The sequence below is a fragment of the Panicum virgatum genome, chromosome 5N (genome assembly GCF_016808335.1).
Source record: "Panicum virgatum strain AP13 chromosome 5N, P.virgatum_v5, whole genome shotgun sequence".
Taxonomy (NCBI): Eukaryota; Viridiplantae; Streptophyta; class Magnoliopsida; order Poales; family Poaceae; genus Panicum; species Panicum virgatum.
In genome coordinates, this window is record NC_053149.1 from 1301629 (window position 1) to 1370174 (window position 68546).

Below are 68546 nucleotides of genomic sequence, written 5' to 3' on the forward strand. Positions count from 1 at the left end.
TTCAAGTATAATATCCAAGCCAAGCAAGATCATGACAAGAGAACAAGAATCAGCCATTCTGTGCACTGGCGGACCGTCCGCTTGAAGGCCGCGGACTATCCGCGTCCATGTGGTGATGGCAGACTGTCCACCAGCCATGCGCGGACCGTCCGCGATGCATCTGTTCATGCACAGTGAGCTCAAAATCGCCCTAAAACTTGATTCAATCACTATTTGAGTTCTAGATTCAATCCATCAACCAAATTTTAACCAAAGTATCTCCTCATCACTAGGAACAAGATCCCCCAGCTATTTTCATGAATCCATAGCCCAAAAATAGATCGGAGCACCTCAAACCCTATCCTCTTTCATGATGAAATCCACAAATATAATGAGAGGAATCAATGAAATACCGAGAGGACATGATGTTGAATCTTGAGAAGAGTCCGCGGATGTGCTCAGACCGTCCGGGAACCATGCCAAAAAGCCTCCCCCTTGAAGGTTCCTTCCACGTGCTTGAGAGAGAAAGGAGAGAGCCTTTTGGTGGATGTGTGCGGTTTGGTGGGGAAGGTGAAAGAGACACTCCATATAAGTCAAGTCTGGCCGACCCCACCTTGCTGCGCAGGCGTGGACTGTCCGCGACCTCAGAGCGGACCGTCCGCCTCTGAAAAATTTGATCTAACAGCCGACTGGAACTGCCTCTGGTGAACTTTTTCCCAACACTGGCAGACCGTCCGCGGACCCATGACGGACTGTCCGCGCCTTGTTCAGAGGACACCCCTTTGGTGGATCCGAGGCTAACCAGATGCACCGGTGACCTGCGGACCATGCGCGGTCCGATGGCGGACCGTCCGCCTCTGTAATTTCAGCTGAAAAACATCTCTGCAGAGTCTCTGTTGAACAAGTCCAATGAACGGCGGATCGTCCGCCTCTTACCTGCGGACCGTCCGCGTGACCAAAATTCTGACAGAGTTGAACTTTGCCAATTTCCACCATTTCAACTTCTAAATGGGATCATTGCTCATATAAAAATCTAAAAATCTCGAATCTTGCATGAAAATCTTCCAAAGACTCATAAGAGCAAGTTTCGACAAGAAATCAAAAATAAATATGGTAAAATCATGAAAATTCATAAATAGCTAAAAAATGTCTCAAAAATTCAGAAAATTAAAACCGAATATGCATAGAAGAATCACATACCATGTGTGCTAGTTTTCAAGTCACATTTGAGAAGTCAATGATATTGAGCTCATTTCTCAACTTGCAAAACCGAGATTCATCCAAAGACTTGGTAAATATATCCACTAATTGATCATCCGTGCCAATTCCATCAATCTTGATATCACCCTTGTTCACATGATCTCTAAGAAAATGATGACGGATATCAATATGCTTGGTTTTTGAATATTGCACCGGATTAGTTGCAATTTTCACGGCACTTTCATTATCACACAATAATAGAATCTCATGAAACTTCACACCAAAATCAAGAAGTGTTTGCTTCATCCATAATAATTGTGCACAACAACTTCCGATCGAAATATATTCCGCTTCGGCGGTTGAAAGAGCCACAGAATTTTGCTTCTTTGAAGACCAAGAAACAAGAGATCTTCCAAGAAATTGACAACCACCAGAAGTGCTCTTTCTATCAACCTTGCACCCCGCATAATCTGAATTCGAGAATCCAACCAAGTCAAAATGAGCACCCTTGGGATACAATAAGCCAATATTATGAGCATATTTCAAGTATCTCAAGATTCTTTTGACGGCGGTCAAATGATATTCTCTAGATGCGGCTTGAAATCGTGCACACATGCAAACACTAAAGATGATGTCGGACCTAGATACGGTCAAATAAAACAAACTACCAATCATAGAATGGTAAAATTTTTGGTCAACCGGATTACCTCCCTCATCTAGGTCGAGATGCCCATTGGTAGCCATAGGAGTCTTGATTGGTTTTGCATCTTCCATACCAAATTTCTTCAAGATATTCTTCACATATTTTGATTGACACACAAAAGTGTCTTCCTTGAGTTGCTTGATTTGAAGTCCAAGAAAGAAACTCAATTCACCTATCATGGACATCTCAAACTCCCTAGACATCATTTCACCAAATTCCTCACAAAAACTTGGGTTAGTTGAACCAAAGACAATATCATCAACATAAATTTGGCAAACAAACAAATCCTTACCAATAGCTTTAGTGAACAAGGTAGTATCAACCTTACTAATTTTGAAGCCCTTAGAGATAAGAAAGTCCCTCAATCTTTCATACCAAGCTCGTGGAGCTTGCTTAAGACCATAAAGATCTTTAGAGAGCTTATATACATGATTTGGCTTCTTGGATCTTCAAAACCAGGAGGTTGCTCAACAAAAATAAGTTCACTAATCTTGCCATTCAAAAAAAATACTTTTCACATCCATTTGAAAAAATTTTATGTTGTGAGAGCATGCATAAGCTAACAAAATTCTAATAGCTTCTAATCTAGCAACGGGAGCAAAAGTTTCATCGAAATCCAAACCTTCGATTTGAGTGAACCCTTGAGCTACCAATCTTGCCTTGTTTCTCACAACCATTCCATCTTCATTTTGCTTATTTCTAAAGATCCATTTAGTACCAATAACATTGTAATTCTTGGGCCTCTCCACTAAATCCCAAACTTGATTCCGGGTGAAATTATTCAATTCTTCATGCATAGCATTCACCCAATCCAGATCTCTCAATGATTCATCTACACGGTTATGTTCAAGAAAAGATACAAAATAATAATGTTCATAAAATGAAACAATGCGAGATCAAGTTTGGACAACCTTACTAATATCACCCATTATTTGATCCACTGGGTGATACTTTACAAGAGCATGATGAATTCTTTGAGGAACAATGGGTTCTTGAGTTGATGGAGAAGGTGCACTAGATGAACCAACTTGATCTTGTACTTGAGAATCAACACTACTTGAATATTGTAGAATTAATTCTGCTTGATCATTTGAGATAGAAGTTGAAGGATTAACTCGAATAGAGATAGAAGGACCATCTCCATCTTCATCTTCTTCTCTTGGTCTAACACCACCAATTGACATATTTTTCATTGCATTTCTCAAACCATTATTTCTCACATCATCAAGATTTTCTTGTTCATTCTGAGATCCATTGGTTTCATCAAACTCAACATCATATGCTTCTTCAACAATGCCTTGTGTTTTGTTGTAGACCCGATAAGCCTTGCAACAAGATGAATACCCAAGAAGAAAGCCCTCATCACATTTGTTTTGGAACTTTGATAACCGAGTTTCCTTCTTGAGAATATAACAGTTGCAACCAAACACTCTAAAATATGAGATATTTGATTTCCTTCAAATGAACAACTCATATGGGGTCTTGTTATGAAATCTATGGCAATACAATCTATTAGAAGCATGACAAGCCGTGTTGATTGCTTCGGCACAAAAACTATTCGAAACATTATACTCGGAGAGCATTGATCTTGCTATATCAATCAAAGTTTTATTCTTTCTCTCAACAAGACCATTTTGTTCCGGAGTGTACTTAGTTGAGAATTCATGTTTGATTCCCTTCTCATCACACCATTCCTCAACTCTTGTGTTTCTAAATTCACTTCCATTGTCACTCCTCACTTTCTTCACCTTGAGCTCAAATTCATTCTCGGCCCTTGTCATGAATTTCTTGAATATGCCATATGTATCGGCCTTGTCATGAAGAAAGAAAACCCATGTATATCTTGAATAATCATCTACTACCACAAGACAATAGCAATTCCCACCAATACTTCTATAAGTTGTAAGACCAAATAAATCCATATACAATAATTCCAATGGTCTCTCGATTGACATGACACTCTTAGTGGGATGAGCATTTGCAACTTGCTTTCCGGCTTGATATGCACTACATAACCTATCTTTTTCAAACATCACATTCTTCAAGCCCACTAATAAATCATGCTTTATGAGTCGGTTGAGTTGTTTTATGCCAACATGACCAAGTTTTCTATGCCATAACCAACCCAAGGATGATTGAGTGAACAAGCAAGTAGACAAGTTTGCCTCTTTAGTAGCAAAATCCACAAGATATACATCCTCATGTCTAAATCCCGTAAAGATGTGATCTTTTCCATCCAAGCTAGTCACTACAACATCATCTTTAGTGAAACCACACTTATACCCAAAATCACAAAGTTGAGCGACCGCTAAGAGATTAAACATGAGAGAATCAACCAACAATACTTTTGAAAGAAAATGATCACTTGAGATAGGAATTGTACCAACTCCTTTGACTTTGCCCTGGTTATTGTCACCAAAGATGATGTCACTATAGCCAACCACATTCTCATCTAGTGAGAAAAACATCATTGGATCTCCGGTCATGTGTTGAGTGCATCCACTATCAAGCACCCAATGTCTTCCTCCGGACTTGTAATTCACCTACAAAAGAGAAGTAACTCTTTTAGCTACCCAAATTTTCTTGGTTCCTTGGATGTTAGTGACCAAGGTTTTAGGCACTCAAATGGCATTTTTTTGGCACCATATATAGATAGCCCAATATATTTTGCACTAACACAACCCTTAGAATCTTTCATGAGAACATAGCTAGAATCAAAGGATACGGCTTTATTGTTGGTGAAATTCTTCTCATTATGGCCCAATTTTTTATACTTTTCTCAATATGGCCGTCCATCTTTCTTCACAAATAAGGTCTTGGTTTCATAGAAGGACTTCTTGCCTTTTTTGGGATATATCCAAGACCTTGCCTATTCAAGGTGAACTTTTGGCTTGACCAACAATGGTTGAATTTGGCTCTACTATCATAGCACTTGCTTAAATCATTGGTCAAACAAACCACCTCCTTCTTCAATTTTTCATTCTCCAAGACAAGTGACTCATCACAAGAAGAATTTTTACTTGTGCTACATGAGGGGTTAGTAGAGCTAGATATATGACAAAATTTGCAAGTTTCACTACTAGCCCCCATGCTCAACTTAGCCTTGTCCTTGTGATCAAGCAAGGTGTTGTGAGCTTCCTTAAGCTTCTCATGAGTTTTTTTTAGATTCTCGTGAGAGGTTTTTAGCCCCTCATAGGAAGCTTGGAGTGAACTATGCTTCAACTCCAAGTCCTTCAACTTCTCCTTTTTCTTGATCACAAGATTACCGACATCATTGAGCATGTCTACAAGATCATCATATGAAAATTCTTCAAGTTCATCATCATCTTGTAATACCTTTGTACCACCCTTTGCCATAAGACAATGTGGTGTGGAGAAGAGTGATGGAGCCTCCTTGATGGAGATTCCGGCAACTCCCTTGGATGGCTTGTCATCATCATCATCATCATCATCATCGGAGCTTACATCGAAATCCCACTCAACAAAATAAGCTTGACCATTCTTTTTCTTCTTGATGAACTTCTTCTTCTTCTTTTCATCATTTTTCTTGTCCTTCTTGTTCTTGTCATCTTTCTTGTTAGGACAATTGACGATGATATGACCCACTTCACCACATTGGAAGCAAGTCTTGTCAACAAAAGGATTTTTCTTGATGATTGTCCTCTCTTGCCAAAGTTCTTCTTGCTCATCATTCTATTGAACCTCTTGACAAAGAGAGCCATCTCCTCATTCGATTCTTCTTCTTGGCACCCACTTTCTTCTTCATTTTTGCTATCTTGAGCTTTGGAAGCCACACTTTTCTTTTTCACATCAATTTCTCCTCCATGAGCTTCATCTTGAGATTTCTTGAACATGTAATGGGTGAGAACTTCTCCCAATATTTGTGTGGGAGTAGCGGTCTTCACATTTGACCTCACAAGCAAGGTCACAATGGTGTCATATCTTTCCGGAAGACATCTAAGGAACTTGTGGTTGAAATCCGCATCCGGTACCTCAAATCCAAGCCCCTTGAGGTCATTCACAATGTCATTTAGCTGGTTGAACATCTCGGCTATACTCTCATCCTTCTTCATGGCAAATTCACTAAAATTGCCCTTGAGCAAATATAACTTGGCCTCCTTCACACTTGATGTGCCCTCATGAATTTCTATGAGCTTCTTCCATATGTCATTTGCATTTATGAGGCTCTTGACTCTATTGAACTCAGTGTACATTAAGAGCACTAAATAGCACATTTACCCCTTGATCATTTAGTATCTCATTTTCCTCATCTAGGGGTGTCAAATTATTTGAGTCTAAAATAACATATCCATCACTTACAACTCTCCATAGCTTTCTACTCATGGCCTTGAGATGAGCCGACATTCTTGTCTTCCAATAATCATAGTTATTCCTATCAAAGAAAGGTGGCTTCCCAATATGAATACCATTATCATTGGTCATTGTTCTACTCCAAGATGGTTAAATCCGTAATCAATGGAGTACTTAGCTCTGGTATCACTTGTAGGATCAAGAACACCGACTAGAGGGGGGTGAATAGGCGGTTTAAAATCTAAAACCAATAACACTAGAGAAATTTAATTAGTAACAAAGGAAAGCCCTATGTCATGCTACTACTAACTCTAGTTGGGTTTGCAACCTAGGGTGACAAGGTACAAATCAAACTCTAGTAAAGTAAATTTCTCAAAGTAAATAAACTAAACAAGATAAGTAAGAGATGTAACCGAGATGGACACAAGAGTTTATCCCGTGGTGTCGATGACTTGCCGGTCACCCTTAATCCACGTTGAGGTGGATTCCAAGAGTCAACCGCTCCTCTATCAAGAACTCTCTTGATCTTTAGCCGGCTTGAATCAAGGAACCGCTCCACACCTCAATTCCACTAGAGTTGCTCTTCACCACTCCGGTGAGGTGAGCACAAGATCTCTCACAACCGAAATTGGGGCTCCTCAACAATGTCCTTGGAGGTGCTCCACGAAATCCACTTCTCCAAGCCGTCTTGGGAGCGGTAACTCCCAAGAGTAACAAGTCAATAACGCTTGCTTGAAGTTTCCCTAGTGCCACAAAGTAAGTGTGTGTGAGAGAGGGATGCCTTAGCTCTATAGTGACAAGTATGCAGTCCAAATGGCCAAGAGAGCCTCCCAATGGCTGGGCATTGGGTATATATAGCCATCCCCGCAAAAACTAGCCGTTACACTCTTTTCTGCGAAGTCGAGGACCGTCCGCGGTTCAAAAACCGGACCGTCCTCCGTTATAAACCAGTGAGTCAGAGTGCAATGATTGTGTGTCAAAACTAGCTGTTGGAGCCCTAGCGGACCGTCTGCGCCCCAGGGGCGGACCGTCCGCAGTTATGTGTTCCACATCACCAGAGACGAACATCGTCTCTGGTATAACTTTGAAATTAGCCGGCGGACCATCCGCGCCCCAGGGGCGGACCGTTTGCGTTCAACCTTGAAAACCAACAGAGACCAAAATGTCTCTGGTACAATTTTTCAATTAGCCGGCGGACCGTCCGCACCCCAGGGATGGACCGTCCGCCGCACAGATCTTCAGCCCAAACAGAGAAGACACCCTCTCTGGTACAATTTTGAGTTAGAGCGGCGGACCGTCCGCCCACCTGGGCCGGACTGTCCGCCAGTCGCATCTTTTTTCCACCAGAGCCAAACATGCTCTCTGGTACGGGTGCGGACCGTCCTCACACCAGGGGGCGGACTGTCCGCGCTTGGGCAGTCAGCTCACAAACTTGATCTTTTTCAAACCTTTTCAAAACGTTGTTAGCCCTCATCCATGCAACTAGACATTTTGAGCAAAATGGCACTAAAGACCCGTCAAGCACGAGTATACGACTCCTCTTGATAGTACGGCTATCTATCCAATAAATCCGGTCACTTTTCATCCACTAAGCGCCTTGTGACCAGTAAAATGCAAAAGCCCTATTTGATATCTTTGCCTTGGGCCCGAGCTTTGCATATCATCTCCAAAATTCCACACATTCACAACCAAATCCCTTTAATCCGTGGATCAACCTATGCTCATTATCTCAAATGAAATTGTTAATCCACAAACCGTTGTCATTAATTACCAAAACTCGAATTAAGTTCCTAGATGCTTTCACTCGTTCGCACGCTGTGTGACCCAACAAAACGGCCTGCTAAGCGCCGCTGCTGTCTTCTGTTCAAGCGCCGCGCCATCACCATCTTATGCTCGAGTGCCGCGGATGGAGAGCCACGCCGTCGCCATCCCCTCGCCCACAGCCCCATCGCCATCCGCTCGCTCAGACCCACTTCGTCGTCGTCCCTTTGCTGCGAGCTGCATCGTCGCCGCTCCCATGCCGAGCATCTCGCCGTCGCCATCCCTTCGCTGCGGGCTGCATCGTCGCGTATGAAAAGGATGTGCTGGTGTTAGGATTGGATTGCAATTCGAGGATACTGCTGAACTTAATTGAACAGAACGAATAAATAATCTGACTTTTGAATCATTATTAAGACAAATTTTACAAATTTGATCTTAATTCTAAATACATTGTGCTATGTTTTCGCATTGAGATGAACAAAGGAAGAGGAACTCTAGCTAGCTATGCGAGCTGATCGGGGGTTTCTGCTCGGTCGGGTCACCTGGCGTCGCCGCCAGTGCTACTGAACCCGATGTTGTTGCCGCGCCGCCGGCATGAACGGCAGGTCCACCTCGCCGCTCAGCATCTGCGCAACGGTGCGCGTCACGGGAAGCAGCGCCAGCTCCGGGTTCGAGCACGCCAGCCCCACCAGTAGCGCATGCCACACCACGACGATGCAGCCCGCTCTGGGCGAGCGATGGCGACGGGGACTCTGGCGAAGGGTTGGCGACGGCGTGGCTCTCCGTCCGCGGCGCTCGAGCATAAGATGGTGACGGCGCGGCGCTTGAGTAGAAGACGGCGGCGGCGCTTACCTGGGGGTCTCGCTAGTTTGCGGTCGACCGTAAGGAGGGGCTCCCTACGGTCGATCTCCCAACCGTTTTTTTTCCTTTTTTAGTAAATTTTTTTGTTATTTTCCGATTTTGGAAATTTTTTCTAAGAGAAATTTTGGAGAGAGAGAAAATTTTGACGAGAAAAAATTAGACACAAAAATTTGAGAAATTTTGTAAAGAAAATTTTTGCATCCAGAATAGAAAAAAATTGGTAAAAAAAATTTCGCATCCGAAAAGAAAAAAATTAGAATAAAAAAATTGCATCAAAACCAAAAAGAAAAAAAAAGTTTGGTTAAAATTTTGGTCGGTAAAATTTTTTTGTTATATCAAAAAAATAAAAAAACTTAGCTCCCCCGCGCTGCCGGCCCGCGGCACCGCCTCCCGGTCGGCGGCCCACCGCACCGCGCATCCCCGCCGCACAGCGCAGGGAGGCGGATCCGGCGGTGGCGGTGGCGGGCGAGCGTGCGGCGGCCCAGGGGAGGCGGGATCTCGCAGCGGCGGGCGACGGGGGAGCACGCGGCGGCCGAGGGAGGCGGATTCAGCAGCGCTGCCGCACGGGGGAGCGTGCGGCGTCCCATGAAGGCGGTCCGGCGGCGGCGCGCGGCGGCGGCCGCAGGGGGAGGTGCGACGGCTTCAGGGAGGAAAGGGAGCCGGCTCAGGGCAGGGAAGGGAGCGTGGCTTCGGGGAGGAAGGAGAGCGGCGGTGTCGGCGGGGAGGCGCGCCGGCGACGGCAGCAACTGGTCAGGATCCCGATCCGTCGAGAGAGAATGGGAAGGAAAGGAAGAGGAAATGTGCGGGGAAGGGAAAGAAAATAGAATCTGACCATAAGTTGCTGTAGTTACCGTTAACGATAAACTCAGCATTAGGCTTAGAAGGCCGTGTGGTTGGACCGCACAGCGTGTGAACAAGGTAGAGTGCTTCCCATTCATGAAGACGGACTGCAGAGATCTTGTTCCCGGGCCACGGGCGGCGACGGCTCGCGGATTTAGGGTTCGGGAGGGAGGGCGACGGGGAGGGGTTTGGAGGTGCGGTGGCGGCGGCGCCTGCGCGCACGGTGAGGGGCCGGCGGCGCGAGCGACGCGGCGGAGACGGTGCCGGCGCGCGCGGTGAGCGGGACCACGCGACGTCGAGGAGTGCGGCCACGTCGGCACCCTAGGTAGCGCCAGGGACGACCTGGAAGAAGAAGTCGACGCAGCCACGCAGGGGTCGCCGGACGAGGCATAGGCGAGCGCCCGCCGGGACCGCGGCGCCTCCTTCGCCATCGGAGGGCGACTCCTCGCGGGTGAGCTCGGGATCCGCAGCGGCAGCGACGTTGGTGCTGAGGGCGGCGGCAGCCACAGCCATGGGGGGCCCGAGGAGCGCGACGGAGGCGGGCGTGGCCATGGCTAAGGCGGCGGCGGGAGGGTTTGGGTTTTCTGATTGCAGCGAGATCGAATCGATGGGGTTCCTGGATCCGTAACCCTAGCCTGGAAGCCGCGCCGCCGCCGCCTGGAAGCTGCCCGCCGCCGCCGGGTACTCGGATTCGCGCCATCCGCCGACGCGCGGGGCCGCGCCCTCCACTGGCCGCCTGTCCGCTCGCCACCCCTTCCGCACGATAGCTGCTGGCCTTGGGTTGGACGAGGGTGCCTTTGCCCCGGACCCGAACGGCCATACCGACCTGCAGTGCCTCGGGCTGGCCAGGGCCTTGCAGCCGATGGCCTCGGTGCAAGCAATGGAGAGCCCGTCGAAGCTTCACGGTGAGCAGGCTCGCCTACTGGATCATCTACTCCTTCATCACGCTCATGGATATGGTGCTCGAGTCCCTCATCTACTGGTCCGTTCAGACTGATGATTTAATCCATGATCTTGGCTTAATGCCCTCGTTGTTTTTATTGGGCATTGCTATATGTTTTTGTGTAAATAACTAATCTGAAGATCGCTGGAAACAGATACTCAGAATCCCGATTTGGTATGAGCTGAAGCTGCTGTTCATCGCGTGGCTGATGCTCCCCAACTTCATGGGCGCGGTCTTCATCTACGACAAGTTCGTCGTCAGGGAGCATCTCCAGAAGCACGGCCTCGCCGCCAGTGTCGGCTCCAGCGGCAAGGTCAAGAAGGACGACAAGTCGCCATCCTCTTCTCCCAAGGACAAGCAGAAGCCCAAGAGCAAGTTTCCTCGCCTTTGTCACCCCAAGAAGGTGACCTGACTTGACCTGAACTGAACTCCTCATGAGAGTTTCAACTTTTTCCGCATTTACAGTTTCCAGGCTTTTAGGATGTTTTTTTTACCTGACCGAAGATGTGGCTGATGTGTTTCGATTGAATGTTTCAGGATCATGGAGCTTACTAAAGCAGGGTGCGGGCGGCTTGTCGAGGCACAGCCTGAGGGGAGACGTAACCATAAAAAATAAATGGGAATTTGCCATCAGCATTGTTTTATGGTTGCCTAATTTATTGCTCTAGAAGAAGATAAGATAGATTTGTTTTAACCAATCTCGTGTAGAGTTCTGCTTCGAGGTTTAGTGTTGAGATGAATTCTTGAGCTAAGAATGTGCTGTACAAATCCTTGATAGCCATTAATATGATATAATATTATTTTTCATATGGATATCTAAATGATTGAATCTACCAACCTGGCAGGATGGGTGACTAGGCACAAGGAGATGCATGTGCCATAAGTCCTATGTTAACCTTTGAGGTAATTTTGTTGATTTTGTTTGTAAAGTTCTTTCGGTTATGGGTTTCATGTTTTATATAGAACTCTGCTTTTTAAAAAATTCATACTTGAGGGAAATAATTTTTTTCCCTTCACTTTATATTAGATCAAGCATTCCACTTTTGGGGATAATGTTAACACTTGGCTATTCACTTCTCACCTAAGACTCATCTTCAGGTATATACAGGCAATCATTACTTTTCCACAAGCTTGCGATTTTATGTAAATTTTAAGCCCTGACCATTGCTTTTTGTGGTCTTCATATGTGAATTCGAATCCTGCTGCCCATATGGTTAGAAATAATGGTATCCTTGGCTTCCAACTTGTTTTGCTCATGTATGGTTTAGACATGTAAAATGGAATCAAGAAATAATGATTATCTTCAATTGTAGAGGAATCAAATTAATATTTTCTAGACTAGGTGGTTAACATGGAGCTAGCTACTCTTAGCTTTTATAGTAGCAGATAAGATGATGAAAATTCTAAGGAGGAATTCTTTGAGATTATAATTTTTCCGATTTTGGAATGTCATAATCTGCAAAATGATCCATTTTTGTTAACACTAGGTTTTGCATGATGGTTTTGAAATATTTTTGGAACGCCTTATTAAAGAGATCAGGTGCGCATAGCTTAGTTACTGGCACTTTATGATTTTCTAATTTATTTGCATTCCATATTTGTGGAAGATGCTCGATTTTCTCTCCGTTTTGTTTATCTTGTAAGTGTAGATAGATAGTTAGATGTGGTATGTGTTAGAAAATCAGCACCAGTTCAACGTTTGCTTGCTGGTTTTGGGGACTGCATGAGCTAAGAGAAGAGACTATTTTTTTTTCTTTTGATTGACATCCTAAAATCTCTCCTTTTGTTTTCTTTTGGTTGTGAGCTGATTATCTTTCTTTTTGTGCGCTGATTAACATACTCTGGTTAACATTCGTTGGTTAACTTTCTAAATAATGTTTCCTAATAACTTTCTAAATGTTTCTGTGTTGTGGACACATTATTTGGCAAGAAGTATCAACGCAAGAAGAAGCAGGCGATGTCCAGTTGTCCACAACGGATTAGTCTAAGTTTATTTCCTTTTTTGTTAGTTCGGCTGTTTTCTAGGGGGGTTTTTAGTTATTTCCAAACTCTATAAATGTAAGGGCTGGCGGCTCATTAGGGTTTTGAGCAGAAAGATAATCCCTCAAGAACTCAGAGCCTCTTAGGAGGGCGAGTTGGGTGTTATCAATCTGCCATTGTAATCAGGTTTAGACTCAAGCCATATCATTCTGTGTGATATGTCACACAATATTTATTTTCAGATGACTTGTTCAGCCAAAGCAAAAATTCAGAATTTCAGATCTTGGACCAATGTATTCGATAAAATGCCCACCATGAATCCGTACCAAAGCTGTGCTCTACAAATCGGAGGTTTGTTTTTAATCCTTTAATACTCCATGTTAGCTGTGCTCTCTCTTCCTAAATAAGTTTTTCACCTACTAAATTTTTGACCTATGTCTGACCAGTCCTATTTTGCTTTTCTTATTCATATACTATTAGTAGATGGCAAAGTACTTCACAGCTTACAAGATAGGACACATCTTGGGCTTCTTTATGATATGGGAGAAGTCATATCTGTGTTGTGTTCCTCTTCATCAGTCCTTGTCGAAACACTTCTGAAGGTAGTTAACTATTACTGTATATTTATGTGAACTGAATCTTGATTTCCTATGTTGATGTTGTTTTTGCAGGCAAAGGGGTTTTTGGCGTAGACCCAGATAAGAGGAGCATGCGAGGGTAATTTTTTTAGAAATCAAACAGTCCTTTTTATACTGATTGACATTTATTTTTAGTTTATTTTAGTAGCATCAATTATCTCAACTCTACGATATTTTTATCTGATTCACTCATTTTTGAAGAATGATTAATTTGTTTGATTTTAAATGCAGCTCTTTGTGAAAGACTACTGAACATAGGCAAGGATCAACAAAGGGCAAAAACATATCAGTAAAAGTAAGCTTTTAATCACATAATGCACTTTATTTTGCAATTGTGAAATCAGAATTAGGAAGAGGGTGGGTGACACAGGGAGTTATGAGATCCTGAAATAAGTCGATAGCAAGCGGGCAAACATAGTGGAAAAAGAATGACGTCTTACTGTCTACCTAATGACACAGACACTGTAGAACACATGCATTCTGTAGGTCTGAACTTTGTGTGTGTGGCATGAAGCATCCCATCCCCGTTTCATTGATGGGTTTGGACCCGTTTCGGAGTCCAAGGTGGTTCGGACCTGATGCTGCGTGGCAGCGTGGGACAGTAATTGCCATGCCATCTCATATCTCATATCAGCTCATTCTCCCATGAAATTTTGGTGAATTTCATAATTTCTGTTATGTGCTTGTAATCATTTCATTTTGGCATGAGTACAAAGGGATGCTTTGTACCTTTTGCAGTTATGTCATGCCATTGGTGGACCAGAGGCTTTTTCAGAAAGAATGTTGAATGAAATCATAGATTGAAAATCTGCAAATGATTATGCCCTTATGGAAACTGAATCTGTTGTGGAAGAGGTATGCACTTTCCTAAACTTTGTAAATGCATTTTTGTTACCATTAGAGAATATGGAATTGTTGGTCCTGCATATGACATCAATTTACCACATAAGTTTTGGCTTCTTCTTTACTATCTCTATGTAATTTTTTTAAATTTGGAGATATCTAAATATATCTTTTAAGTCAAAAAATTTACTTCAGTATATTTATATGATACCTCTTAATGGAAAAAAGTACTTAACTATCTATGTACTTTCATAATTTACAGTAATGATCAATTTCAGTCTCTCAAGAAAATAGGAAGCTCTTAGGATAATTTGGCATGAATGTCTCGACATTAAAATAGATACAAAGTCACAGTAGTGCTTAATTATGAGGAATATCTAACCATGTGTCTGTACATCTGAAGCTTTGACTTGTTTGATTTGTGAAGTGCAAGTGAATCTGGATGCCCTTTGCTATTTTTAGGATTTGCATAGACTAGTGGAAAAATTGTTGAGTCTGACAGATCAAATGCTATCACATTCATCTTAAGATCTTAAGAGCACTACAGAAGCAACAAGATTTCATCCATTCATCCAGTAGTTTGTCAGAATATCTCTTTCCTTAGGACCTGTAGGTTGGTCTTCACGTAAGTTAGATTATAAGTTTCACCTTTAATTAATGTATGCCTGGGAGAATGTAGAGATCGAGAGGAAGACAATGTAGTTGTGCCAATTTGTACTTTCACATAACACATCCAACAATTCGTTTGCATACTTTGGAATTTGGAATATGTACATGGAGCATGAATATTATTTAAGGCAAATTGTATGCCTCTATAATATGGGGCTTGGAGTTGCTGATTTGAGCCGGATCTGGTTCAAGATCCACGGCCTCGAGGTCCATACAAAATTGATTTTTTTAATTCTTGTTACACAAAGCACATCAGATGATTGTGGTCATATTGTTTAATGTTTGGAACCAATCATTCAAATTAATTCTTGCTACATAAAATATAGAATGATTGAATGGACATCCATTCAGCAGTAGAAAGGCTCTTTTTAAAAAAGAAGGCTTCTGTTCTACTTCCTGTGACACATGGCTCCAGTAGTGTAAACGAGGTTTGAGATTCATGAATGAAGAATTGAAATCATTTCTCTAGCTATAGCTAGTATATATAGAAGTGAGTCCTAATTGGCGGTCACTGCAAACATATGTGAGGCGAAGGGTGGTTTGTGCTCACGTGTACACACGTCATACCAAAGTGGAAATTGTCTGTAGAGAAACATTTATGGGTATATTGATTTGATGTCACTAGCGAAACATTTTGGGCAAGGCATCCAAGACTCGTATGAATTCAGTTTAAAGGTGTAGAATGCACAAGGGTTCAGTTAAGCTAATGCCGAGCAAATGCTACTAAACTTTTTGTGAGAGGACCGTACATTTTCAATACAAGTGCACGAAGCTGGACTCTTTCTTCAGTAAATATTCATTCGGTTTTTTAAAAAAATTATATCATTGCCATGTGTAAGCATTAATTATAAATATAAAATTCTTATTCTGAATTTTTTAAAACATGTGCGTGCCGCACATGGGCATATGCTAGTAGGAAATAATTATTTATTTGTTTTATTTAAGTATTTATTTGCAATAGTTGAAAAATGTTTAGACTTTATAAAAATTGTTTGTAATAAAAGTATCACACAACTACAGTCATGTGTGGTCTTGATTTCAAGATCTTATGATCACAAATATGATGGTTCATTCGAAATTCAATTTTGATGCCTGATTTATCGTTTATGTTTTTCTTAATTTGAAACTTATTTGCATGTGTTTTGACGTCATCAACCTTGTCACTTTTGGTCGCATGTGTTGGCTTCTCTCCTCTGTATACTGATTGGGCCTTATGGAAATTAATAGTGAATGGGCCTTACGAAGATATTGTGCTAGTTTATTTTGCAATCTCTTCAGTATCTTGTGGGTGAACTGTGTACTCATGCGGAGATTAAAGCGCTATAGTATATCTTCCTCTGTGATACACGGTGTACATACAAAGAGTGCGCGTGAGTCCATACCTCATCATCCAATCCAGCCACGCATCTCACACTAGTGGCTCTGCCGAGCGCACAGCCCCCCCACGGCATCTTACCAAGCAGACGCGTCCGAGAGCTAGGACGACGACGATCCACCGTACGTATCAATGCGTATCACTGTCATGCTCGCGGTTGCCCGGCGGGTTCAGCCGCCCCGGTCTATAGCTACGTGTACGACGTCGCGGCGGCGGTGTCGAGCGCCGCCTGCTGCTGCTTCGTCCCGCCGCCGCGGCGCTTGCTCGGCCTCATCTCCTCCGCGAAGATGGGCTTGCGCCGGCGCTCCGTGATGGCGATGGAGATGTCGTTGGGGAAGAGGTCGCGGTGCACCACCGCGTGCAGCAGCGTCGTCAGGAAGAGCGCCGTCACGGTCAGCGTCGCGGCCGCCGTCAGGCCGATGCACATGCACTGCGTGAAGGCGTTCTTCACCTCCGACGCGTAGCGGATGGACGCGATCGCCGCGCTCGTCATCGGGAACGTGTAGGCCCACCACGCCAGCGAGAAGCCGAACCCCCGGAACAGGTTCACCCGCACGGCCTGCCACGATCGATCGATCCCGGAACAGCTTCAGCAGCAGCTACTAGTAGTCAATGGTCATGGAGATCGATCGAGCAAGCTAACTCACGAGCGACGCGTAGAGGAACATGGCGATGAAGTAGGCGACCCGGGACCCGTAGCCGAACTCGCCGGTGATCCTCGCCCACGCCAGGCACGCCACGCTGGGCGCCGCCACAAAGAGGAAGAAGACCGGGTGGAGGTCCCGGGGCAGCGTCTCGCTCGTCGGCAGCCGCTGGTACAGCGTCACGAACAGCACCATGTAGTGCGCCAGCCCGACGGAGAAGAAGAACATCGGGCCCTCCTTGAGGCCCATGATGCCGCCCAGCAGCGCGCCCACGAAGTTGCCGACGATGGAGAGGTGGTTGGAAGGGTTGGCCACCCGCGAGAGCCGCCGCTGCCCGCCGGAGATCCACTGCCCGTAGATCTTGAGCTCCAGGCACACGATGGGCGCCATGAGCACGTACCAGAGCCAGTGCGGGAGGCTGGCCGCCACCAGGTCCGGCACGCCGATGGCCAGGAACAGGCACGCGATCCACGGCGCGAAGAAGAAGTTGACGCGGATCGGGTGGTAGTACTCGCGCCGCACCGCCTCGAAGTAGAACACCACCTTGCAGGCGTAGAGCGCCGACACCGCGACCATGAGCGCCACCGAGACGCACCAGAGCACCAGGTTGATCTTGACGGTGATGTGCAGGAACCGCGTCGACGCCGAGATGGCGATCCGCTTCCACAGGATGGCCTGGCTGCTCATCCCCATGCACATGCCGAACGCCGACACCGGGAACCGGAGCAGGAACGGCCACGTCTTGTCGGACGGCAGGATCAGCTCCTCCGAGGACTGCCCGCCACCACACACAACAGCAGCAACAACAACAACACGCCGGTCAGCCAGCTGCCACGAAGTACTGAGTTCTTGGTGCTAACGGCAGCTACGGATGTGATTGTGATAAGCAGCAGCACTAGTACCCGCAGCTTGTCGAGCTCGGGGCCTTCCAGCGCCGCGAAGAAGCGCTGCACTTGGGGCATGGAGGACGAGAGCCGGCGGTTGCTCGCCGCGTCGTCTTCCTCGGGCTCCTCCTCCTCCTGCGGCTGCGGTGCCGGCGGCCGCCCGCCCAGGAGGTGCGTGGTGATCTGCTTCTCCAGCTTACCGGACCACGTCTTGAACGAGTCGTAGCTCTTGTCCCGGCGCGCCTTGGACCTCGCCCCGTGCGGCGCGCTCCGGCTCGGGTCTTCGTGCCCCTGGGCGGCGCCCTTCGCACTCGGCGGCGCCGCGGGGATCGGCTGGGACCGGAACACCACCTTGTCAGGCTGCGCCAGCGCCACGGCCACCGGGGCGCGAGGGGGCACCATCATCCGCCGCGGCGCGTCCGTTATGGCGTGCCGCTCCAGCTCCGCCTCCGTCCTGGAGGCGCCGAACCCGGTCGGCGACGCCGGCAGGCTGATCGACACCTGCCGCGCGGCCGGGAACGACGGCGAGTACCCCGGGGACGCTGCGGCCATGGCGGCGGCGATCATGTCACCGTGTCGCTCCTACGCACACACCAAACCGTTCATACTAGTGGTTTCCACCAGATGCTAGCTGAGTGTATGGTCAGTGACACGAGGGCTTTACTCTGAAGACCGGCTCCTCGGCGGAGAGGCTCGACGGGATGTGAACGGCGACGGCGTCCGGGTGCACGAGCGCGGAACGTTGCGGCGCCGCAGGTTCGTCCGTCTCCATGAACCTCGCGAAACCTGCGACATAGACAGATGCATGCTCATCGTCAGAGGAAAACAAAATAAACAAAGGCTGGAGATCGATCGACACAAACGCAGACAACACCATAGCTGATCACTAGCTTGTCAGTGCAAGGAGTGGAGTCATCTATCATCACTATAGAGTTCTTACGGGTGCACGCAGTGCATCTTGTCATTGTCGTTTACTTCCTGACTGAGCAGTGATCACTATGAGAAGAAGTTCAGGGGAATGTTACTTTGAAGCCAAGATAGATGAACAAGCATCAGGTAGTCCCGTGGTGTAACAGACAAGAGAATCAGCTGCTCACAAGAAGATGCAATGCAATACCACTTGTGTAGTGGACGCACGTATATATAAGGCCTCGGAGCTGAGTGCAGGGAGCTAGCTAGATAGACGGCATCGCCGGGCAGAATGTGCAATTGAATGCCGACGCATCACGAACCGTCCATATGTGTGGCGCAGGCGCCGCCGTGCAGGATATCCCGGCAAGATCTCCAGACTTGTGGCTCCGGAATTCCGAGCGCAAGCATGGCAAGCGTTGGGCACAGATGGCATGGCCTTTCCTGAACTGCAGGCAACCCTGACGAGACCAGGGCCTCTAGTTTTGGTAGCAGATGCCAGATGCAGAGCTCTTGGGGGAAGAGAACAGTCGGCCAGGCAGGCTGAGACACATGCTTCTACAGGGTGTAGCGCAATGAATCGCAACTGGGCGATGGCTAAGTTGATAGGACGACCGTCATATCTGAAACTTATTGCTTGCCTTATCATTCAGTAGCTAGCTAAGCTCTGAAAAGTAGTACCAGCGCAGGGGAGGAGTGAGATGACAGTCTGTTTTCAGCTTTCCAATAAATCTTTTCCACAGGGATGCAAATCAGTTTGCATCTGAATTCCATCTTTTAATTCTGTTATAAAAGATTAGCAATCTGGTTTAAAAAAAAAGATTAGCATTGCTAGTTCTGAGATGAGAACTAGCAACAAGGTAGGTAAACGCAGGCACAACGATCGATCGTTCAAGGGAGGCTACAAGTGGACAAGGCCACGCGCCAACTTTCTTAACTGAAAGCGAAGCGCGTGCAGCATCCGCACACGGCCTTAGGGCAAAGGCTTCTGACTGAGCCACGCCACATGCCATGCCCGGTTGCTGTCAGGGAAACTCAGGCGGCAGCCTGAACTGCCTAGAAGCTCCAGAGCCTGAATTTTTCTGAACTTGTTTTCGCCCTCCCGTCTCGTGGGTTTCATTTCAACGCGAGGCCGGGCGTCAGAGAGAAGCGTCGTTCCCGATGCGATGTGATGGAACGATGCCAGCAGGGAAGAAGTAATCTCGTACCTTGAACATAGGTGCATTAGTGAATCCGGTAGGGACGAGCAGGGGCAATGCAGGCAGCAGGCGGGGGCTCGGCGATGCCGCCGGCGGTGAGTCCGATCCTCGGGGGCGATCACCGGTCGGGGTGGATTGGGGCTGGGAGATGAGCGTCCGGGTCGGGCCCGTCGGTCGATCAGCCAGCGGCGGCGATCGCGGTGGCGCGCGCGGCCGGCGGGGTTAGGAGTGGCGGGCGACGGGACGGGGAGGGTACGCGGGGGCTGTGTCGCTGCGGGTGGGGTCGGAGTCGACGAGCCCGATGCCAGCCCGGAGCACGTGTCAGCCTGGGCCTGGCTAGGGAGGTTGACCTGTGTCCGTACGTCTGGGGATGTGGCTTCACGATTACAGGTGTGCCATGTAGGATCAAGGATGCCACAATGCAAGAACGACGTGAGTATGGCATGCTAGGCCCACGATATAACTCAGATAGACTCTCGGCTGGTGGTGCTGATGCTGGTTTGTTGAGAGAAAAAAACTACTGGCTAGTGGCTAATACTGATTTGATGTGAGAAAAAAATAATACTACCTGGTTGACTGACAAGTCAGCCAAACGGAGTCAAGTGTTTCCACGATTATATATGCATGCGGTGCGTCACCTTCTTAAGTTTTTTTAGGTCATATTTACCCCTACAATGCAACTGTGCAAGTTGCAAGATAATTTATCTTTGTCCAGCAAATGATATACTAGCATGCATGGAGCTAAGAAGTTTGAGCAAGGTATTATCTAATTAAAGCGGGGCAGATATATTTTGGGGACTCACCAGCCAGATAGCTGACCTTGCAAATCAATGCACAGGGGTCTGCTGGCGCGGAGTATGAATGAACAAACGGGAGCACTAGCTCCAGTGTTGATTCGCCTCCTCCCTCTCCCTTGAGGAGCCCCTCTCTGATGTGTGGGTGTGGGTGTGTTCTCCCGTCCCCTCGTCCCGGATTTATATATGTGCAACAGTACAAATTCTTCCACCCCCAGGCAATGGCAGGATTTTGCAAGCACTAACAGCCTCATTTTCCCTTGTGATAACATAACCTCACGCATATATTAGCGAGAGATAATTAAGTTATCCGGTACAGGAGCGACGTGGCCGATCGAGGCCACTCACTATAGAACGAATATGTTGGCTGGGATTAATTGGTTCCAAGAGCTAGCTACTACGTTGCCCACCATCAACACCAGATGCCATCACAGCAGGAACATATATAATCCCTCCCATGTTCAAATACATACAGGACTTTTAGTTTTATTTTAACTAATTAGCTTATTTATTTTATTTAAACGTCATATATATGCAGGGGCGGAGCTAGAGATAGACGGAGGGGGGTGCGACGCTTTGTAACAAACAAATAATACTCAAACAAATATGGTGAAAAAACTAAATGTAATGAATGATTATGAACTTTTTGTGGGTGCGGCCGCACCCAATACTTATAACCTAGCTCCGCCCCTGTATATATGCATGGGAGTCGTACCCGTACATTATCTCGTGTTTTTCGCAAAACAAAAAAAGAAGAAGAAGAAGAAGAAAAGAAACATATTGTCGAGTGATTTAAATTGGAAAAACCAACAATTGTCCTCATATATAGCAGCAGCTGGTATTACAAAGATCCATCTGCACAGTGCTAACACATGGTGACCACGCATGCGCGGTTGCCATCACACTCCTACTAGTTAGAAAGAAACTCATGCAACGACCCCAAGCACGAGCATTTGCGTGAGTACGATAGGTGGAGTTACCGATAAGCAAGGTCATTATATAAGTCTCCGGCACCAGCACAAAGCAAGGCTGCGAGGCCAGGTCACACCCACAGCCACACCATGTCACCACATATATCATGCCGGGGGAATTAATATAATTAGAACCCAAATCCCAGCAAACCAATCGTTCCATGACCATTTTGCAAAGCATGGAAATAAAAAACCTAAAGTAGCTTAAAGGCCAAAAGACAAAAGCGCGCCATGCTTTAACGTTCTTCCTTTAGTCCCTTTTGGAATCCATGGACAAATGCCGTATGAATAACAATCAAAAGATGATGAAACAAAACGGCACTCACCCAACATCACATCAATATTAGGTTTGGACCCGCAACTGGTCGAGTAAGAATTGCATCAGTTCCAAATGAATTCCTTCAAAGTTGTGCCATTCAAAAATCAATTTTCATCTGTAAAGATAGAACAAATCACAAATTTATTTTCTTTTAATTTGGCGAGGGGAATGTAAATTATATAACATACTTCACCAACTTCAATTTCACTATAATATCCATGTATTTGTAACGCTATAGCACTGCATAGAATAAAAAGGATTAGCAATTTGTCACAAAGGATGACATGACCATGCTAGGTGGGTTGCTTCATTGACCTGTCTCTTAACATCCATGCCTAGATGCAGAAACGAAACGGCCTTCAACTAAGTCAGAGGACAACTGGATACTCCGTTTCTTACGACTAGAAACCTATACTAGTGCGCCCACTAATTTCCAAAAGAGCAAACCGGCATTATTATCCACAAAAGCAAGGAGATATGTTGCCCTGATATCAAGAATCATCAATTTTGTCACCACAAGCTTTAGGATTCAGTGTTGGGAAATGCAATCACCTCAAAGCGATAAGAGAATGGGAGGAGCAAGCAAGCATAACCAGAAAGGTGGTCTGCATATGCTGTCCTTATATTATCTAACAGATCCAGTACTCGATGCTAATGACATCCAATTCATGAACCTCTTTGTTTCTCCTTAGGGTGTCCATAAGTTTTTCGTTGGATGCTTTTTCATGGAGCCTTATGCCCATTGTACAGGATATAGAAAAGCAAAGTCCTAATAAACAGGTCAGCTGTCAGTCATCTACCCAGAATGCTGCTGTAGGGAAAATGGGTAAGGTAACTCAAATGGCCATGCACTTGCAGCCTTGTGCTTTTTTTTTTGTGTTGAAAAGGTGCAAAAATAGCCATGCACTGAGGCTCAAAAATGTTATCCATATAATCAATCATAGATTAGACCAAGATATTTAAAACTCCATTCATTACTGGTAGGTTAAATACAATGCTTTACCTTAACCAGTCACCTTTATAAAAAATTCTCATCAGTTCAGCAGACTACACAGATTGCACTAAATTCTACTATTTGAGAACCTACCACGTCAAATCACCAGTGAGCAAGGGGGGCCATTCTTTACATAGACAAATCAAGGACCTACTTTGTTGGAGATCAAATGAACGATGTGCCAACAAAAGTGTTATGGAAGTTTGTGCTCATTGAGCAGACAATGATTGAGGCACCAGTAAAACAGTAGGGTGCCTGGACAGCTGGAAGGATTGAAGCTAACAAAAGATATGATCATGCAGATCATGTCTTGTGTGTTACAAATTTACCTTCGGCACCTTAAATCCATGAATATAGTATACTCTTGAGCAACAGTGCCAGCCTTTGCTCTTTCCTTCAGCTTCTTTTTCATTCCACCTTGTCATAGAATACGAGTCAAACACAGATTAACTGGTTATTCGTTATTGTACCTTCTCCTTTGTACTTTGAGTCACCATTCACTGAGTTTAACTTGGGATCTGTAAGTTGTCTTAGCAAGATGCCATAGTTTCTTCCAGAACTTTGCATTGTTTTGTCCTCAGATCCTGGGAATCACCAGAAGAAAGGTGAATATAAAAGAATTATCAGCGTATAATAAAGCTTAGCCTAATTCATTATACGGTGATCTTGAAGTTGTTTGAATGTAATTAAAGTATTTTGCAGTTTAGATAAAGGTACATGTCTAGCCTAATAGAAAAATATAACATAGTCTGACACTCCATGAAATTAAATCAACAATAGGTGTAGGGATATAAACAGCAATAAGTAACATTATGTAATGTAATATTTACAAATTATTTAGATCTAAAAAAATCTTTAGCTGCATTTAGTTTTTTACACCAAAAGAAAAGTACTGAAATATTGTAGCTTGGCTGGTTAGTTGTTTATTTCTCAATAAGGTAATTTAGTGCTCGAATCTGTTATAGATACTTATGTTTTCTTCCATAATTACAAGTTTCTGCATTAATAAGTTGGGAGCAAGTCATATCCGCATATCATTAGAGTGGGACATTCTGTTTCAAGAACAGGAGGTAGTTTTATGTTAAGCATTGTCCCTATGCATTAGGATTTATAGGACCTACAGACCTAATGGATTACAGATCAATTTTTCCTCTCTTTTTCTTTCTCATTCTCAGTAGTAATATGTCCTGAGGCTAAGTAATTTGGATTCATATTCTAGTAGACAGCAGGTCGCAATGAACAACTCAACAAGTCAGAAAAAAAAAACTTGCTGGCAATCTTCACGTAAACAAAATGTCTCTACAACCACAAAAAAGAGAGTCATTGCTAGTGTTTTCTTTCTTTTCCTTAACTAAGCCAGGATATCAACTGAGCATATACAAATTAAAATTTAATTCAGGACTTGACATCACAGAAACCACAGATGGAACATATAGTAGGCGTGGAAAATACCACGTCCTGGAAAATGTATAGACCAGAATAAATTTTGTTTTCCACATACACACAGATGGTTTCTATAGTTAAAGTTTCATGATAATCCATGCATAAATCGGAAAATAATTAAGCATTAAAATGTTTACAAGACAAGCAACTGAGTAAACTTAACTCGGACTGAGCAACTCCAGCAATTGCCCCTAAATCAGAATCTCCAAATGCTATATGAGGACTACCTCTATTTTTTAGGGGCTTCCAAATTTGCTTCAACTCTAGCAATAACCTTCAATTCTAACTCATAATAGAGGGCTCCCTAGAGACCCCATAGGAATAGTGGGTGGACGAGGGAATTTGGAGACCTCCTTAGAATAGAGGGTCTGCTGGATTGCATCTTTTTTGTTAAACCCTCTAAACATGAGATAGGGGGCTGTTTAGAGGGTCTGCTGGAGTTGCTCTAACACCTCTACATCATTAATTGACATGAGATGACAGTAGGTACTGATACCTCTGGGAACCTCTCAAGGAATGTAAAAACACTTAAAGTTCTATAACTCAAGTACCTAGCTTACCTCGCAGGAGCCTTGAAAGATTCCAGAGGTTTTGAAGCAGAATATTTGCAGAACTCAATGGTGATTTACTTGGGCTGCACTAAATACGATGCCCATACCTCATCAGATGGAGGGGGTGGTTGAACCCAGTGCCCTGGTATACGGCTGCAGGCAGGTGCAACATTCACAATTAAGGAAAAGAATATATAAGATTTGATTAACACACCACAGCACTGAGAGCCATTCTGTTACTCCAGCTGTACATTAGTTACATGCTGTTATATAGGAGTAGAAGATAGTCGAACAAAAAACAATGAAGTTACATTAAACTATATTCTTCCAGCAGCAATAAGATGAAGCTATCATAAGTGTATCAGGCTTGAAAGTGAGGACACAACAATGCATCAATTTCAAACTAAAAGAAGCTGATGGTTTTTCATCTTGTTATTGTTAACTAATAGAAGTCCACAAACCATAATTACATAGTAACTCCAAATTAGTTACAGAGATTCTTGTTCAATGCATCTAGCTAGCTCGAAAGAAATTGCTTCAACACTAAGTTCTCACCTTCCTCCAGGTCTGATGAAAGAATCCCACATTCTGCGGACCTAAAACAGAGGCAATATAAAAACAAGCTATTACTGAGTAAATATATTGAGTAATTGCCCATGTCATGAAGTGAAAGTGAAAATTATCAAGTTATTTACAGTCTCATACATGATTAACTAAAAAATACTCTCACAAAGTTATTAAGTTGGCACAATTACCTCAATGAGTGTCCCCATATCGTAGCTGCTTCCATGATAATAATGGTAGAACTCAAAAGGAAGATTGCTTACAGGGTCATGATGTCCATGCCCTTTTCCCTCAACTTTATGACCTTCATGTTCTGTTTTCTGACTTGCCTGGTCATTTTTCTCACTTATCCCTACATCTCCCAGATTCTTGTCTTCTGTTGGTCCACTTTTCAAATGCTCAGAACCATCTTCGTGATGATTTTCATTCTGTGGAGCCTTCCTTGACTCCTCAGCAGTCAGAATAGCATCCTTAACAGCATCAGTCCGAGCAGCAGTTGCAGCTTGGCGCTCTTCTTCCTCAACTGCAGCCTTAACACGCTCGAGGTATTTATCATCCTCTTCAGGAAGAAAATGACCTACAACATAAAAAGAAATTCATGTATCCATCTCTTGTAAAACACCAAACAAAACAGAAATGGAAAATTAACACCACCAATGCAAAGAGTAAAGTTTGCAGTTTTGCAGAATCCTTTGAGCACACTGGCATTCCTAAAAATTTGCAGCCTTGCAGAAGCCCGTGAGCAGTGGCATTAAAAGTTTTCGCCAGTGGGATCATATACAGGTGGACAGATATATGTTATTGCCGATGTGAATAAGATATCCTTTTCTCTCTCAAAAAAAATGAAAAGGGGTTGCTAGGCATGTGCACTTTCAGCTTGCATTTACCGGACTCTGAACAATATAGCTGAGTCTTTAAGGTCAGAAAACAATGTGATAATGACACTCCATCTAGTAAAAGTCCATCAGAGGATTGGTATGTCATGATGTAATTCAATCACGAAAATAAAGTATAATCACCACAATTTTTCCAACTGCCTATGCTTTTATGGCTGAGAGAGTGGATTTAAATGCTAAAATATTTGTTAATTAAATTAAACATGACACGTTATTTCCTAGATCATCCACCTCATTAATTTTATAATTTATGGTTAGAAGGTTGGAAAATATTGCATGTATAAACAGACAAGGTAAATAAAGAAATAGGTAAACTCCTTAATATAATGAGACGCAGGTCTCCTGCTTTTTTCGAGAGAAAAAAAAGGTAAACAGGAATATCTCACCTTGTTTCTTCATTTTTTGAACTCTTATAGAACGAAGCTCCTGAAGTTTCTCAACCATTAGGGCAAGCTCGAGCTGGAAGTACCAGATTTTATATAACAAATTAGTATATTCAGAATCAAGAATATTATGAAAACATCCATAGAATAGAATCAGAGGGTTCCTAAATTCATAACAAAACAAGAGAAAAATCAAAAGAATGTGAAGGCATAACTTAAAGGTTGCGGCTAAACTTATCCATACTAAAATAGTAATAAAAGACAGTCCTGAACAATCTAGAGAACAGATCGCTCACACTACACAATAGGCATGAAATTTGTTCCATATTACCTCAGATTCTAGGCGCTTTCTTTCCTCATTTGCTTTCTTTCTAGAAATCTGCTTCATGCTTTCCACCTGGTTTACAAGTAGAGAAATGAATCAGTTAATCATGGAGCAGCAATGCTGTCCTAATTCAGAACAACCCTAACAAGTGAAACAAAATTTCACATAAATAAAAAGAAAGGCACCTTCCGTTTCGCAATGTCCTTGGCTATTTGCTTGGCCCTCCACTCATCAGCTTCCTGGTCAATTCTATCATAATTTGCACGCTCCTGTGAAACATCGAGACGATGGAAGTTGTCATATTCATATAGTTGGATTTTGGCTGCTTTTAAGGAATGCCTTCACAAACATATAAACCGTAAAAAGACAAGGGTGAGGACCACCTTCTGAAAAAGCTCTGCGACATGCTTTCTTTTCCTCTTCCTCCAGCTCTTATTTCTCTTGGCTTTCTGCATCTTCTTTGTTAACCTAACCATTGCCGATCTTTCCTCCCAAGGACCGCTTTGATTAATTGCAGAAGCAATAGGTGCAAGAAGATGCTGAAGTTGATGGCAAAGGTAATTAGCTGCATCTGTTGCCATCGACTCATGAGTATCCTGACTAACCCCCATAGATCTAGCAAGCTCGACGAAACGGAGGTGCTTGTCTTCCGAAGAATCAGCAGACCCTGACGGCAGGTTCGCCGAAGACGAGTCAGATTCTTGTGCAGCAGCATCACCGGGATCTCTGGTGGCTGCGATTTCGTCGAGCTCATTTATCCTGACAGCTCATCAAATCCATCGTCAAGACAAGCGCGTAAATAACCAGATTGCAATGCCAACAGTGGCTTTCCAGGGTATACGGAAATAGGAACTCACAGTGCAGTCGAAACCTCGATGGTCTCCTGCAGCTTCCTCACATGGTCCCGCACATTGTCACGGTGCCAGAAGGAAACGGCAGGCGAAGGCTGGGGCGGCGGCTGCTGCTGCTGCTGCTGCCACTGCCACGGGGGAGGGTGCAGAGGACGAGGAGGCGCCCCGAAAGCATTCGGCGGGCGGAACATACCGAGCAGCCTCGCAAAGGGACGGCGCCGCGGTGGCTCCGGGGAGCGCCGCGGCGGCGGTGGCGACGAGCGGGCGGGTGGGGGGATCGGCTGCCTGCGCTCCGGTTGGATGAAACGGGAAAGGGAGAGTCGGAGAGAAGAGTCGCTGGGCCGCTGCCAGCTGGGCTCCGTGTAGTGCTGGCCCGTCTCCTCGCTTTTGGTTGGAATGTGTGGGGTGGGGTGGGCCAGATGGCGAGAGTCGTGGGCTGAAGGCGGGCGCTCGCGAAGGAGGAGGAGAAAGAAGGCCGGGCCCGGGTCGTGGTATTTTAGTACAGGGCGACGCGGCCTGTGGGCCTTCACCCTCGCGTCTGTCTATTGTATTATCTCGCCAAGTGAGGGGCCTTTCTGCAAACAGACGGGTGGGTCCAGGGACGCGGGGGGCACGTTGCACGTGAGATATTTTTGTGGGGCCGGGCAGGGCACCTCGCCCCCACGAAGCGCGCTGCATGCATGGCGCGTAGCGTCTCGGCCAGTCGTGCAGCGACACGTCGCACCGGGTCGCGGTCCGTTGCGTGGAGCCGAACGAGTGACGTGGCCCGTCGATCCGTTGGCGCTAGAACAGTCTGGAGCACCCCTGCAGATAACTGAAAAGCACAGTTGAGCTTATGTGCACGCACGTCACAAAGTGACCAGACGAGAGGACCATACAGTACTCTTTTTTTAATTAATCGACCATACGTAGATCTGATGGACTGACCAAGTAGTGCCCGCTATTCGATCATTATTGGTGGAGGAGCGCTGGGCGACGCGAATTAGCCTCCGTCGTTAGTCCACCGAGTGATCCAAACGGTGGACTAAAATATGGACTAAGTTTAGTCAGGCCCGTATCTAGGCCCGTGCGGTCCGTGCGGCCGTACAGGGCCCCCAAATTTCAGGGCCCCCAAAAATATAATGAGTATACTAGGTATAGTCATATAGTAAGCTTTGTTTTAATTATCTTTAGGCCCAATACGAAACAAACTGTAGCCCAAATATGTCATAGAAGACGAAATATACCGCTCGGTCATTGTCATTCGATCGAATCCGCAAACCGTAGTGCAATCTTTTCCGCTTCCACCGTCACCACTTGCCAGGCATGACACCAGTCGTGACGGATGCACTTCCACCTTCCAAAGATCACTGGGCACTCGCAGGCCGCAGTGACGGCAATAGGGCCCAGTTCATAATTTCGCACGGGGCCTCCGGATTTGCCGGTACGGCCCTGAGTTTAGTTTTACTCCAATATAACTAAAATTTAATCTATTAGTTCTTAGTAAAATCCACCGAATCTGACTAAATCAACCTGCGAATGAATTTCAAAAAGACCAAACTGGCTCCGTTTGGTTTGTTCCTAGAAGATTCTAGAACGCACTTTGACCACTAATTAAAGGTATTAAATAAAATTAATTTACAAAATCAACTTCTCAGCCCCTGCGCTAGGAACCTTGAAGAACTTAACGAGACTTTTGACCGCGTAATTAGAGGATGGTTAATGTAGCCAATCATCAATTAATTACCGTCATTAGATTGGTCGTGAAAAATACACCCATTGGTAAAAAGGTTTTGCAAATACGTAGATTTCATTTAGTACTCCATGCATGCATGCAAGATTCTCTCCTAGAAGTGTCTAGAATAGAATGAACCAAACATGGCCACTATCCTTCTCTATATGCATGTAGGCACAAACACCAGTTTAATTCATGGGTAAAAATGATATTTCTATATTTCTACATATGTTCTTTTAAAAATTTTAGCCTATGCATTCAAACAGGCACGAAATAAAGTTTAGCTACCTAATCTTTAGTTACTTGAAGTTTAGCTGTAGCAGGGGCAAAGACGCGTCCACTTTCCCTAGTGCACACGCACCATGGTGAAAAACAAATTTCTAATATTTGATAATTTTTACTGAGTGCAAGGGTCATTTCAATCATAGCTTCGTCTAAGTCCTAGGTGATCCAAATATTGCTTTATTGATGTGCGCGCGTGACAACCACAAGAGTACAGCCGACCGTGTGCGTGCGTGCAAGTTGCAGCCGGGTTCGTGCATGCATGCGCACTCTGCTTGCGGTGCCGAGAGGCACGAGGCAGTTGGAGCAGAATCGCGAACCGGACGGCGGCGGCATGGTTTGGTCCCCGATCGAGGTCGTCCCTGCACCTGCACGAGAGAATGGCAAGAACACCTGTACGTACGTGCTCCCCTCCCAATTCATCCAAACACAGAGGTCCCGGGCAGAAGAGTGCCGCCACCTGCTCCGTTTTCACGGCAATCCCCGGCCGCGCCGGCGCCTGCTCTGCAGCGCGGTCCGCGTGTACCCGCTATATCACACGTACGCGGGGCGCGTGCCGGCGCCCCATTGCATCATCATCACCATCGCCGAGAGAGGCCGAGAAGCCAGCCTTAGCTGCTGGCAACGCAACGAGCAGAGCGGAGCATCCCCGGCCCCCGCCACTCGCGGTTCCCCCTCCGTCTCGCCTCGCCGACGCCGCACCACCCGTTTCCTTCCCAACCCAGGCGCGCCACCCTGCTGCTCTGCTTGCTTCATTTCTTTCCTCCCACCACCGCCTGTCCGCCTCCCTCGCTTGATTAATTCTAGCCTGCAGCCCGGACCGCCGGAGCCAGCCAGCCATGGAGGGGAAGAGCGTCGTCATGTCGGCGCTGGGGATCGGGATCGGCGTCGGCGTGGGGCTCGGCCTCGCGTCCGCGCCCTGGGCCGGCGCCTCCGCGCGGGCCGGCCTCACCGTCGACCGCGTCGAGCAGGAGCTCAGGCGACTCCTCGTCGACGCCGCCGCGACCAAGGTCACCTTCGACGAGTTCCCCTACTACCTCAGGTTCGCTCGCTCGCTTGTCTCCCTTGCGCGCGTGCGATCGCTTCTGCACCAAGCAAATTAATAAAACCAGGAGGATCTAGGTGCGTGCACTTGTGTGTTAGCCGCGCTCACCTTCGGACTTCAGAGCTTCTTTCCTCAGACTCTGCTCGACCTGCTGCTGCGTTGCGTCACCTTGTTCAGTTTCGGATCTCTCTTTTCTTTATTCCTTCTCTTATGTGATTTTCTCATGCACATACTAAATGAGACATACTACAACAGATCAACTGCACATTTTTTTTCTGAAAAATAGAAAGAAAGAAAAAAATAGAGGGAAAAGAGCGCGCCCGCCATCTTCAGTCTGAGGCGTTTTAGCAGGGGAACTCTGCCTCTGGACGCTGTCGCTCAAGATAGTAACCCAGATGATTCTCCAGCAGATCACCAATCAATTTGACCTGTAAACAAACAGATCTCACTGTTGGCTCCGTGTCATTGATTATACAGCTGCCACCAAAGGTGGTAACGAAAAAATGACCTCCCGTTTAGAAGAAGTAAGAACAGATATGCCATTTTTTTACTTCTCCCCCCTTTACCGAATGGAAAAAAGGCACCATGGTATGGTAACGATTTATTGATTGGATCCAACAAAAAAAAAAGTCTGGACAGCACCCAGCAGAACATAGTGAATTAGTGATCTTAATGGATAAATGATGATTGACCTCTGTTTCTCCCCTTTGGCGTGCAGTACATTCTCATTTCAAAACCCCTCTTTGTGTTTTTCTTTCTTGCTTCATCACTTGCAATTCCAATTTTCAGTGAGCAAACACGTGTCGTGCTTACAAGCGCAGCGTATGTTCACTTGAAGCAAGCAGACATCTCCAAGTACACCAGGAATCTCGCTCCGGCTAGCCGTGCAATTCTGTTGTCAGGCCCTGCAGGTAGATTTTCTCTTCAATGCCAAAGTGAACAGTTGTTCAGTTGTTTCGTTTATTTCTGCTTCAGACTAAGTTAAGACAAAGTTCCTGCTTGAAGAGCTTTACCAGCAGATGCTCGCCAAGGCGCTTGCCCACTATTTCCAAGCAAAATTGCTCTTGCTAGATCCTACAGATTTTCTTATAAAGGTGAGTTCGGCGGCCACGTTTTCCTGCTGTACACAAAATTTGTTGCAAGATCTAATGCAGTTCCTTCGTTACAGATCCATAGCAAATATGGCACTGGTGGCAGCACAGAGCAGGTAAGACCTTTAAACATTAGTATGTTGTTACTTTCGTCTTGTCACATTTCCATAGCATCAGCCTTCGGAATGTAAGTATTAATTAATAGAATTCATAGGTTTTTTTTTTAGCTTTGCTTTCTCAATATGGTGTTGCAATATGTCTGCATATCATTGCCAAGCTCGATATTTACAACTCCTGACAGATTGTATCATCTTTAACTAATCCCTAACTTGGGCATTTCTCTTCTTGTTAGCCTTTTAAAAGATCAATATCTACAACGACCCTTGAGCGTGTGTCTGGATTGCTTGGATCTCTTTCAATCCTTCCACAAAAGGAGCAACCGAAAGGTCAGCTCCAATGGTCTATTTCAGTTTCCGAACTGAACCTGCACATCTCAGTTCAGTGAATTAATGCATTTAATTATTCTTAACATCTAAACTTCCATAGATCAGTTTTAAGGAAGTTGCTTAAAGTCGGTTAGCTTCCATTTGTTCTGAATGCTACAGGAAATACTGTTCTTCTCTTCCAATGTGAAACCGAATTCACTTGCATGTGTAGACTGAAGAAGAAAATGACCGAGTGTTGTTTTTTTATACAAATTTAGCTGTATATTTGATGATACTTCCTTGGCTTTTGTAGCAGGAACTATACGCAGACAAAGCAGCATGACAGACGTGAAATTAAGGTGTGAAAAAGTTAATCCTTAATGTATTCTTACAAAAAAGAAAAGTAGGCTTTACTGAGCTTAACACAGACAGACTAGACTTCATTTCCTGTTTTGTATTGCTCTGCCCTATGAAATTTTACAGGAGTTCCGAAAGTATGAGCAACTTGCCAAAGCTCAGAAGAAATGCATCTACTTCATCCGATATGAGTAGCCTGGCATCGCAAGGTCCTTCAACTAATACAGGTTATAAGATGCTCTTTCTACATACTTAGTCGCAATAGTCGCACATGACTAAAGCTATGTCCCTGAATAAAATTCTTACTTTTTCCTGTTCAGCATTTATGAGCTGGCTTAGAAACTATGTTAGCATTAAATTCGACCTTTTTTTCCTTGAAGGAAAAATTACCTCTTTGATAACATTGTCGTATGTGTACGGAGTATATCTTAATACAACCTTCTGTCTTTAGCTGCTTACATGCTTAGCATGTCAAAACATGGCTGTGGTATTAATTTATGACCTGCAAGGTAGACTTTCTTGATCCATATCAGGGCTGTAAAGCACAGTTTGATTAGTGGTATTTTATATTTGTTATTTTGTCAATGCACATCATTAATTTTAGTACATTTGTACATTTCAATATTATAACAATGAAGGATGAACATTGAAAACATTGCAAATAGTTGAAAAATAAGCAAACAATACTATGCTACCCCTAATTGAATGAATATTGAGAAAATGTACAATTTTTACTGCAGCAGTTACCTTTGTAATTTCTTGCGTTGCTTATGCACCTTTTCTGTTTTTGTGATGGTGTTTGATAAACAATGCAGCTCCTCTCAGGCGTGCTAGCAGTTGGAATTTCGATGAGAAAATTTTAGTACAAGCACTGTACAAGGTTCTGCATTCAGTGTCTAAAAAGTATCCCATTGTACTCTACATAAGAGATGTCGAGAAGTTTCTTCACAAGTCCCCAAAAATGTATCTCCTGTTTGAAAAATTACTAAACAAGCTTGAAGGGCCAGTGCTAGTCCTCGGATCAAGGATTGTCGAAATGGACAGTGATGAGGAGTTGGACGAAAGACTTTCAGTTTTGTTCCCATATAATATTGAAATCAAGCCACCTGAAAACGAAAACCACCTTGTAAGTTGGAACTCGCAATTGGAAGAAGACATGAAGATGATTCAGTTTCAAGATAACCGGAATCATATTTTGGAAGTCCTTGCAGAAAATGATCTCGAGTGTGATGACTTAGGCTCAATATGCCTATCAGATACAATAGGCCTTAGTAAGTATATAGAGGAGATTGTGGTATCTGCAGTTTCATATCACTTGATGAATAAAAGAGAGCCGGAGTACCGAAATGGAAAATTAGTTATATCTGCAAAGAGGTAGTTAGCATATTGGTGTAGCTGTCTATTGATCTTTTCATTTCTTCCTCGGTTTGTGACTCTTTCATGGCACAGCTTGTCTCATGCATTGGAAATTTTTCAAGAGAACAAGATGGGTAGTAAGGACAGCATGAAGCTGGAAGTGACTGGTGACGCCTTGAAGGTTTGTTCAATTGATGTTCCTCCAAGTTGATTATTATTATTATTTAAATCGCATATATGCACTACTAAACACACATGACTGTTAACTCTTGTAAAGATTTATATTACAGGTATACCCTACTAAATATACGCATGATGATAAAAAACAATATAGCTCTTAATTCTATCTTGCAAGGTTTTCTTGTCTGGTTTACCTACATTTCAGAGAAGGCTGCTAGGTTTGTACTGATGTTATAATAAGTTTTGCTGAGTAATTAGAGTAAAAAATACTAAGTAACTTCGAGTTACAATAAAATGTTGCAACCAACGTTTGGATTGACACTAACAATGATGCAACCCGGCGTCTGGATTGATATGTCACAGATTATTTAAATCGTCTACCATTTAGAACTTAGGAAATTGGCTAGGTTTGAGTACTCTTTGGCATGCCTTATTTTCTTAATATAATGATACTTAATTTGTCCTTGAGTACTGTACTTTTACTTGCCTAAAAAATATTCAGAAAATTTATGCATTCACATACCGTACCTCAAATATATAGGCTGCTGAAAAAGGAATTGCTCCAACTGCTGCAAAACCAGAAACAAAACCTGCAACTTTGCTGCCACCGGTACGGCCTCCTGCCACCGCTTCTACTGCCCCTGGCACTGCTGCTGCTGCTGCCCCTGCTCCTGCAGTTGCGAGCAAAACAGAAACAGAGAAGAAGGATAATCCACCTCCAGCTGCAAAAGCACCGGTAATAGCATTTGTTGTTGCATCTTTCAGTAAATAGTATTATTAGTGTCTAATCTATGTTATCCTGTGCATGTCTCGAGAAACTAATTTACCAATTTGTAATTTCATTTTGTTTTCCTATTAGGAAGTTCCACCAGATAATGAGTTTGAAAAGCGTATCAGACCGGAAGTGATACCTGCTAATGAAATTGGAGTCTCATTTGATGATATCGGTGCCTTGGATGATATCAAAGAATCCCTTCAAGAACTTGTCATGCTGCCTCTTCGACGTCCTGATCTCTTCAAAGGTGGTCTTCTTAAGCCTTGCAGAGGTATATTACTTTTCGGTCCTCCAGGAACCGGGAAGACAATGCTAGCCAAGGCTATAGCAAATGAAGCTCAAGCAAGTTTTATAAATGTCTCGATGTCAACTATCACGTCAAAGTGGTTTGGGGAAGACGAAAAGAATGTCCGTGCATTGTTCACGTTAGCTGCCAAAGTATCGCCAACTATCATCTTTGTTGATGAAGTTGATAGCATGCTTGGGCAGCGGAACAGAGCTGGGGAGCATGAGGCAATGAGGAAGATCAAGAATGAGTTCATGACGCACTGGGATGGACTCTTGTCAAGACCAGATCAGAGAATTCTTGTTCTTGCTGCAACCAACCGGCCTTTCGATCTTGATGAGGCTATCATTCGTAGGTTCGAGAGGAGGTCTGTATCTTGTCCCTGCGAGGAAGTAGTTATGTTTGTCCATCTTTGAATTTCTAACAGAACCATTTCAATGTTCTATGGCTGAGGTGTGTTCTTTTTCTTTAACAGAATCATGGTCGGCCTGCCGTCAATGGAAAGTCGGGAGCTGATTATGAGGCGGCTTTTGTCAAAGGAGAAGGTTGATCCAGGTCTGGACTTTAAGGAGCTAGCGACCATGACAGAAGGATATAGTGGCAGTGATCTTAAGGTCAGTAACTGGGTATCATCATGAGACATGAATGCATCTCATCCACACACCAATAAAAATGAAAGAAAAACTCCCTTGTTGACTCACATTGCTCTGTAACAGAATCTATGTACCACGGCAGCATATCGCCCTGTGAGGGAGCTGATCCAGAAGGAAAGGAAGGAGCAGTTGGTAATCAGATCACTACACTCAAAAGCTTTGTATTCATGAGGAATTATGTGCATTCACTGTGTTGACCTTTGTTCTCAATATCTCCAGGAGAAGCTGAAGCGTGAGAAAGGAGGAGCTCCGGCGGATCTTACAAAGAAGAAAGAAAAGGAGACAATCATTCTAAGGCCACTAAACATGACAGACTTGAAGGAAGCAAAGAACCAGGTGAATCCATGTTTTTATCTAATTCAAGTGGAATGCGAAAGCACATGCATTGCAGCACATAGCACTCGTCAACAACAACAACTACTACAACAACATAGCCTTTTTTTTCCCAAGCAAGTTGGGGTAGGCTAGAGATGAAACCCGAAAGAAAACATAGCACTCGTCAACGTCAAACTGAATAACTGGTAGCTTGAAGTTCAGTTGTTAATACTCCTAAACTCTCAAAATGCAGGTGGCTGCGAGTTTCGCTGCCGAGGGCTCCATAATGAGTGAGCTGAGGCAATGGAACGAGTTGTACGGTGAAGGTGGCTCCAGAAAGAAGGAGCAATTGACATACTTCCTCTGAGCAATCTGAATGCCACACGCAGAATGTATGGACATAATTTGAAAGAGTAGAATAGAGCACAAAACAGCCATGAGGAAATAGGCCCTTTTTCCCCCTTTGTGTTTGCCTGGTCACAGTAATGCTTTTCGCTTAGGTTCTGGTCAGCCACAAAATGACTTTGGTCTTTTTTGTGTGTGCGTGTGGACCTTTTTAGAGCTCAGGCAAGCCTAAGCTCAGTCGGGTCCAACATTCACTTTTCTGTTTGTTTGATGCAAGCCCTAATGTCAGATATGTGAGGGCTTTTGCGATCTTGTGCACCGAATTTGGCATTAAGGCCGGCACTAGCTCCGAATTTGGCTTGGTGTGCACCGGTAACCATCCGGTCACTTGCTCGGCCAAAGCTGGTTCCTACAGCCAAAGGACAGGCGCGGTCTGATTATTAACCCGATTCCAAACGAACCACAAGACACCACAATATCCCAGCAAGCCAGAAAATTGAAGTGGATGGTATCTAAACTCAGAAAATTGAAGTGGATGGTATCTAACCACAACAAAAGCAACGCGCATCACAATCTTAAAACAGAGCAGATTTTTGAAGAAACTAAAACCAACCACTAACAGTACAACAAGAACAAGCTTCAAGCCTTCTTCACCAAAACCATCGTAAAATTGAAGTGGATGGTATCTAAACTCAGAAAATGTCCATAAATATAACCAGCCTCCAAACTACATCCATATAGATAGAAAAAAACAGCGTCACGGGTACGGTACGCACACTACATCTTACAACACAGATCAAAATCAAACAGCAGTACAAGAAAATCGTATGCTGCATCTGCATCACTGTTGTAGGGCAAAGCTATCCAGCTACCCCCATCAAAAGACCAAACAGGCAGCCGTAATAACACAAGGCGATAGGTGGCATATTGGTGCTCGTACCACAAAAATGGAGTCTTGATGCCTCCTGACAAACTCGAACCACTTGCTAGCATTCCCTACCGAGAGCAACACCAAATCACTTGTGTTTCTAGTGCTTCTTGTCTTTCGCGGGGCCCCTTGGTACTTTGCTCAGAACCTTCTCATCAAACACGGCGTACTGCTTCTTGATTTCGACCCACCCCTTCTCGCCATACGAGTCAATCTGATCCTCATACTTCTCGTAGAGGACAGGGACTGTGTGCAGCACCACAAATACTGTTTTGCATAAGATAAGATGATCAGTGTCAGGCATGTAGATAGTTAGAAGAAGCGTTAGGAAACAAGGTTCTCTTTGAGTTGCTTGGATCCCTTACCAATGTAAACCAAGGTCAAGAAGTTGCAGCAGCTCCCAAGAACAGAAAGCAACCAAAGCCCAGCAATCACCTAAAAATTGCATGGAGGACAAATGAGACGGGCATATTTTTTGTAGCAACCATTGATCAGCACAGGCAATGGCACAGTAGACTTACCATAAGGAACTTCTTTATGTCCCGGCCAAGAGCAATCTGGCGAAGATTGGCGAAGGCCCTGTTGATCTCATAACGAGTAGATAGTGCAATGTTGACAACCAGATCTTCAGGAATGATCACCTCTGGGACCCGTGGGGGCGATCTGAAATAAAGGCCAGGGTCACACATCATTAAGTAATTCTACATCCATGTAACTTGCCATGAACAAGATTTTTATCTTATAAGCTTGTGCACTAATGTCAATATAAGGCATTAAGATGAAAATCTTACTTGTTGATGTATGAGGAGGCGTTAGACCAGAGAAACAGAACACCCAAAGAGAATATGAGACCATGGCAAACGAAGGTCAGAAGATGGTAGCCAAGCAATTCAAAGAGGATCCAGATTGCAGTGGCACCACCAAGCACTCCAGCAGAGATGTTCCTGTTCCTCCACAGGAACACATCAGCAGCTGCAAAATATAGAGCAGCAATAAATACGGCGGTACAATATTAGATAATCAGGTGTTCAGATTACACAATTCCTATTGCACCTCAGTCACCAGACAATTCACTTGACAAAGAAAGATGTTTGTAGGTAAAAAATGCTCTGGTTGTCAAGTCTATGTTTAAATATGCGGTAAGGTGCAAAGACATAGTGCGATAAGATTGTATCGCACCCTCTCTAAGGGAGGTCCTAGTTTTAGACAAACATAATGTGAAATCATCCAGTTGATTGTTTCTTTTCCAAACAAACCTCAAGTTTTCAGCATCTTAATGCAAAGCAACCAAAAGGCCCCCGAAAGTATTGACCCTCATACAAGTGTAACACCACCGAAATCCTCTGGCCGAAACAACAAAACATTCATTAGAAAGTGATCCCCGTCATCCCATCATGTCAAACAAAATACCATAAAACTACCGTTACCGAAACAAATACAACCAGTATTCATGTTACCTGACCTGAAATTTCAAAAGCATCATACGCCCTGACTCAGACAAGCTCAGCAGCAACAAGTTTTAACAACCAGAGGGAGTATAAAGTGCGAACTCGTTCAGATCAGATCATGTAGCAATATGCAATCAAGCTACATTGATCGAATTTGAAGCGAGAGTCGCCTCATCAGCACATACTGGTGGCCTCCATTTGTCAACGATAGATAAGACCCCTATCTGATACTCCGCGCCCACTGATCTAAACAAACTGCCCTTTGCTTAAACCCTACTTCCAGCCGAGAAAACGCAATCTACCAGATCTATCCCGCAACCCAAGTCCTGAAGCCCGTCCAGATCCCCCGCAACCAGATCCGATCTACCGATTTCGAGTCAAAACCATACAAAAAAGCAGAATCACTCAGAGCATGGAACAGAGCCATACGTTTGCCTCCACCGAGGGCCTTGTGGATCGGCTGCTCGCGGCCGAAGAGGCGGAACACCTTGGCCTTGGCCTCGGCGGCCGCCGTGGCTGCGGAGTCGGAGAAGGAGGGCTTGACCTCGGCGGCGGGCGCGGGCGGCGCCGAGGGGCGCGGCCGCTCGTCGTTGTCGGAGTCCGAGGACGAGGAGGAGGAGTCCTTGCCGCCGACGTGGAGCTTGTCGGCGAGCTTCTCCATCAGGGTCTCGTGCTTGGGGCTCGCGCCGCCTTCCGCGTGCGGCTGCTCCGCCATGTTCGAAACCCTCGCGCTGCTCCGGGGGACACGGGAAAGCCGGAGGAGCGTGCGTGATGCCAAAGTGGAGGAGAAATGGGGTTGATCTGGTCTCATTTCTGTGCTGGGGCTGGGGGTGCTTTATAGGCGCGCCAGGGTTTAGGGATTGCGGGGAAATCAGGGGCGTCAGATTTGGATTCGACGGTGAAAAGGGGTCGAGCTGGACGACTTAGGACGGTGGCTGCTTTCGGTGTTCACTTGCTCATGGTGTACACGGATTTGGATTTTTTAGGAGAAAATCATCTGGTCCCACATGTCAGGATTCAGAACGGCATCAAAAGGTTTTCATAGTTTTCCTCTAATTTCCACCAGGTCACTGCTCCATTTTTAGTAGAGTTGATCTATATACCGCTTGATTTTTGCACAAGCACTAATTAAAACAGACGAAACAAGTTGCCCTGCCATGGGTCAGAGATCATCCATCATTCTGTCAATCTATGTTCAGCTGGTCAGTCAGTTAGGAGTGTTTTTTCTCTCACATCAAATCAGCATCATACACCAGCTAGCAGTTAGCTAGCTGTACTTTTCTCTAACAACAAATCAGCTCCAGCTACCAGCCGCAGCAGCCGAACAGAACAATTAGGAGGCATAAAAAAGGATGAGCAGTTTTGTGATTATGTGTATTCGTTATTGTTTATTATCAATGGCCTAATCTGCAAAGGCCAGCGCTGGGGTGCACAAGGACTAGTAGGTGTAGCAGAGAAGAGGAGGGGAGGAGGACCAGCCGTTAACCGTGAAAAGGTTGGCGGAATCAACGTGGAGGGCACCCCATAACACCTGCACCACTCAGCTTTTCTGCTCGACTGGGCCCTGAGCTACAGCGTTCGGAATCTTTTTGCCGTTTGATTTTTTTTTTTACTCCGCCGGCCTATAGCGAAGAGCCGAAGACCAGACGATTCTCGCCGGGGCCCACAAGGTATCAGCGAGAAATTCATAAATTCTGTACTCCGATCTCAACCAATCGTCCTTTTTTTTTCGCTTTTTACTAATAGCAATTGAAAGTATAAACAAAGTACTTGGATCATAGATGTACTTGAAAGTATAAACTACCATCTCGTATGCATAAGTAGCTAGTAGCTCTTGTAAAAAAGGGCGTACGTCCTGTTCTGTAGACAGCCATTTCAAAATAGATGTGGGTGGGCTCAGATTATCACATGGGCCACATCCGCTCAATCGAGGGCCTCCCATGGTGGTTGGTGGATGGTCCAAAATGAAAGGAACACTATGGTAATGGGCCTCAATTTCTGGGCCTAAAACGTTACCTATCTGAATTTTGCAAAGTCGGCCAGTTCCTTTCTCTTTTTTTTAGGGCAAACAAAGTCGGTCAGTTCCTTACTTCCTTTTCAAGCTCAAACGGAACTGAATCCAACACCGACGCAAACCTACAGCTCGATCGGAACAAGCCACATCGACCTATCGATCTCCGCAGCCCCGGGTAGCTGATCTAGCCGCCTGCTGTCCCCAAGAAGAGGAGGGAGGAGCAAGAATCGAAGATGGTGCCGGTGCAACACGCAACGGACGACAGCAGCGATGAATTAGGCAAGAGCATGTCGCCATGTTTACCATTGATCGTGTTTCAGCACCAAAGCCGCCAGCACGAGATGCTCATGTTCAGCGTCTCGCAGAAGCGCCTGCTGCTACACGCCGCCGACATGGCGCCCGACCTTGTAGCAGGCAGCAACGACATGTTCTGGACCTCCCCGCAGGGCTGGATGCTGGTAGTGTGAGAACCGCTCAATTTGATACTATTTTAAACGAACCGCCGGCCATTATCACCCAGATGAGAGTTAACACGTGCTTACCGGAGAGCGTGCCACGTGTTATCCCACATCTAGAGACACGAATAACCGACACGTCATTCATCCAAAATAATATCAAATCCGGTAGTCCTGGTATGTGCTCCAACATACGCCCAGGATCAGCATATGCACATACCGTTTACAATCGAATACATCGTCAATAATCCACAAAGAGCAGTTTTACATTACCAGAGTTCACAGCTTAACATTACAATTCAATATAGGAGGGTTCAAACTAACTTCCATTACAAGCCTTGGGCTCACGATAGTCATATTAAACAGAACGTAAAGTTTATTGCATTTACATACTCTCACGAAGCTCGATTACGGTAAATACTTACTAAAGTAATGGCGCCTTGCTCAAAGACATCATTACAGCCACCACGACCTACTCCTCCCCCGCGTTTGGATCAGCGGGGTAGAAGTGGCCGAACACCACTCCGGGTTCACCTGCAACTAGGTTTAGAAAGCAACCTGAGTACAAAAGGTACTCGCAAGACTTACGCGTTTAAATAAGCAAGGATCATGCATTGGCTCAAGTAAAAGCTTTAAGGTTAAGTAATTATTGCATCAGCACTAGCTCTCTACACTATCACCTATCAGAATTGATTAATGTTGCCCAAACCCCTAAACAATTTTAGTACATTAAGAGAATACAATATAATATAATGAGTCACAAATGTGCCATAAATCATTTCCATCGTAACCGGAACTTTCTACGAAGAGTTCAACGGACAAAGAGCTTGCTCATAACCGAGAGCGCGGCAATTCGAATTGATTTAACTTTGCAAGGGTGTACTACTTTACCCACACGACGCAAGGACCATGCGACTCACCCAACCGGCCAAAGTTGGATAAGGGGGTACTCGCGTCAACCGTTCCCAACATGGCTCGATTATTGAAATCTTCACACCTAGCTTACGCGTAGAGACTTAGTTTCCACCGGGGACATCTCTAAACTTTCCTACACGTAGGTCCACCCGGGGACACCTCTAAGCCTCTCTGCATAGCCCGAAGCCACGTATCTAGGACTGTACATCAATGATCAAGTCAAGGAAGGTAATTGGCTTATCCATACCATTATATTGGATATGTGGTAGCACGGAAAGGTGCTCAAAGCCAACGTCATCCACGGACGGTCCTTAAACAATCCAAGCGGACTATGCCCATGTGACTCCATTCACTAGGCCCTACCATACCGCTCGAATCTCGATACTACCAAACTCTTAACAACCCAACCGAACCAGTGCGATCAAGGGTATATGGTAAAAGTGATCCTCCAAACCAATCCTGTCTAGCGAGCAATATAGTATTCTAAGCAGGGCTAAGCATCTAGTCAAGTTTAAGTGAGTAACTGACTACTGTGTGGCAAGGACATGGTTGAATAACTCAAGGAAGGATAATGCATCAAAGGTAGGTACAAAAATGCCATACAAACATACTATACATATATAACCCACAATACCCAAGTGGGATAGCTAAACTAAAACAGATTAGACAGGTGCAAGGGATATGCTTAGCTGCTTGCCTAGGTTAACTTCTGGCTCGACCACGAACGGGGCTCCGGGTTCAGGCTCCACGAACTCGGTGGGCTCCACGGGTTCGTTCTCCGACGTTTCGGTCCCTCAAATGCATGAATGCGATGCAAGAATTAAGAAATGAACTAAACAACAAGAATAAATCATGAAATAATTTTAGCATGTAGAAAACATTGCAAGGGACTCATGAAAATTGGTTTTGCAGTAAAATCATTTTCCTATAAGTAACCATAAATAGATCAATTTTTAGATACTCTAAGCAAGATAAATCAGGAAAGGCATGCAAACTTATCTAAACAAATCCAATAAAATTATCTTAGATACTAGACATGAAAACAAAACTATAAAAACTGGTTTTACTATTTTCTCACTTTCCAGTAAAAAGTTCTATATTAAACCACATTTTGTACAGCAAGCATGAAATCGAAATAAAACCCTAACCAACGGCAAGGAAACACATGAGTAAGTTGCACTAATGGAAACTACACCTTACAAGGAGTCTAAAAAAATTTAGTTTGAAATTTTTAGAGCAATCCACAAATAACTAAGCATTAAACTCACTTTTGAAAGATAAAACTATAGATAAATCTACAACAAAGTAACATGCAAACCAATATTTTTCTTGAGTAGATCTCATCTATAGGAATCCAACAAAACAAGTTTCACAATTTTTAGAGCTATACATGAAATTCTATGGATTTTACAAGATTGCAGAAAAACTAAACATCACAAAACCCTAACTAATTGCTAGATCCACCCTATCCCACACCCGCAGTCGCTGACAGGTGGGGCCCGCTGGCCAGCGGCCCACCCAGCCGGGTCAAGGCAGGGCACGCGTGTGGCAGTCCCGCCTAAATTAATCCGGCTTAAGTGCACTAACCAACACCGAAACAGTAACTAGGGTTAACACGCACTTAAAACAGAGCAATCCGGCAGTGCTGTCGGGTAAAATCCCGATTAAACCACTTGAAACAGGATCGACAAAGCAGTCCAGAGAAAGCAACATTTCACAAATTTTACAGTACAGAGTATGAAATTGAATTAATATTACAAACCAAGTTTGAATTTATAAAAGAACAACAGAGCTCAAGTTTGACGTAAAACGAACGATAGTCTAGCGTCGAAACCAGACGTCATAATGAAGCCCGTACATGACGTCAATCGTAACCTCCGATGCACCACCTGAAAAACAAAGCCACAAGCAAGGCTGAGTATACTAATACTCAGCAAGGCTTATCCGACTAAGGGTATACTTAGCCCTTTATCTAGACATGTAAGATTTTTGGCTTGAGGGGTTTGGTTTGCCGAAAAGCAGTAAGAGTAGATCCTTAATTGCAGGTTTTAGCTTGCAGGTTCTAGTTCAATTAACCATTCTAGATGAGGATCTATCCAATAGCATACATGGTGGAAACAATTATCTTTTATCATCCAACCAACCATATTCATCATCACTATCATCTTCCACTTCTTACTCTATGTGGCAAAAGGGTTAAGCAGTCTCAATAACCGGTGAGAAACGGACGATTCGAATCGAATTTGTTAACCTGGCTAGGCAGACCTAAACACACGTCACGTGGTTACTCCCAGAGTCACACGTGCAACTTTTCCCTTCAATTCCCACTTCACGGAACAGGCCCACCGCCCTCGACTACAGAGCCCGGCCCTGCACCCGTCATTAGCTAGATGAGAACGACGTCAAGACGGTGGGAAGGTATGTTCCGGCCGCGGTTCAATCCAGTACTTAAGCTTACCGATTACCATATTTTCGGCATGTGATTAGTACGTTCAAACGCTTAACCACCACTACCACACACTGCGGCCTTATCACTTTTCACTAAACAGACGGGGCATCCAGAGTATCACGACCCCGCCCGTAGACCTTATAGTGGTAGCATGTAGTAAACAACCAACTCCTATAATTTCTCGCGAGTGACCGGAAATCACTCGACTTCTACCGAATCATTAGCATAGCTAACTAGCGACCTGTACCAACTAGTGTTCAAGCATCGGTACCTAGGATCATGCAACTAAGGTTCCAGTCAACTCCTGCAACTTAAATGCACAAGTAGATAGGAACAATAATAAATTGCATAATTTAAAAATAGAGGGACATGCTCCGGGGCTTGCCTTCCTGAGCGTAACTGGATCTGGGCTCTTCCGAAATCGGGTTCGGGTCTTGCGCAGCTTCAGTTAGATTAACTTGAGCTTCACGTTGCTCACTCTCGGACTCGGGCACTAGCTCGTAAGTTCCGTCAGTGAGAGTAGTAGTATCTATATGAGATGCAATGCACATGGGTAAGTCGTTGTGATGGTAAGAATTTATGAATTATTTCACAATAAAGGTGTAATGCAAACAAAACCCGAAGTTAAAGAGTGAAACACTTTCATTCATATTTTACTGGGTAATCGTTTATAGAGTAGTAACTCAACATATCTAACTACACAAGACATCATGATCAACAGCACAAGAAAGCTATACTAACTTCCTAAACAAATGGGAGTAGTTTCATATGGCAATTAAAGCATGGTTGGTTAATAAATCAACAAATCTGCACACAAAGAGTAATAAATTCAACAAAAATTACTTCAAACAGAAGGTAAACAGAACTAGCTATCCTGCAAAATTCATCCCAAAACTTGTAGCCAATTATCTAGAACAATTCATGTAATCAGACAACTCCTAGAACAAGATTGAATTATATAGGTTAGATTAGAGTATAAAACAATCTCAAACTTTAACAGTAGGTCTAAAAAGGTATTAAGTAGCTACTGTGAATTTTTTAGGATTTATTATGCACAAAATTAAAAAGGAGAAAATAAACAAAACATACAGAAGCTTAACAAGATTAATTTTTAGATCCTGTTCTAGTCATGAACTGGGGTTCAAACTTCATGGACCAGCTAAACTATTCAGAAAGAACACTCAGAAATATTTTCATGATTTATCATCAATATAAACTATTTATCATAATTAAAATCTACTAAAAAAGCATTAAATCAAAGAAATAGCTACACAAATCTAAAAATATTGAAACTTGGACAGTGGTGTTCATTTAGTATTGGAAATACACAGAAAAAGTTTCACACACATCTCCATAACAGAACATCCAAAAATAAAAAGTAAGCTACTCTTCTAGATCTAGCCAAGACTAGGGTTTCATCTAGTTATGGGTGTCAACTTGTGCTCAAATTTTTACACAAAGCTAAACATGTCATGAAGTAGATACCAGACAAAAATCACCTATAGATTCTAAGTATAACTCCTAGAATAATTATAGTCTATAAAATCTAATATTTTTCCTAGATTAAAATACAGACAGAAAATAAACATGTTCATGTAATGAAAGTTGTAGATCTCATAACAAGGAACTCAGATCAATTGAGTTTGCATTTTTCCAATTTTTCTTCGAATTTATATCGAATTTACAAGTTCACTGCTTTGGTAAAACAAAAAGGAAAAAGTTTTCTTTTTGCGCAGAGGCCCCTGGAAGATCTAATTTCCTCGCAGATAGGCCCCTGGCCGGACTGAGGAGCAGGGGAGGCGGCGGGTGGCCGGAATCCGGCGTGGGGGCTCACCGGGGGCGTGGGGAAAGTGGGGGAAAAGCTTCACGGCGCCGAGAGGAACCCAGGGGTGGGCTCGTTTGGGGCTAGGGATGGCCGGGAGGGGCTCCTCCGCGGAGAGCAGCGGCCGGCGGCGGCGTTTGGCGGCGGCGGCGGCGGTGCGGCGGGCCTGGGTGGCGACGAGTGGGTCAGGGAGCACCGGTGGAGGTCAGTGGTGCTCGCTGCGGGGGTCGGTTGGGTGCGAGGAGGGGTGGAGGAGGGGGCTCCACGGCGACCTAGAAGGGGGCGGCGGCCATGGTGGCGGCGGCGGCCGTTCCCGGCAACAGGGGCTCGCGGGGCGTGGGGCTCGCGGGGCGTGGCGCTCGTGCTCAGGAGGGGAGAAGGACGGGTTGGGAACGTCTCTGATCTTCGAGGGAAGACTCTAGACGAGTCAAGGGCGCGAGAAGGGCGAGGAGCGGTCGGCCGGCTCGGCACGGCGTCGCCGTGGCGCCTCGGTGTCCATTCTCGACGTGCGCGCAAGGGGCAGTGCCGCGTGGCGAGGCCGAGCGGACAGGGTGGGTTCGGTTCGGGGCGAACCCGGGGTGGGGAGGCGGTCGATGCCGGGCGGGCGGCGCGCGGCCGGCGGCTCTCCTCGGCCGGGCGCGAAACAGGGGAGGGGAGAGAGAGAACAGAGAGGGTAGAGAGAAAGAGAGAGAGAAATTAATTTGATTCAAAATTTGAATTTTTCTCAAGGATTCCTTTTGAAACATGAAAAACTCTGAATACGAAAGTTGTAGAGAATTTAAAAACCTACAACTTTTATTTCAGAAAAAAGTTTAACCGAACAATGGTTTAAAAGTTATTTTGAATTTTCGAAAACTACAAAACAAAACACTTATCATTTCATGTAATTTTTTCCACTTCTACCCCTAAGATTCAACTAGACATTGATTAATCTTTTCATGGTGAACATGTCTATTCATTTTCATAAGCCTATTTGCATTGGTTTGAAAGTTATTTGAGGTTCCTGACCTAGGCACACATACACACATACACATACACATACACATACACATACACATACATACACACATACACATGCATGCACACATAAATGTACCCGATTCCATTTTTCTTGGTTGATTATGCATAAAATCATATTTAATATTTCTTGCTTAGTTTTTAAAACTCTGGGATGTCACAACGCGCCCTGACCGCGGCGTGGGCGCGGCCACGGCGTCGCGGGCGACACGCGGTGCGCGCACGCGCGTGCGCGGCGACGGCGAGCGGCGGCGGCGCGAGGCGGCGCGGCGAGGCGGGGCCAGAGCGGGGAAGGGGGGGTGCGCACGGCGATGCGGAGGTGGCGGCGAGGCTCACCAGCGGCGGTGCGGGCGAGGAGCGGCGGCGGACCGGCGGCGCGACGAGCAGAGGCGGCGGCGGGCGGAGGCGCTCGTCGCCGGCCCTGCAGGGAGGGGAAGGAGGCCGGGTTAGGGCTCAAATCGATCGAGGATGGGGAGGACTAGGTGGCGCGCGTGCTGGATCGGGGAGAACCTCACCGGCGGCGACGAATCGCGGCGGCGACGGAGCTCGGGGGCGGCGGCAGCAATGGGGATTCGGGAAGGCTAGGGTTTGAGAGGGGGAGGGCTGGTCGGGCACGGGAACTAGAGGGCGAGGGGGAGCAGCCGGTGCGGATAAGGACGCGCGGAACGAGGATCGTCGACGCGTGTAACGAGGATCAACGCCGGCGACGGGGCAACGCGCGGCACCAAGCAGAGCAGGGGAAGGAGAAGGGCGGCTGACAGGTGGGCCCGGCGGGGATTTTTATTTTCTTTCCTTTTTTTTCTAGGCTGTGACAGGTAGCGTCCAGCAGGTCCCCTTCGTCCTCTGCGGCGTGGCTGTGGAACCCTCGCACCGGGGACAAGATCACTCTGCCACTCCAAGGTCGACTTCCCGCAAGGGATGAGCTCGGGGATAACCTGGCTGGTGGAGTCATCAGACCAGCTCTTCCTGGTCTGCGTCTGCTTTGTCGGCTTTGATTTCTCGACGGAAGCCTGGTGCAGGGTGCACGACATTGGGGTACGGGGATGCTGTGATGCTCTTGGAGAATACAGAGACATGGCAGCCTCCTGCCCAGCAAGCCCCCAAGGGCTCAAAGCGAATCGGATCTACTTCATGAACAACTTCCTGGCAGATGATGCAGATCTGCGCATCTTTGACGTTGAATTAATTGGAGACGCAGGAGATTACTCGGGTCCACCAACGTGATGATTTGCTTCTCTACCGCAAACCTTTCTGGATTCTACCACCTTATTACTAGTTGAACCTTGAACGTTCAATGGGTTCAAGTTTTAACGGTGGTTTTTGAATTCCTGATCGGACGGGTTCTGGTTTTGTGGAGGAGTTTTGAATCCGAGTTAAAACGGTGTCGCAGTTCTTATTTGGTCAGATCGCATCGCGCCCTACTTTCTTCTTGTTTCGAATCCTGCTTCTTGTTTTGAGTCCTGCACCGCAGCATGATTTGGAGACTCACGTGATGTACTCATAGTCTCGGACCACCATGCACCTTTAGCTTAAGAAGAAGATGTCTCACGCGACGTCGGTTTGTCTGTGGACGGACGGCCATTTCTGGATAGATGGGCTCAGTATTAGAACGTGGGCCATTTCTGTTGGCCCGTTTCTCCAGAGAGCGAGCCCACTTGGCCTCCTCGGCCTCATCAGAGAGAGCGAACCCACATCACTGCATTTCGGGAAAAAATGATTGAAATTTTGAACCGCGCAATTTGATTTTAGCTCTGGCCGAAGTTTTGTAATTTTTCATTTGCAAGCCGAAGATGAGAAGGATGCGAGTGAAGTACGGCAAGGACACGACCGAATAATAGACAGCTTTACAAGTCGCAAAGTCAACTCACAATAGTTTGAAGAATCAATAAGTACTCTATTTGTGACACTGAATTGCCAGTCCACACATTATTCTCTGCACTGCAGTGCTTTCCAAAAACGGGTGAGAAAAAATAAGAGGAAATAACAAGAAGAAAGAAGATGAGAATAGAAATGGCACCGAAGAGAGCAGCAGAGACTGAAAGACGCGGCAGAATGACTCTTCACATGATTACAGTCGCACGGACAATATTACTGCGACGTGCATTTCCCCATCCATACCAAATGATTTAAAGACGATCAAGTGTTGATGAGCCTCACAAGTCCCAGCGCTGGCCGGTGCTTGCGTTCGACTACTGACCAGTAGTATGATGTTCCCGTCAGGCCGTCAGAACTCGGAATGGCATGATGATATTCATGAGCTCTTCTACCTGTGCGCTTGTAGAAGTAATTGCGTAGCACCTCCCCGTGCCCGATCAGGCAAAGGCTGTGATGCCATGATCATTGGTCTATGTCTCAGGCAAACGAGATGGAAGGATTGAAGGAAGAAACGGCATCATATCGTGCACCTTTAGCTCAGGTCAGCTTTAGTTTTTCATTTTCAGTCATAAGTTCTATCACATTGCATGTTTAAACATTAATTAGGAGTAATAAATATTGACTTATTACCAAACTAATTTTATAAATCATAACTTAATCACGAAAAGAATTTATTAAATCTAATTAGCTCATAATCGGACTAGTGTGCTACAGTAATCATCCACTAATTGTATATTGATTGTATTTAAGAGATTCGTCTAGAGCTCTAATTATAACTTATGCAATTAGTTTTACAATAAGTTGGTATTCAAATATTGAAATTGACATCCCAACATTTTATATGATAGCTACTTAAAAAATCAAACAAAACCTGAAGATGTCTCACGCCATGTCTTTGTCACCCTGGTTCGAAATGGTACGATCTACAATGATATTCATGAGCTCATGCAGGGATGGAGAGGGATGGCCCGTCCATTCAGTCAGCTCGACGGCTCGACCAGACGCATTCCGAGGCAATTCCAGAACGAGATCTCACTGATCTGCTGACTTTCAGTTTTATACCAGGGGTAATTCTTAAATTGTTTTTGGGGTGTTTAGTTGATGAAAATTTTTGGTACAAAAGTCACATCAAATATTTGACTAGATGTCGGGAGAAATTTTCACAACTCGCTTGAAAACCGCGAGACGAATCTTTTGAGGCCTTTGACCGCATCATTAGCACAGGGGGTTACTGTAGCAATTATGACTAATCATGCACTAATTAGGCTCAAAATATTTGTCTCATCGTGTACATCTAAACTGTGCAATTAATTTTATTTTTTAACTATATTTAATACTTCATGCATGGGTCTAAAGGTGAGGCAAAAAATTTTGGGTGAAAATTTTTTATAACTAAAGGGGCTCTTTGCTTCACCAGCATTGACCGTGGTCCCCTGCCCAGTTACAGCTCACTGCTATGCATCCAGCACAGCAGAAAGGGCCAGCAAACAGAAAGATGAAAAACCAAACCCAGCAGAGCACAGCACGCACACCCCAACAGTTCATGCCATGCCAAAAAAAAACAGTTCATGCCAAACGTGTGCAGAACCCACCGCGGTGCTTGCCCATGCCGCGCCAGGTGATCCAAAGCGTGTGCGTCGTTACACCCCGCTACACACACGTCCAGCGCCAACAGAATTTGGAGCTTTGTTTTGCTAAATCTTGATCAATCCCATGTCTATCTCTTTGCGATAGAGCATCTATAGCAGTTCCCCAATAATCTTTTTCTAATAATTGGAATTGGGAAATGTTCTAATACTGAAACAATTATTGGAGGAGTAGCTTTTGCAGTATCCCAATACAACAATATATTGGAAGAGCATGAACCCTTCCTTTATTTGAGAGGAGATGAGGTAAAATATTGGGACATTCCAATAATTATTGGGAAAAAGAAGATGTATTGAGAAATGGTTAGAGCACAACTTTCTTCTAATAATAAAAAAATATTGAAAAATAGGAGACTGCTGGAGATGCTTACGGCCCATCACCAGAATTTGGAGTTTTGTTTAACAAAAGGAGAACTGAATTTGGAATTCCGGAACGCTTGAACTGAACGGTGGATTGAAATCCATGGCGATGCAAGTCCGAGGAGAGAGAGACTAGAGAGAGAGATCACGGGAGGCCCACGGTCTGGGCAATGCACCCGCACGGGAGGGGATCCAGATTGGGTGTCACGGCTTGACATTGCGTCCATCTGGAACGTTGAAAGAGGATCGAACAGCTGATGCACTGGCCCCATCTGCAGAACTCCGTTTTCACGCCAATCCGGTGCTCGCGCTCGCCAATCTCGCCCGCCGCTCGCTAATCCCGCGCCTCGCCGCTCACCCCGCGCTCGCGCCAATCGACCGCGGGAGAGGCAGGCCGCCGCCGTTGGGAGCCTCGCCGCCAGCTCCTCCCCTGCGCTTGGCGCCGCCTTGGACGCCCAAAGCCGCATGGCCAGCACCCGCCCGCGGCGCCGCCCCGTTCCCACCCGCGCTCGGCTCGACCGCCGCCGTGATCAGAGAAGGCCCTCCGTCGCGATCCGGCTGCAGCACCCCGTTTTCCCCACCCCGTCGTGCCCAAATCCGACGAGCGGACCCGTTTTTACCCCGCGCGCGCCGCGCCGCTGCTCCCGCCACCCTGAGCAAACCACCGCGCGAGGCAGGGGATGGGCGGACACCGCGCGAGGACTGGGCAAGCGGGCAGGCGCCGCTCCAGGCAGGTGAGCGGGCGGGCGCCGCCGCAAGAGGCCACCGTGCCCGTCGTCCCGGCGCGACTGGGTGTACCACCTGCCTCGCGGACAGTCCGCTCGGGGCCGGCGGACAGTCCGCCAGGCATCGCCTAGATACTTATCTGGATGGTCGTGGGACCCACCTGTTATTCCTCTCTTCCTCCTCGCACCGTCCAGAGCCGAGCGGAGCTCGAGCGCTCGCGCCGTCGTCGCCCCCTTCCGTCGATCTCCCTCCTCCGGCCACCAAACTTCGATTCCTCGCGCAAGAACCTTCCTCGGCATCTCCTCCACCTTCCCCAACCCCTAGACCGGTTTCTTACGGCCGGATTCGCCCCCGCCACCGCCGGTCACCATTTGGAGGTGCTTGAAGCTTGCTCCACCGTCGATCCGCCTCTCCGGTCGTCCTCCGCTCGAACCGACCGCGAGAATTGGTTCGTGGTGAGTTCCTTGCGCTCCCCGGTCTTTCTCTCCTTCCGCGGTGTGTCGCCGGCGCCGGTGAACGGCCGCCGTCGTCGCCGCCGCACTTGCTGCCGCCTGCGGCACGGGGCAAAAGTTAGGTATCGCAGACGGTCCGCCTGGGAGGTGCGGACAGTCCGCCGGTCAGATTAGGTTCGTCCAGAGACGATGTTGTCTCTGGTGGTTTAGCAGAACTGACTGCGGACGGTCCGCTATAGGGGAGCGGACGGTCCGCCGTTGAAACTTGAAACTTGTCCAGAGACGATGTCTCTGGTGGGGTTCGCAGGATTGAACTGCGGACAGTCCGCCACTTGGGCGCGGACAGTCCGCAGTAGAGTTTAGGATTTTTTCCAGAGGCGTTGACGTCTTTGGTGGATGGAATACGTGAACTGCGGACGGTCTGCCAAGGGTGGCCGGACAGTCCGTAGGTAGAATTAGGAGCTGCACTTATTTATTTCATATGCATACGTGTAGCATCCGCAGCTGAGGGCGCCGTATTTGAGGTGATTGCGGCACCACAAGAGCAGCCGACACAAGCCCAGGAGGAGAGCTGTGAGCACCCGGCCCAAGGCCCGTCTGACCCCAGCTCTGAGCAACAGCCCGTAGGCAAGCCCCGGAGCACAACCTATTAATTTAAATTATGACATATATATATATTACTCGTGTACATTACGTATAGAAATTGGTTGAAACCCTAGTTGCATGATTTTTAGGTTTCCTTGAGTTTATACTAGTATGATAGGACGATAGTAACGCTATGCTTAGGAGTTCTCGGTAGAAGTCGAGTGACTTCTTGTCACTCGCGAGATATAGGGTATATGGAAGTCGAGTAATTTCCAGTTACTCGCGAGACATAGGTTATGTCTACTTATATTGCAGTACTGGAGTATTGAAATGGATATGGAGATGTGAGACCGGGCGGGGATGATGTATAGGTATGGCCGCAGGACAGGGTTTCTGGGTGCCTTAGCCCCGTCTGAGTCGATTAAGGACCGGTCGTTGTCGGCAGTGCTGATCGGGGATTGAATTGTACTAACCGCATGCCGGGAGTAGGAGGTAGTCGAAACCGGTAAGCCGAGTACTGCTTTGTTTCGAAAGTACAGAACTTCTACCCACCCCTTAGGGCGAGTTGAGTGGCCGCGGAGAATCGGGATGCATATTTTTTACTTTTTGTGGTCTCTCGTAGGGCTCGGCTGACTATATGCAGGTGGGGCGGTTCTGTAGTTCGAGGCATGGAGGGTAATGGTTGGTATGTATAGTCCGACGGGGCAAATACGTGCCGTGTTGGTTAGGTCCACCTTGCAAGGTTAAATCGGATCGATTCGCCGTGTCTCGCAGTTATGAGGGCTTGATCTCTTTGCTGCATCGTAGCAAAATGTTAGAATGTGATTTATGTATGTTTATATAAAATATTGAGCACATTGAATTATTTTTGCTTGTACCACCATAATTGCTATAGTGGGTCTATGCAAATATTAGATGAGAGTTCATTTATATAGAACATGCAGCTAAAAAATAAAAGTAAGGAAACTACTTTATTCGCTTTCTGCAAAAATAATCACCAGCCAAATGCCGTGCATGTCTAGATATGTGGGCTAAGTTATACCCACTGGTCGGATAAGTCTTGCTGAGTATTAGTATACTTAGGGTTTGTTGCTATAATTATTTCAGGACATGCAGACATAGACTTCTGTCCCTGCTGCGCCAAGTTCATCCGCCGAGATGCTGAGGGATGGGAGGTTGTGGAGCCAGAGGTTTAGTTAGGGATCTCCTTAGGGCACACTTTTGTTAGTTGTAGACCCCCCTTTACTCTAGTTGAACCCGGATTTCAGTAATGCAAAGTTTGTAAATTATATATTTATTCACTCTTGGTTTGTAAAACTTAAAGTAAAATATTATGTATATTTGTTGTATTTTCAAATATGTGTCGTGTTTGTACCATCTGCACCCACCTTTGCGTGGGACTATCGGTGATGTTTCGAGCGGGACGTGGGTTGAGAAAGGATCGCCAAATTAAACCGTTAAGCTAATGAACCCGATGTGTTCAAATGACAGCAATTACGCTTAATTAGAGTTTTAATTTGGAGGATCTGTCAGTGTGCCGCCGCGGGAGGCCACCGTGCCCGACGTCCCGGCGTGACTGGGGCGCCGTCGCGGGAGGCTGCAGGGGGCGCCGCTGCGAGCCCGCTGGGCCACCGCCGCGGGAATTGGGGAGGCTGTTGCGGGAGGCCGCTGGAGAAAGAGACGGGTCGATGCGATTGGGGAGGTGGCCGGTCCGCCGTCGCGCTGCGCTCTTGGAGGAGCGGGCCTAGGACTCGGGCGTCGGGGCTATGCCGGCCCGCCGCCACCCGCGCGAGGGCAGGCCCAGTGGCCGGCCGCTCCGCTGCTCGCGGCGGCAAGGCCACCGCGGCCACCTCAACGCGCGCAGCAGCGCCCAGCGATGGCAGCCCTGGAGGACTTCCGCGGCGCCGGTCCCCAGTCCGTATGCGACGTCCTCAGCGAGCGGCGTCCTTGGCGGCCTGCCGCGGCAACGACCCCGGCGGATCGGAGTCCCGCACCAGCGGCCCCGGCCTCCCACAGCAACGGCCACGGCGGACTCCCGCGGCGGCGGAGGCTCCCCTCCTAGCAGCTGCCGGCGGCTGTGGGTTGAGGAGGAGCGGCGTGCGGACGGACGCGCTCTGGGCTGACGTGCTCGGCGGCGCAGTTGAAAACGGGAGGAGGCTCCTGCTCGCGACGGGATGAGAACGGAGCGGCGGGTGAAAACGGAGGTCTTTAGGTGGGCCGGCGCAGCAGACCGTCCGATTTGTTTCCAACGCATCAGATGGCTCCAATGTCACATGGTGACATATACTATAGCAATGTCACTCAATCCAAAGCGGCCGAAGCCGCCCTCCCCGTCCAACCCCACCCGCGCTCTGCTCCGCTGCTCAGCTCATCTATTTGTCATCGATGGCTGCAACGCCACCACCACGACCTTTGTCCTCTCTGCTCCGCTCCTCACAGTCCTCACTCTCCCCTCTCATCCTCCTCAAAAGGCTCCCCCAAAAAAGAGTCTTTTTTTGAGCGCCGAGAGTCAAGTAGGGAGTAGTTGCGCTTGGAGCCAGCCGAGTGACTCCGTGAGTGAGTGAACACTAAACAGAGCACAGGAAGGAATCGACTGAGCTCTCTGTACCACTGCGCAGCGTGCCATGGAGTCATTCAGCTTCCTCAAGTACCTCCGCGGTGGCGTGGTCGCCGGCGCCCAGCGCGCGCCCGTGGCCGCCACGACCATAGCCGCGTCGGCGTGCGAAGACGGCCGCGGCGGGGACGTCGAGGACGACGCGTCCTTCTTCGACCTGGAGTTCGCGGTGCCCGGCGACGAGAGCGCCGCGTCCGACGCGGAGGAGGAGCGGGTGGAGTTCAACTTCGCCGTGGCCGGCGAGGACGTCGCGCCCGGCGGGGGCGAGGTGGTGGCCGTCGACGCGGTGGCCGCGCCGGCCGGCGCGGAGACGAGCGAGGCAAAGGACGGCGCGGAGGCGGAGACGGAGACGGCCGAGGCTGCGCCGGCCCCTGCCCCGCCGCCGGCGTCGCTGCTCCGGCCGGCCACCAAGTTCCGCGTGCTGCTGCTGAAGCTGAGGAAGCCCAAGGTCGCCGTCCCGGCGGACGGCAACGCCACCTCTCCGGCGCCGAAGCAGGCGAGCCGGTTCCTGATAAAGTTCCGGGTGGACGAGGCGCCCCTGGTGTCGCTGTTCACGCGCGACAACAGCTCGCGCACCTCGGACGCGGACCGGCCCGCGGCCGCGGCGGTGCAGGCGGCAGGGCAACATCCCCAGGACGCGTCCGCCGCGATCACCGCCGAGGAGCGGCGGTTCGCCAAGGAGGTGGTCCTCAAGTACCTGAGCAAGATCAAGCCGCTGTACGTGAAGGTCTCCCGGCGCTACGGCGAGCGGCTCCGGTTCGCGGGCGCGAGCGAGGGCGAGGAGACGGACGCGGAGCCCGACCTCCCGGCCCCGGCCCCGGCCCCGTCCCCGTCCCCGTCCCCGTCCCCGGGAGCGTCGTCCCAGCCCCCGACGGCGGTCGCCGCGCCGCAGCCGGTGGTGGTGGCCTGCGGCGTGCGCGCGCCCCGCGCGAGCGTGCCCGCCGGGCTGAAGCAGGTGTGCAAGCGCCTGGGGAAGAGCCGGTCGGCGTCGTCCGCCGTGGCCGCGGCGCCCTCGCCGGCGCCGCCTTCCCCAGGGGCCCCGCAGCGGCGGGACGACTCGCTGCTGCAGCTGCAGGACGGCATCCAGAGCGCCATCGCCCACTGCAAGCGCTCCTTCAACGCGTCCAAAGGTACATGCACGGACGGCCCCACCTCCCAGCGAGACAGCACCATCCTACTATTACAGTAGATGGTTGATGGCTAATGCATTGTACTTGGGAAATAAAACACCGTAGGGTCGGAGTCGCCGCTGCTGCGGACCATGCCGGCGGGCGACGGCGGGCGGGCGGCCGGCAGCAGCGACGGCGCGTGATCCGGCGACTCGAGCAACGGTGATCGCCGTTCCGTACTCTAAGTTGTAGTATTACTAGTAGTAGATGGTAGTGGTGGCGGCATCGGATTACCTTAAACAAAGGTGTGGGTTGCGTGGCTTGCCTGACGGGGCCGAAAGATTTTGTCTTGGGCCGCGCCGCGCCGCGCCGGCGCCGAGCTCCTGCCTGCTACTCCTACTACTTTGCCTTCGTATGATACTGGTGTGGTGGCTGTCTGAAATCTGATGGTCAGCACTCAGCAGCAGTGGTATGCAATTCGTGTGTAAATAAGAGTACTTATGTATTGGCCATCGCCCATGTGAAGCCGCTGCTTTCTTATCTGCTTCTCCTTCGTGTGGGCCATGTTTGGTTAAAACCACGAAAATTTTTGCACAAAAAGAAAAATGCATGCATGAAGTACTAAACGAAGTTTATTTGCAAAACCTTTTTAGAAATGGGTGTAATTTTTCGAGACGAATCTAATGAGCCACGTTTCATCATGATTGGCTATAGTGATGCTACAGTAACCGCGCTCAATCATTCTCTAATCGTATGGTCAAAGGCCTCATTAGCTAGAGCAACTGCTACAGTACCGCAGTTGTGGAGGTAATTTTGTAATTAGACTTTATTTAATACCACTAATTAGTGGTCAAAGTTTCATTTCTCTCTCATCAAAACTTTTCTACACTCTAACCAAACATGGCCCTTGGTTCCTTGATGGAAGGTATACGGTTGCATCCCATGCTTTGTTAAGAGTTGTTGATGCTTTGTTAAGGTGATGCTTTAAAAACACTGGCCGTCCGGGCGAAACGGCGGTAGGAGTAGGACTAGCGTGTGAATCGAGTAGTACTAGTAGGTAGCAGGGAAAAGACGGCCGAGAAAGGCTGGCCGTCTGGCGAAACGGCGGTAGGAGTGCAGCCTTTCTCGGCCGGCTGGCTCCACGCTGCCGCAGTGCCGCTTGCCTTGGCTTGCCTTGAGGAGGTCGTCGGGAGGGGAAAAAATTGGGTGTGGACCGTCCGCACGCAGCCTCCAGTGGTTTTGATTTTGCGGCCACCCGGCTTCCGCGCTTGCGTCGCTTTCCTTGTGATTTGCACGCTCGAATTTGTTTGCGCCCGAGGGAGAAAAAGGCTGGGAGTTGGACAGCGAGAGTCCCGTCGCGGCCGACCAAACCTGCCGCCGCGCAAGGCTCCTTTCCGTCACCTCCGACGTCCGAGCAGCCTCTTGTTGTCTTGCCCGGCGCGGCGCGGGCGGCCGCCTCTGCATGCCGTGCCGTCGCGTCCGTGGCGTGGTTCGGTTCGGACCCGCGCATCCGGAGCGGCAGCCTCGGTCGCCGCGAAAGGCTACTAGGAGTACTCTCCCTTCCCGTGGGCGCAACGCAGCAGGGCTCGGCCCGGCCCGGCCGGGCGCGCGCACGCCGTCCTGGCCCCGCGCGTCTACGTGGCTGAACTGCCTGTCTGCCTTTGTGTCGCCTCACCAGTCGCCACCTAACTCGCCTCACCAGGGTGCGGGTGTGGCCGTTCACTTCACGCGCAGGCCGCCTGGTGGTGCACTACGAGGCCGGTTTAGAGCGAGGATAATAATTTAGTTGACCGATATCTCTTAGCTCACTTGTACAGGGTTAGTCTATTTATTATTAATGTATGGTCTATATGTCTCTCTCACAGGTTGTTTTTACTCTTGTGTCAAAACTGGCTGTAAGCATACCCGCAATCCGCTTCTTCTTCACCTCATCATTCAGTCTACTTAGACCAACTCCAGTGGGGCTTCTAAATTTGGGTGAGCAAATGTCCATTTAGAAGCCCACTTCTAAATTTACTCACCCAATTATGGGCCTCCACTCCTGTAGGCTGATTAAATTCGGCTTCCATTTTTTCAACTGACATCTCGACCCCACCTGTCATTCTCTTCTCTCTCCCCTGCCCGTCCGAGCCCAGGGCGCGCTCTGCCCCCGCGCCGCCGGCGCTCGCGCAACTGTCCGGCGTCGCCGCCCGCTCGACGCCCACCCGCCGCCTCGACCCCGCACGTCCCGCCTCCCCTGCGGCACCTCGACCCCGCACATCCCGCCTCCCCTGAACAGGACCGTCCACCGCCGCGCGTCCCGACCCGGGCTGTGTATCGCACCGTCGAGGTCGCAGTTGTCCATGTACTCGAGGACCAGCGCCTTGATCTTGCCGGGCTCGCACGCGTACCCGACCATGCACGCCAGGTTTTTGTGCCTCAGGCGGCTTAGCGTCGCGAGCTCGGTGAGGAAGGACTTGTCGGACTTGGCCGGGAACTGCGCCAGGTTGAGCCGCTTCAGGCTGTCCGCACTCGTCATACTCTATTTCCATCCTCTAAAAGGAATATTTCATCCTGATCATCAAGATTCTTTACTCTATACCCAATTTTCCCGCACCCGTCATACTCTGTATCCTATCCTCTGTACTAATTACCAGCCGTCGACCACATGTCAGATTTTTCCTTTTTTTTTACCCCCACGCCCTCCTTCCCTCCCCGTTCTCTCTCTCCCGGTCTCCCTCCCTCCGCCAACAACCTCCTTGCACCGCCGCAGCTCCGGCCGGCCGGGCCGCTACAGCCGCACTCCACCGCGCCGCCGTAGCTACGGCCGGCCGCGGCTCCCTCTCTCCCTCTGTCGCTCTCCCACTCCGTCTCCCCCGACGTGCCCCGCCTTGCTCCCGGCGTGGGTCCCGGCTCTCGGCGAGCGGCCCTCCGCCATGCACCCGGCGCGAGGTGGGTCGCGGCACCGTCCCCTCCCTGCTGCGGGGCGGAGCGGCGGCGCGGGGTGTGCGGAGCGGCGAAGGGCGGCGGGCGCGTGGCGGGCGGCGCGCGGCGGCGGGCGGTGGGCGCGCGCGGCGCGTGGCTGGCCGCCGGCGAGGTGCGAGGCCGTGCGCCCCCTTCCCTGCTCCGTCGCGGCCCTCCCCCCTCCCTCCTTGCGCTCCGGTGGCGCTTCCTCCCTGCGCGCGGCAGCCCAGCGAGATTTGGTGTCCACCGCTACTTCTCCCTCCTCCCTCCCTCGCCGGAGCTCGCCGGGAGACGAAGGAGCTCGGCGAGCCGCAAGGCTCTTCCTCTGCTCCCTCCATCGCCGAGCTGCGGGGCCACGCCGCCCTCCCTGCTGCACGACGTCGCGGTCGCCGATGAGGAGGCCCGCTGGTGGAGGTGAAGAAAGGGCGCGGCGGCTGTCCACGGTGGAGGTGAAGAAGGGGCGCGGCGGCCGGAGATGAAAGGGGCAGTCGTGACGCAGTGGTGGTCGTGCCGCTGCGCGCGCAGCTAGACGCGAGGAGGGCGCGGGATGCGAGCTAGATGCGGACGGCCCTCTGCACCCTCTCATGGCGGCAGCGGAGGAGGGAATGGCTCGAAGGAGTCCCGCGCGCGGCGGTCGAGGCCATCCCTCGAGCTCAGAAGAGGGCCGCGGCGCGCCCCTCCTCCGGCCTTCCTCGCCGACGTGCCCCTCCTCCCCCCACGCGGCCTCCCTGTGCCCGCCCTCGTGCTCCACGGCCGGCGCGCTCGCCACGGGCCGCGCCGCCCCTCATCTACTCCCTCCTCCCTCCATCCCCTGCGCGAGCTTGAGTTCGGCCTCCGGCACCCCTCCTCCGTCCCTCCCCTACGCAAGCTCGACTTCCCCGCGGCGGCCCCAACCGCGGGGCAGGCAACGGCCGAGGCGGACCCGCGCCACATCGGCCGGTACCGTGTCTCCGTACGTCCGCGCTATCTAGCGTAGCGGGAGGGCGTTCGCTATTTTAGCGGGCGCTTCCCAGTACCCGCTGCAGACCGATTCCCGCTAAACTGGTACTGGAGGGAGTGGTAGCGGCTCCCTCCCAGTACCCGGTGCGGGCAGCCTCACGGCAACCACCTTGCCATCAGGCTCGGCGAGCACGCCCTTGTAGACCGTGCTCAGGTTGCTGTTGCCGATGACGTTGCCTTCGTCGAACGAGCCGGTGGCCGCGTCCAGCTCGCCGTGACTGAACTTCCTCAGCTCCGGTGCGACGAAGTCCTCCGAGAAACTAGCGGCACCATTCGCGGCTAACTTCTTCTTCTTGTACCTCCAGTAGCCAAGGAACAGAACCGTCAGAATAAGCGAGAGAAACAGCACGGCGAGCACAAGCAGCACCACTAGGCGACTCCCAGATATGCTTCTCCTGTTGGAAAGAAAGAAAAAATTAGTGGGGCCTACTGTTGGCAGCCCAAATAGAGGTGTCGGTGTCCTGACCCGATGGTCCGGCACCAACTAGTGATGATGTTGCGTGTCCCTAGTCCCAGATGGTTGATGCAAGAGGCAATACAGTAACGCGCGGGTTTATCCTGATTCTGGCTGTGGGGCCGTACGTCCAGCAAAGGGGGGAGTGCACTGTACTATCTTGCACCGGGGGTGCCTGTAGTAGGGGGTACACGCGAGGCGAGAGAGGGAGGGAAGCTCCCAAGTCTTTGCTAGAGGAGAAGTTGATTAAGGTGAGTGCCAATATCGGGGCTCAGGAGCGTGTGTGCTCTATGAGTTGTGCAAAGTGTGTAGAACAGCCCAGATGGATAAGACAGAGACCGCCTCCCCCTTTTATAGGCACAAGGAGGGGCGGTGTACATGCACGAGGAGATTGCGGAAGTCGTTGTCTTTCCCCCGAATCGCGGGGGTGCAGTGATCAAGCACTGTAGAAAGTACACTGTGGGGAATGACGTCTGGCGTGGCAGTCATCCTGGGCGTCGTCCTTGGCCTTGCGGAGATCGCGTCGGCGTCCTGGCAGCTCCAGCGGGCGGCATGGTGGTTCCTGTGGAGAGTACTGTTCCCCGCGTTCGACGTGGCGGCGCTCCGAGGGTCCTGCAGGCGGGGGTCCTGTCCTGGTCAAGGTCGGCGCCGCTTCCGAGGGCCGTGCCCATACCGTTCGAGGGTTTCGCGGAGGGGAAAGCACGAGGAAATTATGAGGAGTTGGCAATACAATGGTTGGAGCAGTGCCGAGCATGTCTCGCACAGCATCGCAGGTTCCCACAGTGGCGCCACAGCGTACGGAATGGCGGAGCAGTGACCGGAGATGGCGGACGGGACTCCGATCACAACCACTGTGGGGAATGGAGGCCTGACGTCGTCTGACCCGGGCGCTGCGGAGGAGTGGTTGGCATTTAATGCCTCCGTACGGCGGTCGGGCGAGCGGAAGGGCCGTTTGTCCTTTCCGTCGAGGGGTGGCCTTGAGCGAGGCGGAGTCAATCTTCTCTCTCGATGGTAGGCTCGCTACCCTCGAGCGAGGCGGAGATGCGGGGCGCCTTCGAGGGTCTCGGCGGGAGGCTCTCGAGCGAGGCGGAGATTGCCCCGCGGGTTCGAGGGGGTGCGGATGGGCCGCACTGTGTACTTGGACTGTGGATTGGGTTTTTTTAAGTCATTTCCTTTCTTTTGGATTGAAGGGAGGCTGTAGGCCTTCGTGGGCCCGATCACCTAACATATGTTTTATATTTTAAGGGTTATTTAGTTCCCTGGTTAGAATACCCCTAATCATGGTACCCGACAAGAGGGCCACCAAATTGGGGGATGAGGGAGAAATTTAGAAGCCGTACCAAAATTGAAACCCATTTGGAAATTTTTTGCATCCATCGTACAAATATAGAAATATTAGCTCATTTAGACACTCAGCTGAAAATGCTCTTACACCCTTCTATAATACTTGCTCGGAGGGCTGTATGGCCGCTTGGCCGGGCGCATGGGGGTCGCTTGGCGCAGCGCGTAGCTCAGCATGTGAGTACGTTGCACGGCGGCATACCCGCACGGCACTGTACCAACACGGGAGCAGGCAGGAGACCAGCTACCGACGTCGATCCGTCACGCGTTGACGCACGCTTGAGTTTAGGCTATCATGGCTGAATCAGCAATTTTGGCTGCGTTTAGTTCTAAAAAAAATTATACAGTATTCATCAAATTAAATTTTTGGACATATGTATGGAGCATTAAATGTAGTTGAAAAAAATAACTAATTACATAGTCTAACTGATTCTACGAGATGAATCTAATAATGTTAATTAATTCATAATTAAATATTAATTATTAAATAAAAACGAAATATACTACGGTAGCCAAATTTAAACTTTTTCATCAACTAAACACCTTTGTAAGGCCGTGCTAGTTTGAGCATCGGCACGCACCGGATTCGAACGTTCGAGCAAGATTGCAGGTAGGGTCGCATTGACTTTTGTTAGATCTACTAGCTAGTAGTATTTTTTTTTGAAAGACTAGCTAGTAGTATCTAGATGGGGGGATCGGAGCAGGCAGGCAGTAAATGGACATGTAATGCACATGCATGGCAAATCGGGCGCACCCAATGACAATGGACAAGGAATCCAATGCCGAAAGATAGCCACTAGATTCAAATGGGCACCAGATTGAAACTGAAAGCAGCAGCAGCATGTTGGACGGGGCGGCCTCGCCGACGTCGCCGTCGACGTCGAGAGTCGTCGCCGCACCAGACTGAATATTAGCAGCAGCACCAGTACCTGGGCAGTGTTTGGTTGGAGTATGAGAAAATTGTCATGAAAATTTTCGTCTTTTTATCACTAATTAGAGGTATTAGATGAAGTCTAATTATGAAACAATCTTCACAATTATGATACTGTAGCATGTGCTGTAGCTAATAAAGTCTTTGATCGCATGTTTAGATGATGATTTGGGGTGGTTATTGTAGCATCACTGTAGCCAATCATGATGGAATTTGACTCATTAGATTCGTCTCAAAAAATTACATCCATCCATGAAAAAGTTTCGCAAATAAACTTCGTTTAGTACTCCATGCGTGCATTCGTCGTTTTGCGGAAATTTTTACCAAACATGGCCTGAGTACCACTGCGACGGCACATTCCATTTGCCCCGCGACAAGCCTTTTTTTACCGAATACGAAAAAAATTGTGTATCTTTGTGATTAAATAGAAATGCTTGTTACAAACAACGCACTTCAAGCGAGCGCTCTAAGATGGTCTACATGATTACAGCTGTGAGCTGGATCATTCTTACGAGAGAAATCAGAATTCGATATCCATAAATGGTAGACAATCAAAGAAGGCAGCGAATCAGCCTAGGATGGTAGCTTGCGCTTCCGCCTATGCGATTTAGGCCTTATTTAGATCACAACCCGTAAACCCTGTAAACATAAAAAAAACATCACATTGAATATTTGAACACATACATGGAGTAGTAAATAAAGTCTATTTACAAAACTTTTTGCATGGATGGTCTGTAAATCACGAGACGAATCTAATGAGCCTACCTAATCCATGATTTGGAACAGTGATGCTACAGTAACCATCCGCTAATTATGAATTAATTAGCATCATTAGATTCGTCTCGCGATTTACAACCCATCTATGCAAAAAAATTTGTAAATAGACTTCATTTAGTACTTCAAATTATTAAGATTTCATCGCAAATTTTTTTTGTCTTTCATCTAAACACGGCCTTATTCCGAGCATCGTCGTTGAAGAGTGCCGCTAGCGCTTTAACTTTGGAAGCGTTGGGTTTGTAGAGGTCCTTGTAGGTCTTGGGTTTATAGAGGTCCTTGTAGGTCTTGACTGTCGAGGTGCTTGGCGTTGCCTCTACGGTGACCAAACTCTGACGCTGCATAGCTGGGATATCAACCTCGCTTAGAAGGAAGCACCCGAGAGGTTTTGAGCCGCTGGCGCTTGCTTCGCCGCCGTAGGGTAAGTATAATTGCGTGACCTGGCCACGATGGTCCATGAGGGTGATCGCGAGAGGGAGGACCGACCTCGGCGACAGCGGCGGGGTATCGGTGTTGGCTAGCTAGCCGCCGTGGGGCGATGTTAATGGCGGACAAGCGCCAACTGATGATTAATTAGTTGGACCAGCCAGGTAGCGGCGCGGCCGGAGAGAGGCCGGGGGGCACAGGTAGGCAATCTGGCACTGCGATTGGGTTCTTGCACCAATGGATCGGAGCTACGGATTCTGTACTGTACCCAGCGCCGGCGGCCTCGGGCCGACGCGGGCGGGCTCGCGCGAGGAACAAAGAAATCTCGTGGATTGGATTGGCGCTGACCGCTGATTCATTCCATTCCATTCCATTCCATTCCAGCAGGCAGCATCGCACTGTACGTACAAACAGGCCGTAAACAAAAGCGGTCTACCTCGATCCGGAAACCCCATGCATCTCCGTTACGTTAATGGCGAAACAAGCACAGCTCTACCAAGTACCAACTGCAGTTGCCTGCATTTTGCATTGGTACACCCATCTGCTGCTCTACCGTCTCGTCTCTGCTCTACTCTGCCTGGATCGGAATGCAAAGCAAATAGAGTGGCCTGCCTAGACTGGAGTAATAAAATGCTGGTTCCTCCATCCACAAAAGAATGCAATTCCTATTTTTTATAAATCAAACACTAAGCGTTAATAGTATTTATTATAAATTTGGTTAAATTTGAACTAGTTTTGACCAAGATGAACAGCATAATTTCATTCTTTTATGGACAGAGAAAGTACTGCTAATCTTTAGCATGCCAGCTGCTAGACTTCATTTAGTACTTTAAATTAGCAAGATTCTATTGCAAAATTTTTTTGCAAAATATCTAAATACGGCAGTTGGCTCCATTGTACAGAGCAGTAGCACACAGCACAGACTACTACTGCACACACAATCGGGTGGATGTTGATATGGATACAGTAACAGCCGCACAGGTACACGACACGTCGCCATGAACAAGAACAATGCACGCAGTGAATAAACAGAGTCTCTCTGGTTCACTGTCCTGTTTGGTTGGTACTGTGCTAGTGTGCTAGTGAATAGTAACACTTTAACCGCTAATTACGATGTTAAATAAAACCAATTTACAAAACCAACTTCAGAAGTCCCGCGCTAGTGACCCTAAAAAATCTAATGAGGCCTTTGAACGCGCGATTAGAGGATGGTACTGTAGCATCACTGTAGCAAATCATCGATTAATTACCGTCATTAGATTCATCACAAAAAGTTACATCCATTCCTAAAAAAATTTTACAAATACACTTCATTCAGTCCTTCATGCGGAAGAGATTTTCTTCTAGCGTTAGGATTTTAGCGCCAAACTAAACAAGGCATTGTTCAAAAAAGATCACAGCACAGAATGCGAGCACAGCCAGCAAGTAGAAGTAGCAGCGTTGAAACTCGAACGGTGATTGATTTTTCTATTGGATTCAGAGATCTTGCCAACGTGGTTGGCGCCGAGTGAATCGCCGTCCCTCGGATCCTCCTTGCCAGCCATCGGCAGCAAACTACTGAGAGCCTGTTCGGCTCATCGGTTTTCGGCTTATCACAGTTTATTTTAACTTATTTTCTCTCAAATAATACTATTTATTCTATTAACCGAACACTATTCATGAGGCGATAAGCTCATACCACCACGCATTTGCACGTCGAATTAACAAGTAGTACTCCACTGCAGAAGAAGACAAGGCGTAGCAACAGCTCCAGCTAAGCTGCTGCATCGCTTGCCCCAATTGGAACCACTTCTCTGACAGGAAAAAAAATGTTACCATCTAACTGCTGCATCTCGTAATTTATGTTTCATACTGGGATTACTAGCTGGCTGCTGAATTCAGTAAGGCCGTGTTTAAATTCTGTAAACAGAAAACGCAAAATTTTTATAAATCATTTGTATGGTGTACTAAATGTAGTTAAAAAATAAATCATATTATAAAAATGTACTGTAAATCGCGAGACGAATCTAATGGGTCCAATCAGAACGTAATTAGACACTAAATTATTACAGTAATACAACAGTAAATATGCTCTAATGATTCTCTAATTAAGCTCATTAGATTCGTTTCGTAATTTACAGACAAGATATATAATTAGTTTTGTGATTAGTTTATATTTAATATTTTAAATATTAAAGATTCTCTTAAAAACATAAAAATATAAAATGCAAAGTAAACTAAACACACCCGGAAAGAAATGCAGAGACAGTGGCTGTAGATGTGAAGTGAAGATTCACTCGAGAGTTCACTCTTCAGCGCCATGTGCAACCGGACACCCGGAGTACGTACCCTTTTCGTGCGCTTGTCGTCGGCCGCTGCCGTCTGCAGTGAATGCAGAGGTTGTCTGCCTGTGCTCGCTACGTGCTGCCCAGATCGCTGCAGGGACACACGGACACACATGTCCTGTGACCCGTGTCCGCTCTCCCTCCCCAGCACCAGCAGCGGGCCCAGCTCGATCGGGCACAGATCAGAATAGCAGATGGCATGTCACGCTTTTATCCAATGAACGATAAGGGGGTGATTAGTTGGTGAAAAAAATTGGGTTTGGCTACAGTAACACATTCCGTTGTTATTTGATAATTAATGTCTAATTATGAATTAATTAATATTATTAGATTCATCTCGTAGAAATCAGTTAAACTATATAATTAGTTATTTTTTCAACTGCATTTAATGCTCTATGTATGTGTTCAAAAATTCGATGTGATGGGTACTGCTTAAATTTTTTTGGAACTAAACGCAGCCTAAGAAGTTGCAGGTTTCAAGAATGTGAAATGCAGGGCACTGTACCTGGAGTACATGGATTAGCATTGCCTTCAAGTAGGAAGATTGGGTAGATTTGGGCAAATCTTGAACGGGGCCAATCTTGCGATCTACGCAAGACATCGAGTGCCCTCCGTTCAAGAAGAAGCTGAGTGTCCACGTTTTGTTCTTACGGCCTGCAGAACATGCAGCTACCGGCGTAACGCCGAGCAAACGTATGGACTACTCATTCGCAGGACGGAGCATGGGCATGGCTTCGGAGGAAGAAAACTTACGGAGCACAGCACAGAGAACAATGACCCTGCTAACTCTGTTGCACATTGTGTCGCACTTAACTCTGTTGCACATTGTGTCTCACTCAACTACTGAAAGGAATGGGATGCCGGTAGTCTAAAAAGAGGGGTGAATTAGACAAACTAAAAATCTTAACTTCAAACTCCAACTATTTGCATATAAAATAAACTAAAACATACTATATAAATGTGCAACTAGTATTCTTCTAGATAAAAACTCTCATCCCAAAAGAGTTATGCAACCTATAACCAATCTTATCAAGATTTTACTCTATAAAAATAAAGGCACACAAGATTACAATAAGTAAATGCGGAAGCTTAAATAGGGATGAGAGAAAGCAAACTCTTGTGACACGAAGATTTATCCCGTGGTTCGTTGGCCACAAAGGCACACATATATCCAAGTTGTTGAAGCACTCACAAAGAGTATTGTTTCTCGGCAATCAAGTCTCTTCCGAAGACACTAAATCTACAGTTACCTTGATCCCGGATTCCACTAAGGAGCTTCTCCACT

The 68546-nt window shown here is 47.4% G+C and overlaps 6 protein-coding genes and 1 long non-coding RNA gene across 40 annotated transcripts; 3 read left to right on the forward strand and 4 right to left on the reverse strand.

Moving 5' to 3' along the window:
* Positions 1–9724: 9724 nt before the first annotated feature.
* Positions 9725–14900, forward strand: LOC120672518 (HVA22-like protein e). Of its 30 annotated transcripts, none has more exons than XR_005674185.1 (10): positions 9745–10637; positions 10753–11001; positions 11136–11501; positions 11626–11696; positions 11817–12929; positions 13062–13180; positions 13250–13295; positions 13448–13511; positions 13933–14071; positions 14322–14900. XR_005674185.1 is itself a non-coding variant. In XM_039952953.1 (3 exons), the coding sequence occupies exons 1-3, from the start codon at positions 10518–10520 to the stop codon at positions 11151–11153; spliced, it is 387 nt and encodes a 128-aa protein (XP_039808887.1). In that variant the 5' UTR covers positions 9745–10517; the 3' UTR covers positions 11154–11405. The 30 variants fall into 30 exon arrangements, 1 of the variants encoding a protein (XP_039808887.1); XR_005674192.1 differs by having other exon boundaries at positions 14487–14900; XR_005674191.1 differs by having other exon boundaries at positions 14522–14900.
* Positions 14901–16017: 1117 nt separating this feature from the next.
* LOC120672517 (S-type anion channel SLAH2-like) lies at positions 16018–18752 on the reverse strand. 2 transcript variants are annotated; one of them, XM_039952952.1, is made up of 5 exons: positions 18572–18752; positions 18296–18417; positions 17650–18213; positions 16751–17521; positions 16018–16662 (listed from the first exon to the last, which is right to left on the reverse strand). In XM_039952952.1, the coding sequence occupies exons 1-5, from the start codon at positions 18594–18596 to the stop codon at positions 16294–16296; spliced, it is 1851 nt and encodes a 616-aa protein (XP_039808886.1). In that variant the 5' UTR covers positions 18597–18752; the 3' UTR covers positions 16018–16293. The 2 variants fall into 2 exon arrangements, with proteins under 2 accessions (XP_039808886.1, XP_039808884.1); XM_039952950.1 differs by having other exon boundaries at positions 18506–18752.
* A 3009-nt stretch (positions 18753–21761) lies between these two features.
* LOC120673911 (U11/U12 small nuclear ribonucleoprotein 59 kDa protein-like) lies at positions 21762–28160 on the reverse strand. Of its 2 annotated transcripts, XM_039954954.1 has the most exons (10): positions 27837–28160; positions 27363–27738; positions 27165–27248; positions 26986–27051; positions 26658–26730; positions 25567–25952; positions 25367–25407; positions 24821–24964; positions 23147–23401; positions 21762–21938 (listed from the first exon to the last, which is right to left on the reverse strand). In XM_039954954.1, the coding sequence occupies exons 1-8, from the start codon at positions 28019–28021 to the stop codon at positions 24886–24888; spliced, it is 1290 nt and encodes a 429-aa protein (XP_039810888.1). In that variant the 5' UTR covers positions 28022–28160; the 3' UTR covers positions 21762–21938; positions 23147–23401; positions 24821–24885. The 2 variants fall into 2 exon arrangements, with proteins under 2 accessions (XP_039810888.1, XP_039810887.1); XM_039954953.1 differs by lacking the exon at positions 21762–21938 and having other exon boundaries at positions 22780–23401.
* Positions 28161–30392: 2232 nt separating this feature from the next.
* Positions 30393–37030, forward strand: LOC120673385 (spastin-like). Of its 3 annotated transcripts, XM_039954192.1 has the most exons (16): positions 30393–30551; positions 30641–30868; positions 31661–31782; positions 31877–31965; positions 32040–32078; positions 32315–32408; positions 32704–32746; positions 32871–32971; positions 33560–34118; positions 34194–34281; positions 34822–35016; positions 35140–35708; positions 35817–35955; positions 36058–36126; positions 36214–36330; positions 36563–36969. In XM_039954192.1, exons 2-16 carry the CDS (start codon positions 30666–30668, stop codon positions 36674–36676), a joined length of 2541 nt encoding a protein of 846 aa, XP_039810126.1. In that variant the 5' UTR covers positions 30393–30551; positions 30641–30665; the 3' UTR covers positions 36677–36969. The 3 variants fall into 3 exon arrangements, with proteins under 3 accessions (XP_039810126.1, XP_039810124.1, XP_039810125.1); XM_039954190.1 differs by having other exon boundaries at positions 30404–30868; positions 32701–32746; positions 36563–37030; XM_039954191.1 differs by having other exon boundaries at positions 30404–30868; positions 36563–36750.
* On the reverse strand, positions 32965–34949 carry LOC120673388. The gene is made up of 3 exons (XR_005674642.1): positions 34809–34949; positions 33492–33850; positions 32965–33246 (listed from the first exon to the last, which is right to left on the reverse strand). It is a non-coding gene; the product is annotated as an uncharacterized LOC120673388 (long non-coding RNA).
* Positions 37031–37300: 270 nt separating the features above from the next.
* Positions 37301–39833, reverse strand: LOC120673386 (reticulon-like protein B1). Its single transcript, XM_039954193.1, has 5 exons — positions 39460–39833; positions 38374–38554; positions 38104–38245; positions 37948–38017; positions 37301–37849 (listed from the first exon to the last, which is right to left on the reverse strand). Exons 1-5 carry the CDS (start codon positions 39743–39745, stop codon positions 37683–37685), a joined length of 846 nt encoding a protein of 281 aa, XP_039810127.1. The 5' UTR covers positions 39746–39833; the 3' UTR covers positions 37301–37682.
* A 15825-nt stretch (positions 39834–55658) lies between these two features.
* On the forward strand, positions 55659–57615 carry LOC120676734 (probable membrane-associated kinase regulator 2). The gene is made up of 2 exons (XM_039958062.1): positions 55659–57090; positions 57196–57615. Exons 1-2 carry the CDS (start codon positions 55971–55973, stop codon positions 57270–57272), a joined length of 1197 nt encoding a protein of 398 aa, XP_039813996.1. The 5' UTR covers positions 55659–55970; the 3' UTR covers positions 57273–57615.
* Positions 57616–68546: the final 10931 nt, after the last annotated feature.

Excerpts from the sequence above, each read along its gene's own strand:
- LOC120673386 (XM_039954193.1), bottom strand. The coding sequence starts at position 39,745 with ATGGCGGAGCAGCCGCACGCGGAAGGCGGCGCGAGCCCCAAGCACGAG. Across the intron at positions 38,555-39,459 it reads GGCCCTCGGTGGAGGCAAAC|CTGCTGATGTGTTCCTGTGG; the intron begins GTATGGCTCTGT and ends TATATTTTGCAG. Across the intron at positions 37,850-37,947 it reads CTTGACCTTGGTTTACATTG|TATTTGTGGTGCTGCACACA; the intron begins GTAAGGGATCCA and ends TATGCAAAACAG.
- LOC120673385 (XM_039954190.1), top strand. The coding sequence starts at position 30,666 with ATGGAGGGGAAGAGCGTCGTCATGTCGGCGCTGGGGATCGGGATCGGC. Across the intron at positions 32,409-32,700 it reads ACAAAAGGAGCAACCGAAAG|CAGGAACTATACGCAGACAA; the intron begins GTCAGCTCCAAT and ends TGGCTTTTGTAG. Across the intron at positions 35,017-35,139 it reads CTCCAGCTGCAAAAGCACCG|GAAGTTCCACCAGATAATGA; the intron begins GTAATAGCATTT and ends TTTTCCTATTAG.
- LOC120676734 (XM_039958062.1), top strand. The coding sequence starts at position 55,971 with ATGGAGTCATTCAGCTTCCTCAAGTACCTCCGCGGTGGCGTGGTCGCC. Across the intron at positions 57,091-57,195 it reads CTCCTTCAACGCGTCCAAAG|GGTCGGAGTCGCCGCTGCTG; the intron begins GTACATGCACGG and ends AAAACACCGTAG.
- LOC120672518 (XM_039952953.1), top strand. The coding sequence starts at position 10,518 with ATGGCCTCGGTGCAAGCAATGGAGAGCCCGTCGAAGCTTCACGGTGAG. Across the intron at positions 10,638-10,752 it reads CTCGAGTCCCTCATCTACTG|ATACTCAGAATCCCGATTTG; the intron begins GTCCGTTCAGAC and ends CGCTGGAAACAG.
- LOC120672517 (XM_039952950.1), bottom strand. The coding sequence starts at position 18,596 with ATGACAAGATGCACTGCGTGCACCCGTAAGAACTCTATAGTGATGATA. Across the intron at positions 17,522-17,649 it reads CCGAGCTCGACAAGCTGCGG|TCCTCGGAGGAGCTGATCCT; the intron begins GTACTAGTGCTG and ends GGTGGCGGGCAG. Across the intron at positions 16,663-16,750 it reads TGTTCCTCTACGCGTCGCTC|GCCGTGCGGGTGAACCTGTT; the intron begins GTGAGTTAGCTT and ends CGATCGTGGCAG.
- LOC120673911 (XM_039954954.1), bottom strand. The coding sequence starts at position 28,021 with ATGTTCCGCCCGCCGAATGCTTTCGGGGCGCCTCCTCGTCCTCTGCAC. Across the intron at positions 25,953-26,657 it reads TCAAAAAATGAAGAAACAAG|GTCATTTTCTTCCTGAAGAG; the intron begins GTGAGATATTCC and ends TTTATGTTGTAG. Across the intron at positions 25,408-25,566 it reads ATATGGGGACACTCATTGAG|GTCCGCAGAATGTGGGATTC; the intron begins GTAATTGTGCCA and ends CCTCTGTTTTAG.